Source organism: Cyprinus carpio, chromosome B19, assembly GCF_018340385.1.
Source record: "Cyprinus carpio isolate SPL01 chromosome B19, ASM1834038v1, whole genome shotgun sequence".
Lineage (NCBI taxonomy): Eukaryota > Metazoa > Chordata > Actinopteri > Cypriniformes > Cyprinidae > Cyprinus > Cyprinus carpio.
This window is the reverse complement of record NC_056615.1, coordinates 1,917,181-1,974,234: the sequence shown is the minus strand read 5'-3', so window position 1 is coordinate 1,974,234 and position 57,054 is coordinate 1,917,181. Positions and strand designations below refer to the sequence as shown.

General features: G+C 40.4%; 3 protein-coding genes across 3 annotated transcripts in view; 1 reads left to right on the top strand and 2 right to left on the bottom strand.

Moving 5' to 3' along the window:
* The window catches only part of nr1d2b (nuclear receptor subfamily 1, group D, member 2b), a 13,250-nt gene extending 8,660 nt beyond the window's left edge, over nt 1-4,590 (top strand). The window contains exons 5-8 of the mRNA XM_042745014.1: nt 1-48; nt 122-307; nt 1,042-1,252; nt 2,581-4,590. The exon at nt 1-48 is cut by the window's left edge and continues 590 nt beyond it. Of these exons, the coding sequence (XP_042600948.1) occupies nt 1-48; nt 122-307; nt 1,042-1,252; nt 2,581-2,777 (642 nt within the window). The 3' untranslated portion in view covers nt 2,778-4,590. The remainder of the gene's footprint in view (nt 49-121; nt 308-1,041; nt 1,253-2,580) is intronic.
* Nucleotides 4,591-9,993: 5,403 nt separating this feature from the next.
* LOC109094121 (E3 ubiquitin-protein ligase TRIM16-like) lies at nt 9,994-15,911 on the bottom strand. Its single transcript, XM_042745023.1, has 6 exons — nt 14,106-15,911; nt 13,547-13,642; nt 13,202-13,435; nt 12,960-13,107; nt 12,774-12,821; nt 9,994-12,019 (listed from the first exon to the last, which is right to left on the bottom strand). Exons 1-6 carry the CDS (start codon nt 14,682-14,684, stop codon nt 11,496-11,498), a joined length of 1,629 nt encoding a protein of 542 aa, XP_042600957.1. The 5' UTR covers nt 14,685-15,911; the 3' UTR covers nt 9,994-11,495.
* Nucleotides 15,912-41,817: 25,906 nt separating this feature from the next.
* On the bottom strand, nt 41,818-47,660 carry LOC109056894 (tripartite motif-containing protein 16-like protein). The gene is made up of 6 exons (XM_042745040.1): nt 46,558-47,660; nt 45,988-46,086; nt 45,644-45,877; nt 45,403-45,550; nt 45,217-45,264; nt 41,818-43,445 (listed from the first exon to the last, which is right to left on the bottom strand). Exons 1-6 carry the CDS (start codon nt 47,131-47,133, stop codon nt 42,922-42,924), a joined length of 1,629 nt encoding a protein of 542 aa, XP_042600974.1. The 5' UTR covers nt 47,134-47,660; the 3' UTR covers nt 41,818-42,921.
* Nucleotides 47,661-57,054: the final 9,394 nt, after the last annotated feature.

The window sequence follows — 57,054 nt, the reverse complement described above, 5'->3', positions numbered from 1 at the left end:
GGCAGCTGTAGTGTCCCAGCATTTGCAAGGGTTAACAGGATGCACCTGGTGAGTTACACAGAGAACCCATACCGAAATTTCAGTGGTAGTCCATACAAGTACTCATGATTCTCATTCACAGGTTTGCCCCATGAACACATCGCCCTATGTGGATCCTCAGAAGTCGGGTCACAGCATTTGGGAGGAGTTCTCCATGAGCTTCACCCCAGCCGTCAGAGAGGTGGTGGAATTTGCAAAGCGCATCCCAGGATTCAAAGAGCTGTCCCAGCATGACCAGGTCAGCCTGCTGAAGGCCGGCACCTTTGAGGTATGAACAAAATACAACATAGTCTCCACACAAGGGTCAGAGTGTAACGAGGGCTTGTGGCAAAAATGCCTCCAACATGAACAAAAATGCCCCAAAAATCAAGACGAAGGGGCAAAAAATGCCTCTGCACTATTAAACAATGTATTGCAATTAAAATGAAATGTGAAAATAAAAAGTGTTAATTCGCCTAATTATAATTAGATCCACTCCCGTTGCATCAGATTGCTTTTACGTATTGTTTTGTGCAGCGTTGGGCCTTATAACCAATCACACGTGTTTCTGTTGAACTTATATATAATATTGTATTCTATATCTATATTCAAAATCATTATTACAATATAAAGAGCAATAACCTACAACAGTGATTTTTGTCATATTGCAGCCCTATGAACTTCAGTTTTTGTTTAATTTAGATTTTTTTAAATTGTAGCCTATCTATTGTTATTGACAACAGTTTAAAGTATTGATTGAAGTGATTGGGTAAATTTAAGTGTTCGACATTATAGACAACATAGTGATTGTAATAATAGGGTGATGCTAAAAACTGCCCTCATGAATGTAAAAAAAAAATTCCCCTTAAAATCAATTCCAGCGGGCAAATATTGCCCCTTAATGGAAAAGTTCATTTCTGGCCCTACACTGAATGAAACTGACTAAAATCATTCAGAGGTCTCAGAGGCCTGTGAATCGAATGAGTAGAATTCAGTTTGATTGGTTTCTTGTTTGGTCTGTAGGTGCTGGTGGTGCGCTTTACATCCCTGTTCGATGTGAAGGAGCGCACGGTCACATTTCTGAGTGGCAGGAAGTACAGCGTGGAGGCGCTGCGCTCGATGGGTGCTGGAGATCTCCTCAACTCAATGTTTGACTTCACAGAGAAGCTGCAAGCGCTGAACCTCAGCGAGGAGGAGATGAGCCTCTTCATGGCCGTAGTGCTGGTGTCTGCAGGTATTAACTGTCGTACCATTATGAGACCGCAGTTGTGTGTCTGAGATAGGGTTGGGCAATTTTTCTGATTTTTATTGATTAATTTGAATTTAATGTTTTGCCACAATTTGAATTTTGAATAGAAATTTTTACCAAACATTAGAATTAGACACTTTCACACTCTGGTCCTCTTCGATTGGGAGTCACACTTGGCTCCTTCGCGGTCAAAAGTGACCAAAGCTACTACTGAAATGTAACTACTACTTTTTTATTTCAGGAAAATCAATATAATACATTTTTGTTCAAAAATATTTTAGGATTATTATTTAGAATTTTCAGTGGATTTTAGGATATTATGCAATATTTAAACTATTTTAATTAGCTTTTTTTTCCCCACAAGAATTAATATATTTTTATTTAGTTATTTAAATATTATTTTTCAATAAATGGATTCCCATTGTTTTTTAGACATAATGTCTTTATTTTATTAGCTTTTGCTTTTAGATATATATTTAGACATTCTAAAGACCACTTTTTGTCAATGTTTAGATATTTTTGGCTAGATAAATATCAGGTGCTGATTGCATTATGATTGCAATCAAACATTGTGTGTGTGTGTGTGTGTGTGTGTGTGTGTGTGTGTGTGTGTCTTTTTTGCACTCTTTATATTTTAGAGTGTCACCCCTTGATTGCTGTGCACTTTTTTTCTGCACAGTGGCTGATTTGTTGTTTGTACCACCAAAAGATTCTCTGAGTTGTATTTTTTAGTATTTCCCATTCATTTCCTATGTCGGTCATTTTTGACCAGGAAGGAGCCAAGTGTGACTCTCTTTTTTTTTGACATCATGTCCATGATTTTTGTGTGTGTTCACATAGCTAATGCAACAAAAGTCACCAAGTGTCATCTCATTCCGATGAAGCTATGATTTTTTAAATTTCAAAATATAAAATATTTCGGTCTAAAATGACCGAAGAGGCGCAGAGGGTTAACTATGCCAATCATAACAGTAAAGAGAAAAGAACGATCCAACCACATGTCGGCGCACGTGATTAACGGATCACATATATGTATAAGACAAGTTTGTACCAGATGTAGTGGTAGTTCACGCATCTTTTCTGCAAAGATATTTAACAAGTGATTTGTTTAACATTTACATGACAACTTCATGTGTGGTGCACTTGGAATAGAATTTCTAGAGGAACTAGAGGGTTAATAAAGAAAAAGTTACTTGAATCATGTTGTAGTTACATTTCAATTTGACAAGTTAAAAATTTTTTGCCATATCGCCCAGCCCTAATCTGATCTGATGCCTTGACTTACTGTGTTAAATGAATTGTGTTTCCCATAGATCGCTTCGGTCTCGAGAACGTCAACTCGGTTGAGGCCCTTCAGGAAACTCTGATTCGAGCTCTGCGCAGCTTGATCACTAAGAACCACCCCAACGAGATCGCCATCTTCACTAAACTGCTCCTCAAACTGCCGGACCTGCGCTCGCTCAACAACATGCACTCTGAGCAGCTCTTGGCCTTCAAGGTCCACCCCTGAGCACCCACCAACCCCGCAACTGTGGACCACACCCCCCATCCATCTCCAGAGCCTCCTTCCTGCGGCCCGTTTAGCCAGTGGGGAACTGTTATTACTCAGTGCCCCTTTTCTGACACTTCTACCCATGACTTTCAAAGCACTGCTGGTTAAATATGGAGGTAGAGCGGGGGTACAAGAAGTCATTATACTGTAAAACACCGGTATTGTACTGTAAAACGCCTCTGCTCGTGCTAACGCACACGACTCGCTGTCACAAACTGGAGGGGTTTCGTTGTAGATGCTTACGAGAGTTTGTACGATTACGCGGTTTGTGTGTGCGCAGAGGCACCTTGAATTAGTTTTTAGATTTATAAATCTGCCTGTGCAATAAGTGACGCGTTCACTGGTTTTGTGATTGTTCCTTGTTGGTCTTTTAATACTTTCAGAGAAGAGGAAGTAAGGTATCTTGTGGCCCGTATGAATGCTGTGTGTTGCTAAGAGGAGATTATGAAGGGATATTCCCACAAACAAACAAGAAAATAAGTACACAGAGCACAGTTTGACATCCTTTCTAATTCGGAGAGAAGAAAAAGCAAAAAGCACCAACTAAGAAATGGAAGAATGTGGAACAAGCTGCTAATCTGAGCTTTTTTTGGCAGAAAGACACAGGAATGTTTAATGGATAGATCTATTTTTGTAGTCTGTTTTCTGTCTTAAAATCCGTAGTTAAATGCAGAGGAAGCCACTCTTAGGCCTGGAACATTATGTAAGTATGTGAACGCAAATGCTTCTTGATACAGTGGATGGCTGCGTTCCAAAATGCGTTAAACAGCACATTCTAATGCAGCGCGTGGCACACTGATGCTGTATGCAGTGGACACTGACAAACTGTCTTTTTACAGTCAGTTTTCTCTTCCAGGTGAATGATGGAGCAACAGTTTGAAGAGAATCTTGCTGAGCAATTTGAAGTTATTTCAGCTGTTGTCACATTTATAGCTAGCTACCTGAATACTGACGCATTTGGTTTATTAGCACAGACACTTGAAGTCGACTGTTGCCCGCTTGAGTGTTTGTTACCGCCAAGATTCAATCAAACAATGAGGCTTGGCCAAGCATTTGCATTCTTGCATAGAGTATGTGTCTGATTTTAGATCTGCGTAGTGGTGCATCTGTGATTATGTCCTGATTCGTAGGGCTTTTAGTAATGACAAAGTGTTTGATGATGCTTAATGACAAAAGAGGAGTAGGACATAAGGCGTTTAATCACTATAAGAATTGTGCATGCTCCTCCCCGGTTCTGATGGGACTCAAAGCCATCCACAGTGATGTCATAATGTCTGCATATATAGCTGTTCATTTCTCTTTTCTGAATGATGTTTTTTGTTTTTGGGTAAGTCTGTTCAGTGAATGTTCTTGTAGAATTATTGTGTCTGTGTGATCATCTGCAGTAAGCAAATAGTGTGCATACTCCAGCACTGCTGGACCAGACAGGAAGAGGAAACAGGAAATGGCCCAAAACTCCACCAAGTAACACCGGCAATGCCTCTCATCACCCTGCTAGCTCTGGGCATCTGAACTCTTCTCGGCTCGGTTTTGATATCAAAGCTGCTGTAGATGAATAGACAAGAAAAGAAGTATCTTAGTTTGGTGTTGGTGTTCCTCTCTCATTGTTCAGCCTGTGGCTCACTCAGTGACGTTGTGTTGCCATAATCCAGTCTGTCAGTTTTCTTCTGTGAAAGCATTGTAAGCTAGATTTCTATATATCTATATATAAATATATAATATAATTAAAAACATATAAAATAAGAAAATAAACAGATAATTGCTGAACTCATTCTTTCCATGCATTTATTCATTTTTGCACCCGTTTGCCACAAGTACAGATGTACAGACAAAACCACTGAAGTCAAAAGGACAGACATGCTGTCATTTTAAAGTTTTGAATCTTTAAGATATTTTAATATTTTGATGACGTCTCTTATGCTCACCAGGGCTGCATTTCTTAGATTGTAAAAACAGAAAAAATACATTTTAAAATAACTCAGTGTTATTAATTGCACTTTTTTTTATGGGTGGCTTTTGATGTGTTCTGAGATCTATCTCAAGTTTCAGTAAGTTTGGATGTTACTGTTTGCATTATCACTGACATTATATGTCAAGTCGTGAAAATAAACAACAACAGAGTGTTTAATTCACTACTAGCTTTGCAACTCTTAACATATCCAAATATTTTGATAGCTTTCTTGCTGGTACTATGTACAAAGTTTGAAGACTGGAAAAAGTTCTGGGACAGAGGTTTCCAATCCTGCTCTTGGAAAACCACTTTCCCGCAGAGTTTAGTTTCAACACATGCCTGGAAATTTCCAGTGATTCTGAAGAACTTGATTAGCTGGTTCAGGTGTGTTTAAAGCTAGACCTGAACTCTGCTGGAAGGTGGGCCTCCAGGAAAAGTAGGGTTTTCAGAAAATTAAAAATGGTTGAAATTAAATCGGAGATATATTTTGTATTTTGGGATTTACAGTAGGATTTTGTTTCTAGTTCCAGAGTTTGTGCTGATGATACCCAAATCTGTTTGCAGATCGAACTAAATGATCCTTCGGCAATAAAATCTCTATTAATGTAAAATAAATAAATAAATATCCTTAGATGAAGACAAAACCAAGGTGATTGTTTTTGGCCCACAGACAATTTGCAGGGCACCAATATAGAAATAAACTGTGATGGCACAGTGCCTCAGAGCTTCAATCTCGGAAACGGCGCACCTTGTGGTTTGTTCACATGCCGCTGCAGTGAGTATGTATCAAAAGTGGTGCACGGATGGCCAAACGACAAACTACCATCTACAGCTCACTGATATCTGGTGCACATTGTTCACAGCGACCACAGGGCCACAGTGCAACAAATTACCAGCAGCTGCAACAGTGGTGACCAGGGCAATGTGTCAAAATCAGAAAGCGGGTTTGCGCTACATCACCACCACCCCGCAATGTATTTAAGTATTCCCTGCAGGACCTCGTTTAGCCCACAATATATCCGACAGGTCTCCTGGGGTATCTGATACCATAGTATCAACATTATGGTTCCAAATACCTGTCGAAGTAATGCCTCGCCACGAGACTGCTACTTTGTGGGCTAAAGGAGGTTCAGTAATTCAACTCAAATTGTGAAACTCGTGTATTAAATAAATTTAGTGCCATTTAAGCTGAACGCTGTCGCTCATAAGTCAAAAGATTCTGATGAAAGGCATTCATCTTATATACTGTAGGCAGTTGGTTCCAACTGTTTTGACGAGCGGAAATACAAAGCTACACAAACGTTAAAAAATTAGGCTTCAGTATTAGGAGTAAATAGGAGTTTCCCCAATGCATGTCAATGGGATACTCCTTCCTGTTATCTCAGGAAACTGAAGTAATGTTAGTAACCGGAGTGTTTCTTAGTGTTTGTGCATACTTCAAGAACATTTATAAAGTTATTAAAATCAATGCAATGTATACAGGGATGTGCAGAACGTTTCTCAGGGACAGGGGCTCAAATGTAAAGTATATATATACACACACACACACACACACACACACACACACACACACACACACACAGACAGAGAGAGTTGCAATCAAAATTATTCAACCCCCTTGACCTGCAAGACATTTCACTGCCAAGAACAACATTTCGTGAGAACAACTGATGAATAATGAAAAAAATCAAACTGGCTCTAAACATTAATGTTTAAAATCATTCAACCCAAAAGTCAAACTTGGTGCAGAATCTTTTATACTTTAGTTGCCTTTTTGCACCAGACATACTGCTGATCCATAGGTCCAAAATGTTTGGTCACATCACTCCATAAAACATTCTTCAAGAACTCGACAGGTCTATCCAAATGAATTTTAGCATGTTCAAGTCAGCCTTTTATGTCCTGCCAGATTTCAACAGGAAAGCTGTAAAAGCAAACATCTCTCCTATTGCGAGGGCTCTCCATCAGCTGTCTGTCCCATTTAGAATTGCTTTTAAAATTCTCTTATTAGTGTGCAAATCCCTATAACTCTAATGCTAAGAGTCTACTAAGTCTAAGATTGAGTGATCAGGGCCCGTATTCACAAAATATTTTATCTTACCACTAAGAGTTCTCCTAAATAGCAGTAAAGGTTTTTAGCTAAGAGTTTTCTCTTAAAACCTGTTCAGAAAGCTGCTGAGACAAATTTTATTAAGGAATAGAGAGAAGTCTAAAAAGTTCAGAGTAAGCTCAGACCTTGTTGCTATGGATGATGTCTATGGAGCGAATTTTGTGCCAATATTCATCAAACAAATCCAGCGTATTGTAAATAAACAAAATCTGCTTTGCAAGTAAAAACTCGACTTTCAAACAAACGCAAAGTGATTTGCAAATGCAAAACTCTATTTGAGAGAAAATGTAGAGTTATGGACAAATATATGTTGTGTGTTACAACTGTGAGACTCATTTGTGAGGAAACTTGGCTTGATTTTCTCACAAATGCATGCAGGCAGATATTCCCACATGCATTAGATTTTCTCACAAATGCAATTGAGCAACTATCTTTTCCAAAAACAGCAGATGGCGCTGTCCATCAATTTATGCTAGTCCCCTGAGACCTGAAACACCTGTTTACCTTTTCAGGGAATACAGCAGACCAACATGAGTTGGGAACAGGTGAGTTTCTGTCTTACTATATAATTAACCATTTAGATGTTTTCACAAAGCGACCCTACTAGTGTCAGTGAAATTCACAATAAGGGCTGTAAAGTTGGTAACATGATTGATTAGTTCAAAAATCAGTCGTGACATGGCTAAACATTTAACTAGGCGCTCTTTCCCTATAAAAACTGATCCATTCTCCATACCGCTTATCCTCTGTAGGATCACGGGATATAGAATATATACATGTTGATAAAATTGTTCAATGTATAACAAAAATATTGTGTACCAAAAATGAAAGCTTAGACAATTTAATTTAGTATCAGATATAGCAATATCACCCAAGAGGTCATTAATTATTAATAAAATTTTTAAAGCAAATCACATTATTTAGTACAATATCTAAAACTTTTTAAATGTTTTAACACTGTGCAATCATTTGTGTCTAAAATAATTATGTATTTTTAAGATAAGCAACATGATGAATATTTATCTTCTGGTGTCACTCTTGTCCTGTGAATTTGGGAGAAAGACCAAGTTAACGCTGATATAATACTAAATTCAGCATTTTAATAAATAGTGGTTTACCAGTATTTCAGAAAGATAATGTAATGATTAGAAACTAATCTTTGGGGTCGAAGACCGTGCCGGTGCGTTTTGTCCTGTTTTGTTGATGACCACAAAAATAATTTAAATAACAGATACGAGAATGGCATCGTTTGAAACTGCAAATGGTCTGCGTTTATTTGTGTATAGTCAACAAAACAATTTACTTTTGTAAAATAAAGAAAACAAACAGGGCACGCTCTCTGCCGTCTCAGTCTCTGGGAACTTTCTTGAATAAAACAACCTGAAACTCAGTGAATATGTGCCTCACATACATGGTACATCTATGTGTAGAAAGCCTAAAATGTCTAATTTTAAAACCAATTCAAATTGAAAACAAATATTCTCTGATTATATCATCCGTATAAAAGTAAGGAGCGGTAAAGATTCTCCTGTTTCACCTCATTATCGCTAGCGCTCTGTTCACATGTTAATGATCTGAGGTCAGCCAGGTAAGCATGTAGATGCCCCCGAAAAATTGCCATCAAAACGTCAAGCTTCATCATAGAATTTAGCCTACTTTCTTTTTCTGCCCATTGGATGTTGGCGCGCTACACGGGTGAAGACACACTCTGGACAGCGAGGATATCTTCTCATATTGGTCTGAAAAGGTAAACAGATGTTTCGGATCTCAGGAGACTAGCGTAAATTGACCAACAGCACCATCTGTTGTTTTTGGAAAATAAACTTGCTCAATTGCATTTGTCAGAAAATCCAACTTGACGCATGTGAGAAAATCTGCCTGCATGCATTTGTGAGAAAATCAAACCAAGATTCCTCATAAAAATGCAAATGAGTCTCACAGTTGTAACACACTATAAATATATTTGTCCATACCTCTGCATTTTCTCTCAAATAGAATTTTGTATTTGCAAATCACTTTGCGTTTGTTTGAAAGTCAAGTTTTTCTTCGCAAAGCAAATTGTGTTTATTTGCAAAATGCTGGATTTGTTTGATGAATATTGTCACAAAATTCGCTCCATAGATGTCAGCATGCTTACTAACTATGCTTACAGTGATTGGCTGATAATCTCTGTCAGAGATTTATTAATATAAATATTTTAGAGTAAAGATAAATGTTTAAAAATAAAAATGTTGCCACATTCAAATAAAGCTTTTAAAATGCAGGCTAAGTTTCACTAATTAAACAAGTATATGTTCAGCTAATTATCAGTGTCTTACATGTGTGCTTCTCATAATTAGTGGATTTGCATCAACGGCCTTTTAATTAACAGAGTAGAATAATCATGGCTGACAGTAAGACATGCAAACGTAAAAGAAAACCAAACTGGACACAAGAACAGCTGTTACTTCTTGCCCAGCTGGTTAATGAACACAAGGATATAATCAAAGGTGATACTTTCATAATCATCAGATGTTTCTAAAATGTTTATATTCTGAGGCAGATTGCTGGCAACAGATATTTTAGGATAGTTTGTGTCTTGGTCTTAGTGACTTAGAAGTCCTCTTCACTACTCCTAACATTTCACAGATTTAGGAGCTAGTTTTATCACTAAAATGCTTTTTGAAACACGTTTAGATTTTTTTTTAAGATTTAGATTAGATACTTTTAGCCTTAAGATGTTTTGTGAATACAGGCCCAGATGTTTTCTGGCACCTTTACTTGGGTCTAATCGTGCACTAATGAGAGATCTACTCTTAACATGAAATACATTTTTTCTCTGGAATAGTCTGGTCAAAGCTGAAGTCACAGAAAGCATTAGAGCGCTGGCAGCCAGACACAGAGGTGAGTTATTCTCAAACACATTCAATAGTCTGACACTACGCTGAGTGAAGTCACATTCAGCTGTACAGCTCTGCTCTGACTGAAGCATCTGCTTTAACCAACGTTCATCAGCTCTTAAAACTCTGCTTCGGAGGCTTGATTTGTTCCTTTTGGAGAGAGATTAGTGAAGTTTTCAAGAGGGAAAAATCTTCAGACTGGATGTTTATGAGTTCAGAAAGAAAGAAACAGTGTAAATACTGAAGCAGAAATCTGAACGAGTTTAGTCCTCTCGTCTTTCCCACAGTTTGTGAGGAATTTGATCAGTTTGTTCATTTGTATTACTCTTTCATTATTCCCCATTTTTGCATTTGATGTCTTAAATATGAAACAGAGACATTTATTAATCAATAAATTTTAGTACATTATGTGAAAAATCATGCTGTTTTTAACCAGTCTGGAGACTTTTTAAACCTGCTGTACAATAAAATCAAATAGTGAGATGGTTTCACTTCAGTAGGCATCTGTCACTGTACTAAAATATATTCAGAACCCTTCATTTTCCCAACATTTTATGTTGCAGTCTAATGCTAAAATCCTTTATTTTTCATTCACATCAATCTACACTCCATACATCATAATGACAGAAAAATCAGATGTGATAACTGCAAATGTATTGAAAGAAAGAAGGAAAAGACAACAATACTGTCACATCTGCATAATAATTGAGTTTTATAGCTTTGACTGAATTTAGTTCAGATGCACCCAATTTCTTTGGATCCTCATTGAGATAAAAAGTAATCTTAAAATGCAGATTTCCGCTGTATTTCAATGTTGAGTCCAGCTTATTAAAGGTCCTCTCATGTGTAATAAGAGCACAGCTGTATCAGATTATGAAAATACAAAGCCATTCTGAATCTTTAATCTTTTGGCCAAGATTTCTTGATGTATCTTCATTAGCTGAACTGAGTTTGGGTGACAAGATTTTGTTTTGAAGACTCAGCTGGGACTCCTGAATAACTAAAATAGTGACTTTGGTTATAGAATGACATTTTAACCATTTGTCCAAAGACAAAGAATTTTACCAATTTTACAATCAATATAAGATTAATCTGGTGAGGAAGTATTTGCTCAGTTAAAGTATTGTATAATTTATGTTACTGTGAGTGACAGAAGTTCAGCTGTAGTTTAGTTTTAAAAGGGTCACGACATGGATTTTTTTGCACATTGAGGTTTATTAAGTTTATCATTTATCATTCTGAACCCTTATTCTGACCCTCTGTCTAAAGCGAGCTGTTTTAAGGGGCGGGTCCTTTAAGGCTTGTCAGTAACCGCCCACTGTTATGATTGGCATCATTGCACAGGAAACAGTATCAGCGCCCCTAGCTCTCACATGTGAGTGTTTTGCTCTGGAGGCGGGGTTTATGCAAATCTTTGTGCCCGGGTGACATCATCTTGGCGTTTTTGGAGCTTGATTAAATAAATGCTTTGTTTAATGAGAAGGACGTTTATGAAACTTGCAGGGTGTTTTAATGATACAAAGACCTCTTATATGCCAAAAGATCAACACAAATTTGATTTCTCATGTCAAGACCCCTTTAAAGATTAGAAAATAAAAGACCTACAACATTTCACTGTTTCTCTTTTGTGAGTTACTTTGGATAAAAGTGCACGTTGAATGAATACACATAAAATATAAATATTCAGATTCACCATATAACAGTACAATGTGTAGATCTCTCTATAATCTAGATCGTTATAATAGTTTTGCTGATGATTGACGACCCCAAACGTAAAACCCAGGATAGAGCGTCTGAGTGAATGTGGTCTGGACTGTGTGGATGAGGTTCATTGTGTCAGAGACGCTGTAGAAGGACAGAGTTCCTGCTCTGTGATCCACATACACTCCTATTCTCCTGCAGCTGGAGGGAACAGGGAGTTTAATCTCTTTGTTATTGTGCCGGAATGAGAAACTAGAGGGAGAGCAGTACAGTCTCCAGGACTGATCATTACATCCAAACAGACACTCACAACCAGATCCCTTCCTGCTGATGCTCTTATATGACACTGATATATACACACCACTCCCACTCCACTCAAGCTCCCAGTAACAGCGTCCACTCACACTCTCTCTACACAACACCTGATGATAATGATCAAATCTGTCTGGATGATCAGGATACGGCTGAGGTGTGTGAGTATAAGTCACTACTCTGTTCTCTTCAGACAGAGAGAGACGTTTATGTGCAGTGTTTGGATCCAGAGTGAACTGATGCGAATCTGATGAAAAACAAACAAAAACAGTAATCAGGAGATTGTGAAAGTTAAACTTCTATCTTATTTATATCTTATCTATCCTCATTTATTTATTTTTAAAGATTGTTTTGATCTATCAGGGTTGTGGCATGATGTTCATGAATTCACTTCAAAAACTGTTATTCTCACATTGAAAGTTTACATCTGGAGTGTTTCGTGTCCAGATTTCCCTTCTCTCAACTTACTTTCATGTTTATCCCAACTTTCTTTAAAATTTAAGCCAAATCCCTTTTTATCTTTTTGTGTAACTGAACTGTAAAAACTCTTTGCCCAGATTGAAAAAAAGTGCTTTTATCAAAAATGGATTCATTCAGTTTGGTAATGTGTTCTTTTTTGTTTTACATAAACACAAATGCAAACACATTCACATGTAGGCCTACAATTCACACTCAAGCACAGAAAGCTGTAGATATTTGGACAGAACAGACAAACATATCAAGTTGTATTTTTAGAAATGTACAGGATTGGTTGTAATGCTGCTGTGGTGACGGATGAACTGTTGGACATCACATTTCTTATTTATTTGTAATCTGACTGCAAATTTAAAGAAGTAATTAAAAATTCAATGTAAACTGGAGTATTTTTAATGTATTTGCCTACACTGCACATGATTCATAATGAATGTGAATATAATATTTTCTATCAGTTCTGTCACTTCAAACTAAAGTTTCTTGTTAAAGTATCATAGTGTGTGTCATTGTGTTTGTTAGTGACTTACATTGTAGGAAGTCCTCTCTGGTTCTGGGAACAATGTTACTGTGAGTGACTGTGAAAATAACAGATATAAACACTCAGAGAGAAAATCATACCTGTATCTATTCCTTAGACATTTCTCACATTTTCTTTATGATATTAGATGATGTTTGTCTCGTTACAGAGAGCAGATGATTCTCTAATATTTTACCAGATATCTTTTTCATCTCCTCTTTGCAGAAATCCTCAAGTTTGTGTCTCAGCTGACAGACAGATTCTCTCACACCATCAAAAGAAAAGAGTAAACTGACAGAGATGTTTTCTGTAGATTCAGGAGGAGCTGAGAGAGACTGAAGACTCTGCAGGAATAAAAATACACACGACTCAAAGACCTCCATTATCTCACACTGTCCCCAATTACCTGCACTACTTTTTCTTCTAGATCTCTGTCACCTGCAGGAAATGGATGTGATCTTCTGTGTGTGAAAGCTGCTCCAGCTCAGTGTTTCTCTTCTTCAGATCTTCAATCTCCTGCTCCAGTCGCTCCATTTGTCCTTCAGCTCGACTCTCTGCAGTCTTCTCCTGATCTCTGATCCGCTGTGTCACCTCAGAGCGGCTTCTCTCAATGGAGCGGATGAGCTCAGTAAAGATCCTCTCACTGTCCTCCACTGCTGTCTGTGCAGAGCGCTGTTAGACACACATCACAATCAGCTCTTACTGCTTCCTCACAGCGGCTTCAGTGGGACTGAAAGAGGAGTCAAAACTGAGTCTCAAACTTCTCTTCTTCTCCAAACTCACCTTATGAGACTCCACAGCCTCTCTCAGCTGCTCAAGATCTTTCTGTCTCTGCTGGATTCTCTGCTGGATTTCACTCTGTGTCTCCTTCAAGTGTTTCTGGAGGAGACATTAAAAACAACAAACCTCACATATTACACAAAACTATCACAAAATCATGTAAAATTTTGCCTGTTTGATTAAAAAAAAAAACCTTCTTTACAGTGTTTCTCAGAGTTTTAATATCTTTAATTGAATTTAGTTTCCATGAAGGAGGGCATATAAGTTTATTGTAATCATTATTCTGTAATCAAGAATTAATGTGAAGAAATAGATGTTCAAACTGAGTGCAGTTTGCAGCAAAAACAATAACTCTGATGCATGTACAGTTATAGTAGAAATCTTGAGCGATGTGACAAAGGCAAGTAAAGTCCAGCTCATGCTCTAATGCACAGAGGTGTCATGTAGTAACTCCCAATGAGAGAGTAGATCACATGATGCACTCATGATACAGCTGGATACTGCAGTGAGGAGAAACACTTGAAGTGTCAGCATTAATACATCAATGTGTTTCAGTTCATACCTCTTTCTCTGTCCTCTCTGCTGCAGTTGATACAGTCTCATGGTTTTTATGTTCATCTGTCATACAAAGTACACAAACACATTGCTGGTCAGTACGACAGAAAAGCTCCAGAAGCTTCTCATGTTTCTGGCAGATCATCTGCTGCAGTCGTCCAGTGGCATCAATCACTTTGTGTCTCTTTCCTGAGTGAAACTCTTCATGACGCTCAAAGTGAGTTTGACAGTAAGACTCCAGACACACCAGACAGGACTTGACAGCTTTGTGTTTTCTTCCAGTACAGATGTCACACTCCACGTCTCCAGGTCCAGCAGGAACAGCAGCTTTTAGTTTGGTCTTCTTCAGTTTCTCCACCACTTCAGCCAGCATGGTGTTTCCTTTTCCTAAAGCAGGTCTTGGACTGAAGGTCTGTCTGCACTGAGGGCAGCTGTAGACTCTCTTCTGATCCTCTTGATCCCAGCAGTCTGTAATGCAGCTCATACAGTAACTGTGTCCACAGGGAATGGCCACAGGATCCTTCAGGAGATCCAGACACACTGGACAGCTGAACTGCTCCACTGAAAAAACACTGGCTTCAGCCATTTCACTGTCTACAGCAATACAGACACACAAACAACAGCTCAACAGCAGATCAGTTTCAGTTTCCTTTCACTGAGTTTCCTGGTTCTGTGTTTGAGAGACGTGTGCAAAACAAGTGTGTCTGGAAGTCTGTAAACTCACATCCTAAAATGTCCACTAGGTGTCAGTCTCATACAAAGTTAACTCAGAGTTAGTGAGAACACAATGTTGGATAAACACCTTTACAAATAATACTGCATCCAAATTACTCAGGAATAGTAGAAAGTTAAAGGCAGGAGAGTTTTTAGGGTTGGAGCTAAACTCTGCGTGACAGCGGTCCTCCAAGACCAGAGCTGCTCTGACATTCTGAAAAGTCTCATGTTAAATAATTAGTAACACTTTAGAACACTGTTCCATTGTTAATGAATAACTACACTGAACAAATGAGTAACACACTATTAACTAACAGGAACCTCATGATAAATGAATTAGTGAGCCGTTCACAAGGTGTCTCTGACTGTTGTGATATTAGTAAGGAACAGACAGGAGATGGTCCATTGTCTGAAACTAAAACCTCTGGGACCCCATGACGAGCAAACAACGCTTTCAGTTTCTCTGTCACAGGAGTTGTTGCTGTTGAAGTGAGAGAAGCAACTTCTATGTAGTGTGAGTATTAATCAATCAGCAGCACAATATTACTCTTGTTCCAGTGGAAAAGATCTGCTGTCTCTCTCTGTCACGGTCAGGAGGGTAAAGGAGTAATCAGCAGGGGTCTGGGTGACTGAAGCTGTTTTTGACACAAGTTTCACATTGACTCACTTTGTCTTTGATTTTCTTTGTTATACCAGACCATCATACTGACGTGTGTGCTCTTGCCAAGAGTTTAGTGATGCCTCGATGTGCCTGATGTATCTTCTCTAGGACTTCTTCTTGTGTACTGCCAGGTATCACAAGTCTCTTTCCTTTCATCAGCAAGCTCTCAGCGATGAGCAGGTCATGTGTTGCCAAAATGATGCTAAGTGTGGTGAAATACTCTTTTTTCATTCCCACCCTGTGCGCACAAGAGAACTTCCCTGTCTGCACACTTCATCCTCTTCCCGAGCCCTCTTTATTTGAGCAAGCTTCTCTTTTCAGGTCTGCTTCAGACAGGTGTTCTTTGAGTGGAGCACTAGAGAGTGTGTCTGCTGGGATCAAAACAATTTCCAGCCAGAGGCGTGTCTACGTGGTGGCCAGGGGTGGCACCGGCCCCCTTTGAAATTTGGCTGGCCACCCCAGGTGCCCCCCCCCCCACCAGATGTCTTGCGGTAGACTTGTTTTTAGTAAATTTCTAACTGCATCTGGCAGTGGCGGATCCTGGCATGTGTAGCTGCCTAGGGTCGCTTTCTTCTTCTCTTTATACTTAATTTTAGGCGGTTTCTATAGCGTGATATTTGACATATCGAGAGCGCAAAAACTGGATGTGTGCTTTTAAATATACATTGTTCTTTTATGAATTGGCTCTGCTTTTGCTCAGAGATTACGTGTATGCTCAAACGTTCTTGCATCACTGAAGACTAGAAGCGCCTTTTTTCTAATTCAGATGAGGAGTAGGCTTATCTCATTAAATTGAAGCAAGCTGATTATAGTCAGCCTTCTCTAATTATTTAATTTATTAATAGCCTACTTATTTTAGTTAAGTGCTTAACTTATAAATATGCATTTATTCAATTGTTTTATTAAGTGCATTTGTATTTTGTTGTTTTTGTATATAGTTTTGCAATAAAAGCGCGTTAACCAGGTTCCAGAAATAATCACTGAGGGTGCTTCTAAAATTAGTGAGAGTGCTCTAGTCTTAATGCCCATTTTCACATATTTTCTCCCGTCTATTGCTTTGGTCATCATTGTGTCAATCACTGCTACTTCGAGAGTGAATCCCACATAAATATGCAAATGTCATTCCTGAAACTTTGCAATGTGTGTGTGGCTGAAAAACAAAGTTCTACATTTTAAATGGATCATAGACTAGGCATCCAAAAAATACTCATCACCACCAAAAAAAAAGCCACAACTCTTTTTTTAGAGAGTATACACAATATATATTAAAACAAACATCGCCCCGCAAACCATAACCCCCCCCCACCCCCGGCCACGCTCTTTTGAAGCTAGTGCCCCAGACTGGCCACCCCATTTAAAATGCTCTAGACACGCCCCTGTTTCCAGCGACATGCATGATTTTGTAGGAGAACCGCAGAAGTCATAGACAGAATCTCAGTGTGCATGGAGGCACATCATCCAGCAGTCTTGAGCCTAGCAGACTAACTAGTGGCTTGTGATCAGTCTTGACCACAAAATCTAGTCCAAGAAGGTAGGTTGGGAATCTTTCACCGGCCCAAGTGATTGCTAGTGCCTTCTTTTCAATGTCTCAAGTTTTCAGCTTTAAGCAGGACAAGAAATCACTGTAACGGTTTCCACTGATTAAGAAATAATTTTGTTTGCTTGGGTAGTATGCTACTATTAAGGCTATTATATTAATAAAGGGAGGCCCAAAAATTTGTTTAGCCTATGTCACGAAAAGAGTTAAATCCGGCCCTGAGAGCAACTCAACGTTTTTTTTCTCTAGGTTTGACATGGTTTTTCTCCTCAACTTCACTCAGTTCTTCATTCTCATAATTTTCTTCAATCAACTCTGAAATGTGAAAAAAAAAAAAAAAAAAAAAAAAAAAAAAAAACGGGACATAAAAGTGAACCCTGATGTAACAGTGTAAAATAGGCAATCACTAGACAAAATTTGGTCATTTTGATGCATTTTTATAAATTATATATCCCTGAAACTTTCCAAGAATGAGTTACACTGATCTTAACATTTTTATTTTTAAAACATTACAGGCACAAAGCCCATGTTTCTATAGGGAGAACTATTACAGTATGTGTAAAACTCAATGATCTAACATAAATTTTGTTAAAAAAAAAAAAAAAAAATTAACACAGCTTGTAGAAAGTGTCTCTTATAATTTGCTACTCCATCTTGACGATTCAGCCACTCTAAAAATAGTTTTTTATTACAACAAATCTAAATCTAAAACTGCTTGAGGCTTTGTAACAGTCAGGATTATTAATTAAGAATGAATAATAAACACCAACCTGTTAGTTCTTCAGTATCTTCAGTGTACTTCTTTCATTCTGCAGGGTTCTGGATCTCTCATCTTCTATCTGCACTAAAAAAAAAAAAAGAAAAAAAAAAGAAAAAAAAGACCTTTGTTGTGTTATAAAATATATTAAAATAACCATCATAAGTTCTACAAGTAATATTAAAAATTGTAAAAGTAAAACGTATACCTTTTAATTGATGTAATTATTGAACTGTGTGGGAGGAGTAACTCATTAATATTTACTTTTAATGTTTACATGTTTTATAGTCATTGCACATAAATCTAGAAATATTGAGTAAATTTTAATCTTAAAGTATAGTGCGATTGAATTCGCACATGCGTGCATGAATCAGAGGGGGCGGTTGGACTTGTCATGGAGGTGATGCATAGCTGGATTTTCTCGTGTTTAAGACAAGTTTGACTTTCTGTTTCAGATTTCTGATTTGTAATACATTGTTCTGTGTGCACTTTGATAGTTTGTTGTTTACTTGACTCATCATACTTTAACGTTCATCTTCATTACATAACCTCATTAAAGTTAACTTGTGTACAGTCACAGTGATATTTCAGTGAAAATGTTTTCAATAGTATAGAGATTTACAAAGCACTGTTTTTCACATAAAAACTTGAGCATGATTGGAAAATACTGGAAATTATTTAAAATTATAACTGCTAGCTAGCTAAAATTACTAAATTAAAAAAATCACATAGTATAGCATAACACTAGTTTCTGTTATTTCAAACACTCGACTGACGTAATAGAGGGAGTTTAGAGTATTAACATTGTATTAATCTCAAAATTTGTTGTATTTTGTCCCCATGCTAAGCTAATACACCACCTAACCCTAAAGCAGCTGTTGCCACCAATGATTATATTTTACAGGACTAATTTCGAAAAGTGTGAATAGAAAGTGGTTAGTAAAAGCGTTTTATGCTTCTTTATGATGGCATTCAACTTAATTGAACATTTGAGTGTAAAGCTTCTCATGTGAGTCCAGTCTGGTCAGTTATTCAATTCAAGTTGTTATAAAGTCATTCAGGCATTTAACGGCTAAAATTTGTTAACACTGCATGTGAGCGGAGTCAACAGCAAGGAAAAGCCATTACAAGAGATGGTGTCTACAATGGATACAGTGTACAGATGCGTGTTCAGTTATTGTCATACTCCACAGACTTGAGTCTTCCAACAACAGAACAAGTGGAAGAGTGAAAGAACGTTAGCGTTGACATATCCAGTTTAAACAGCTGGTTTGTGTCTCTGTACACACTTCAGAAGAATCCCAGCATTTGAAATAAGTTAATGGTTTATTTTAATGGCATCCTTGATTGTGTCAAAGGATTGTGTGTTGTTCCGTCAATAAAGCAAAGTGTAATGGAAAGTTCACAAAGATAAAGCAGCAGCTGAATTGGATCTGATGGCAACATCACACACCATAAGAAAATTATATAATGCTTGGTCTTTAAATGATGGTTTTACAGTGAATGGGAAATGTTTTAAAAACACCTACTCATGTGCAATAATGAGTGATAGTTTCCTATGCAATGACGCTAGCCGATTATAACAGTGGCCATTTACTGACAAGCCTTAAAGAGCCTTGACAAGCCTTTAAATGGGATAGTAAAATTACATTTTAAAAACTATTTTTTTTTAAGTTCTTTTAAATTGTAATAATATTTCTCAATATTACTATTTTACTTTGTAATTGATTAAATATATAATTTTTAAGAGACTTAAGAGACTCAGGTGCACTTCTAAAAGTGTGAGTTTTATTTGGGAAATTAAAAGTTGCATTTTCTCAAACACTGTAAAATCTTCACAGGTCTCCTAGAGGTCATAACATCAAGCTCAGATGGCCCTCAGAGACAGTTTTCCTACAAGGCAGAGGTGGGACTAATTCAATTTCCTATCACCGTCATTAAACCTAATGCTCTTAATGCTAAGAGTCTGAAATTCTAAGTCTAAGATTCAGGGCCTATATTCACAAAACATTTTATCTTACCATTAAGAGTTCTTCTAAATAGCAGTAAAAGTTTTTAGCTAAGAGTTTTCTCTTAAAACCTGTTCACAAAGCTGCTGAGAAACTTTTACTAAGGAATAGAGAGAAGTCTTAAGCTAAGAGAAAGGGCAGGGTTGACCTCATTGGATGATGTCAGCATGCTTACTAACTATGTACACAGTGATTGGCTGACAGTCTCTGTCAGAGATTTATTCATAGAAATATTGAAGAGCGCAATGTTGCCATATACCTTTTTAAAAGCTCATTATCGTCAAAAGTTTCTAAAATGTTTACATTCCGAGGCAGATTGCCATCAAAAGCCATTTTAGGATAGTTTGTGGATTGGTCTTAGTGACTTAGAAGTCCTCTTTACTACTCCTAACATTTCACAGATTTAGGAGCTAGTTTTAGTGTTAAAACAAAAATTTAGGAGTCCTAAATTTAGGACTGACACGCCCATTATTTTTAAGATTTTCTCCTAAATCGGTGAGTTATGAGCTACTTATCGCCTTAAGATGTCAAGACTGCAAAGCCCTGCAGAGAGTTGTGCACTTAGCAGAGAGCATCTCAGGGTCTGCTCTCCCCTCGCTGCAGGACATCTACCTCAAACGCTGCAAAAGCAGAGATGTTAAAATCATCAAGGACTCAAACCACCCTAGTAACGATCTTTTCACTTTGCTGCCATCTGGTAAGCGCTTCCGTTGCCTGATGGCAAAAACTGAGAAGACTTAGGAGGAGTTTCTTCCCCCAGGCCATCAGGCTCCTGAACTCAAAACCAGCCTCTTAACATCAACATGACTCCACTTAATAATCACTTAATCAGTAAGTTATTCATCATTCTCCCTTATATTGACATATTGACAGTGTCACAACCTGTTTGCACATTCGCCTCTTGTACACTCCTGTGTATCTTAATATTTAAGACTACAGTATAATGCACAAATGCACATTCGCCTCTTGTACATTCCTGTGTATCTTAATATTTAAGACTACAGTATACTTTCATGCACATTTCATTTTCTATTCTATATTTAATTCGACAGTATACTTTTTTATTATATTTTATTCTTATATTTTTATTGTTTACTTTTATTTCATTTTTTCATACCTACAGTCGTGGCCAAAAGTTTTGAGAATTACATAAATATTAGTTTTCAAAAAGTTTGCTGCTAAACTGCTTTTAGATCTTTGTTTCAGTTGTTTCTGTGATGTACTGAAATATAACTACAAGCACTTCATACGTTTCAAAGGCTTTTATCGACAATTACATGACATTTATGCAAAGAGTCAGTATTTGCAGTGTTGGCCCTTCTTTTTCAGGACCTCTGCAATTCGACTGGGCATGCGCTCAATCAACTTCTGGGCCAAATCCTGACTGATAGCAACCCATTCTTTCATAATAACTTCTTGGAGTTTGTCAGAATTAGTGGGTTTTTGTTTCTCCACCCGCCTCTTGAGGATTGACCACAAGTTCTCAATGGGATTAAGATCTGGGGAGTTTCCAGGCCATGGACCCAAAATTTCAACATTTTGGTCCCCGAGCCACTTAGTTATCACTTTTGCCTTATGGCACGGTGCTCCATCGTGCTGGAAAATGCATTGTTCTTCACCAAACTGTTGTTGGGTTGTTGGAAGAAGTTGCTGTTGGAGGGTGTTTTTTGGTACCATTCTTTATTCATGGCGGTGTTTTTTGGGCAGAATTGTGAGTGAGCCCACTCCCTTGGATGAGAAGCAACCCCACACATGAATGGTGTCAGGATGCTTTACTGTTGGCATGACACAGGACTGATGGTAGCGCTCACCTTTTCTTCTCCGGACAAGCCTTTTTCCAGATGCCCCAAACAATCGGAAAGGGGCTTCATCGGAGAATATGACTTTGCCCCAGTCCTCAGCAGTCCATTCACTATACTTTCTGCAGAAGATCAATCTGTCCCTGATGTGTCTTTTTTGGAGAGAAGTGGCTTCTTTGCTGCCCTTCTTCACACCAGGCCATCTTCCAAAAGTCTTCGCCTCACTGTGCGTGCAGATGCGCTCACACCTGCCTGCTGCCATTCCTGAGCAAGCTCTGCACTGTTGGCACTCCGATCCCGCAGCTGAATCCTCTTTAGGAGACGATCCTGGCACTTGCTGGACTTTCTTGGATGCCCTGAAGCCTTCTTTACAAGAATTGAACCTCTTTCCTTGAAGTTCTTGATGAACCTATAAATTGTTGATTTAGGTGCAATCTTAGTAGCCACAATATCCTTGCCTGTGAAGCCATTTTTATGCAACGCAATGATGGCTGCACGCGTTTCTTTGCAGGTCACCATGGTTAACAATGGAAGAACAATGATTTCAAGCATCACCCTCCTTTTAACATGTCAAGTCTGCCATTCTAACCCAATCAGCCTGACACAATGATCTCCAGCCTTGTGCTCGTCAACATTCTCACCTGAGTTAACAAGATGATTACTGAAATGATCTCAGCAGGTCCTTTAATGACAGCAATGAAATGCAGTGGAAAGGTTCATACGGGCCCAGAGATGTATTACAGTCCCACACTCAGACTGAAACAGAGGGGATCAAGCTTTCGTAATGGAATAACCTGCCATTAATAATCAGATTAGCAACTTTCGATTTTTAAATCTCTTTTAAAAACTTTTCTACTTGGCTTTTTAACTGGTGTGTGTCAAAGAAACTCTGTTACCACAGTCACGGCAGTCATCAGCTCCAGTGCACCCCAGATGCCAATCACCAGAATTCTAATCACTTGCACCTGTCACTTTTCATTAAGCTTCCTATATCCCTGCACTCCTCTCACTCCCTCATTGTCCGGTCTACAGTCTACATGGCTGTTAGTCATGGCTCCTTACCTGCAGCTTACCGGTGATACCTACCTCTGAGATGCTCCAACGCTCCAATGCGTCACTGCTCCTCCATTCCTCTGGAAACCTGCAATAGACAACCATTGATCATTATCAGCTAAGAGACTCTAATATTATACCATCTCAAATCTACTCGCCTAACTTCCATCCTCTCTCTTCTGCTTTTCAATAAAGCTGCTGTTGAGTTTACTTAGAGTCTGCTTGCTGACAGAAGACCGGACCCAACACCTTCTCTATTATGGAGACCTGGCACCCCACTCCAGTGGATGTATTGGAGGAATTGGTCAACACACTCAGAGCAGCCCTCACGCCCACTCCCATTCCACCCTTCTGTAAGTCCCATGTCCATTCCTGACACAGGCAAGGCGTTGCTGTGGGCACGTGCCATCTGGAATGCTCAGTGTACCATAATTAACTCTTTAGACGCCTTCACTAATCCTTTTAAGGAGGTCTTCTGTACCACAACAGGAGAGTTATCCATCCCCAATCAACTTCTGTGGCTGCGCCAAGGCACATCATCCACCAGCGATTACACCCTGCAGTTTTGCACATTGGCAGCTACTAGCAGGTGGAACGAAGCTGACCTGCTGAGTACATGCTTGAGTACCATTTAATTTAGACCCTGATATTTCTACCATGTCACTGTTACCAGTGCAAATTCTGATCACAGATCAGACGTCGACTTGGGTTCCTCAGGAAACTTTATCTCCTAAGCTCGCCAAAGTAATCTTAATCTGCCCCGTAGACGCCAAACCCGGGAGCTCTGAGTCGAGACCATACAGGGAAGACTGCTAGGGTGTGGGCGGGGGTATAGAGCTCCTCCGATCACACTTCAAGTTGGATGCTTGCATATGGAAACCACTGCATTTCTGGTACTGGAGATGTTCCACAGTGGAGATCATCCTGGGACAACACTCAACACTCACCAGAAGTCAGATGGGATCCCTGTGAGATCATTGTCACCAAAACTGCCTTTCCGCAGTTCCCAAACTGCTGCCGAATTCGGTCAAGATTCCACACTCATCGAAAGTCCTGAACCTCTGGAGAAGCTGACCATTCCATCTGACTACCAGGCGTTCCAGGATGTTTTCAACAGCAGGCAGGCACCTGTTTACCACCTCATTGGCCATGGGACTGCGCTATTGACCTGCTGCCTGGAGCTACACTCCCCAAGGATAGAGTGTATTCATTGTCCATCCCAGAGTGCCGGATCCCGGATGGAGGATCACATTCAGGAGGCTCTCCAGCAGGGTTTAATTCAACCATTCATGTCACCAGCTGTTTCCAGTTTCTTTTTTTGTGGGAAAGAAGGACGGAGGCTTGAGGCCCTGCATCGACTACCGTGCCCTGAACTCCCAGACTGTCAAGATGCCTTATCCACTTCCCCTGGTCCCTGCCACCCTCAAGGAACTACGTGGAGCTCACATATTCTCCAAGCTGGATCCTGCAGAGTGCTAACAACCCTGTTCAGATCCAGGAAGCTGATGAGTGGAAAACGGCTTTCATCACTCCATCTGGCCACTATGATTACCGGGTCATGTCGTATGGGCTAGCAACCTCTCCATCAGACAAGGTTTTATGAACAAGGTATTCAAGGAGTTTCTCCATTGCTTTGTTATTGTCTACATAGATGATATTCTAATATACTCCCGGAACCTGGCCGAACATCGTCACCACGTGACGCAGGTCCGTAGACCTCTACCTAAAGCTAGAAAAGTGTGAGTTCCACCTTTCCACTGTGCAGTTTCTCGGGCTATGTCATCAGCCCTGAAGGGATCCAGATGGACCAGAGGAAGGTTCAAGCCATCACAGATTGGCCGCTACCCCAGTAAGTGAAGGAACAACAACGATTCTTGGGATTCTCAAACTTCTACCGATGCTTCATCCACAACTTCAGCATCCTTACAGCTCTCCTCACCTCCATGCTCTGTGGTAATCCCAAGCCTCTTTCCTGGAACCCAGAAGCCCTGCATTCCTTCTCTCAACTCAAGTAAGCCTTCAGCACGGCCCCCATCCTTCATCCTGACCCTTAAGTCCCGTTTGTAGTTGAAGTGGACGCTTCAACCACCAAAATAGGGGCCATGCTCTCTCAATATCATGGAGAGCCTCCTCACCTTCACCCTTGTGCTTTCTATTCCCAGAAACTCACCCCAGCGGAGCAAAATTATGACATTGGCATCTGGGAATTGCTGACAATCAAATTGGCTCTAGAGGAGTGACGCCATCACTTAGTGCTCTGGGGGCCATAATGTGAAGGCGGATGCCATAAGTCTATTCCCCAGATTCACCTGCAGAACCTGAGCCCATCCTCCCTCCAGCCATGATAATCAGCCCTATTCAGTGGGACATCACTGAACATATCTGTGCCGCCACATGCACTGAGGCAGCTCTGCTGGGAGGCCCAGAAGTGAAGATTTATGTTCCCACCTCACAACATCTATCCCTTCTGGGTTCAGTTAATGATTCACCGGGCTCTGGACACCCAGGCAGCCAGCAAACTCTCTCTCCTCCAAGCTTGGTACTGGTGGCCCAGTATGACCTGGGATGTCATCTAGTATGTCCGTAGCTGCTCAGTCTGTGCCATGTCCAAACCTCCTCATAATCCCGCCAGCAAGCTGGTTCCCCTACCCGTTCCACAAAGGCCGTGGTCTCCTATAGGGGTAGATTTTGTTACTGATGTTCCTAATTCAGACAGCTACACCTGTTAACTTATAACCGTAGATCGCTTCTCTGAGGCATGTAAGCTAATTACTGACAGTCTTAGAAACTGTGGAATGTCTCTGTGACGAGTGGGGTGGGGCCGAGAGCCGTGGGAATGGAGTGAGCCCAGTGGAGTAATTGGAAATGAGCGACACCTGGACCACTCACCGGTCTCTCATCCTTCACTGTCGTGACTCCTCTTTTTATCCTTCCGGAGCTCCTCTGTGGGACTCGAGACCTGTGAGTGGTCCAGGTGTCGCTCATTTCCAATTACTCCACTGGCCTCGCTCTGTTCCCAAGGCTCTCTGCCCCGCCCCACTCATCACAGTCTCTTTCACCATGTCCTTTGAAATTTTGGCCTACCTGAGGAGATGTTTCGGATATGGGTCCCCAGTTTATCTCCCACGTCTGGAAGACATTCTTCAAACTCCTGGGAGTCACAGTCAGCTTGCCATCTGGTCACCATTCTCAGACAAACGGCCAGACTGAGCACAAGATACAAGAGCTCAGATGGTACCTCCGGTCATAGTGACAGAATGATCAGCACAGCTGGAAACGGTTCCTCCCTTGAAGTAGGGACCTCCCACGATCTCACTAAAGCAGAACACCACTGGGATGACCCCATTCCAATGCATACTCCAGACCCCGCTCTTCTCCTGGACAGGAGCCGTCGGAGGTTCCAGCTGTGGATTACTGGTTTCGAGGGATTGAGAGAGTATGGGAGCTCACATCCACCTCCAGTGGGCAGTGCGGAGACATAAGACTTTCGTAGATGCCTGCTGTTCCATTCCACCAGCCTATCAGCCCAGGGATAAGGTCTGGTTTTCCACCAGGGATCTGCGTCACTGCCTGCCCTGCAGAAAGCTGAGTCCCCACTACATCGGTCCCTTCACGATACAGAGGCAGATCAATGAGGTTACCTATCTACTCAAGTTCCCTGCAAGGTATAGTGTTCATCCCACATTCTACGTCTCACTCCTTATACCCTTTTCTCCTTCTGCACCAGGAAACACCAAACCAGACTTACCTCCTCCTCCTCCTGAATCCTTGAAGAACCCTCCATCTACCAAGTCAAGGAAATTCTAAGTTCACGGTGACGGGGTGGCAGGCTGGAGTACCTTGTCTACTGGAAAGGATATGGGTAGGAGGAGAGGTCCTGGGTGGCACGGGATGACATTCTAGACCCTTCACTGCTGGAGGATTTCCACTGAAACCACCCTGAGTGCCCCGTACCCAGAGGCTGTGGCCATCCCCATCGCAGCAGTAGGGTGTCAGGAGCTGCCCCTGAAGGAGGGGGTAATGTCAGAGAAACTCTTCCTGTGTTTCATTCGGAAGGGCTCATCCCTATGCCCTAATCCCCTTCAAAGGGTTTACCCTCTGGAGTAAGACCTTCAAAGGGTCTTCATTCCGTAGGGCCCTTTGAAGTGGCCAGTTTTGAGCACTTCGGTTTGGAATGACCTTTCAATATGGTGGCCATGATTGTTTTCGCTCCAACGTGCCCTTCGGAGTCACCGCAGTCATCAGCTACAATGCACACCAGATCCCAATCACCAGAATTCTAATCACTCACACCTGTCACTTCTCATTTAGTCTCGCGTAGCCAGATCTTTAGCCGTCAGTCACTGGAATCCATGGCAGCTTTCTTTGGCAAAGGCCCATCCATGAGGCCATTTGACCAACATGTCAAACAACCAATCACAGTTTGTTTCGTTCAGCAGCACGTTTCGGGGCGTGGAAATGTTGCCACAATAACAGACTGGTGTGTAAAACTCTCGGACGTATTTTAAGGATTATGTGCCGCAAACTTTAAATATGTATTACTTTTGAGAATCCAGCGTTTAGTTGATCCTGATAAGCGCTCTATAACACAGTTACAAACATGATGGCTCTCTTCTTTCGTGAGGGGGATTCAAACCACGTCATCTTTGTTTCCAGGTGGAACGTTAAAGAACGCGACACACACGTCTCCCAGAAATCCTGTATAATTCAACCAATCCGATGACGATTTCGAAACCTGTTTCCACTTTTGTGTGCCATATGCATCAGATGTTCAGCCTACGCTCTGTGGGCGTGACGTCTGAGGCTAAGACTACTTCTCATTAAGCTCCCTTTACCCCTGCACTTCTCTAATTCCTTCATCGTCAGGTCTACAGTCTACATGGCTGTTGGTCCTGGTTCCTTACCTGCAGCTTACCGGTGATACCTACCTCTGAGATGCTCCAATACTCCACTGCTCCTCCTTTCCTCTGGAAAACCTGCAATAGAGACTCTTATATTATCCCATTTGAAGCCTACTCACCTAACTTCCATCCTCTCTCCTCTGCTTTTTAATAAAGCTGCAGTTGAATTCACTTACCTCTGAGTCCCTAGTCTGCTTGCTGATGGTGTGTCATTTTTTTTTTTTTTTTTTTGATTCAGTTCAGTCTTTTAAAGGTCTAACTTTGGTTTTTACTGTGGCCTTCTGTATAGCACCTTGGTCAGTCTTGCGGCAGTTTATCAGTACAAATACAGTCAGGTTCCATCACCTTTTTCTGATTTCATTATTGGACCCCAATAATAAAATGAGGTAAAAAAAAAAAAATCTACAGATTTGGTATTAAGCTTGCCCAAATCAATCCGAGCAGCTGAGTCTTTAGCTATCTTCAAGAATCGGCTAAAAACACATCTCTTACATCTTTATTTGACCCTCTAACTCTAGCAATCTCTATTCTAATTTTATTCTTAAAAAAAAAAACTAACACTAGCTTTTCTAATCTTTTTGTATTCTATTTGCTTTCTTTTTATTTATTATAAAATTAACAAATTAGGGGGGCTATAGTTAGCCAATATTGGTGTATTCTGTAGTTTTAAGTTAAGTGTATTATTTGGTAGGCTATATAGCAGCCCAAAGGCAGTGAAATGTTAAGAGTAAAGATGGCAGCATGCAGGCTATATACTGACCTGTACAAGTGGAAAGCTTAACTGAATATGCCTGTGTCACTCACACAGCCAAAATGGTATCTAACAAGAACTGATTAATTTACAAATAGCAAACTGTATATTTAGTGTTACATTCATTTATACAACACTTTAGGATTATGGAAATATAGCACTAAAAATGGTTATGTTATATATATATATATATATATATATATATATATATATATATATATATATATATATATATATAGTGGTGGGCATAGATTAATTTTTTTTTTAATCTAGATTAATCTCAATGTAATCTTGGAATTAATCTAGATTAATCTAGATTAAAATGGCTCATTTGAATTCTGCCGAAGGCATTCAAATTATGTTCAGTAAGATGTATTTATTAGTACTGATAGAGCTGTGCTGCACTCAAACATAGTAGTTTGACGACGACTCTTCCCCTGCGCTACATTGCTTGGCCCGGCATCTTCCACATTAGCTCAGGGATGCTTTGCGTTTAGGTGGTACTTGAGACTGGAAGAACTCCTACAGTAAACTAATTCCGCATTGCACAAGTTGCAAACAACCTTACGCTTGTTTCACACATACTCCGTCTGCAGTGCGTATGCGTTGCATTATTATTATTATTTTTTTACGCACCCATGTTAACAGATTCCAGCGTTCACGCGGTTGTGGTCCGTCAGTGCGTTCCAGGAGAGGTGCGTCTGCAGCAGTGTAGTAATCGTTTACGTACAGAGTCTATTTTTGCAGTGCTGCATGCGCTGAATTAAAATGACAGCACATTGTTTGCGGAAAAATTAACATGGATTGACACGGAAATGCATTAATTTCACAATAAATGTATACTAATTAAAGCTACTGTGTTTCACACGCAGCACATGGGTTTTTGGCTAGGTTTAAAACAAGAAAAAGAGCACCTTTAGATAAACGAGGCAACATGATATAGGCCTATGCACTTTTATGGAAGCAGAAAAACAAAGTTCATGAACCGTGCGATTGCTTGTAATAAATATTTAAATGCAAAAGGCACGAGAGTCGACAGTTTCTGTCAGTGGTGCTTTAATTTTAAATATTTGCGATATTCCAACAAGAAAAGTAGGCTAATTGTTGTGTTTAAATGTTTTGCCGCTTGCTTGAGCAGCTTGTTATACAAACCTAGAAGTCAAATGCATGAATAATATGTTGTTTATATTTATTAAGTTTAAACTAATGTCTATGATTATAAAAGATTGTTACTGTTCTGTGATAAGAGTCACACTTTTTTTTTTTTTTTAAACATGGTTTGAAATATAGAATAATGGACAAATTTTGTGTTTGTGGACTAAACAGCCGCGGATCAGTAGCGGACTGCAAACGCGTCCTGTGTGAAAGCACAATGAGTCCGTGCTGCTTCTGCACCACATATGTAACGCACACGGACTGCATACTCACTGCAGACGGAGTATGTGTGAAACAGGCGTGAGTCTTGTCGAGGTTTTTTTTTTGGGAAGCTGGGTAATTTCACAGTAGGCATACACACAGGTTTGAAGACTCGTTCTCGACCCCTACAATGCAATTCGTCTAGGAACCTAGGTGTGCTATTTGATAGCAACCTTTCCTTAGAAAGCCACGTTTCTATCATTTGTAAAACTGCATTTTTCCATCTCAAAAATATATCTAAATTACGGCCTATGCTCTCAATGTCAAATGCAGAAATGTTAATCCATGCGTTTATGACCTCAAGGTTAGACTATTGTAATGCTCTATTGGGTGGTTGTTCTGCACGCTTAGTAAACAAACTCCAGCTAGTCCATAATGCAGCAGCTAGAGTTCTTACTAGAACCAGGAAGTATGACCATATTAGCCCGGTCCTGTCAACACTGCACTGGCTCCCTATCAAACATCGTATAGATTTTAAAATCTTGCTTATTACTTATAAAGCCCTGAATGGTTTAGCACCTCAGAATTTGAACGAGCTCTTGTTACATTATAGTCCTCCACGTCCGTTCCGTTCTCAAAACTCTGGCAATTTGATAATACCTAGAATATCAAAGTCAACTGCGGGCGGCAGATACTTCTCCTATTTAGCGTCCAAACTTTGGAATAACCTACCTAACATTGTTCGGGAGGCAGACACACTCTTGCAGTTTAAATCTAGATTAAAGACCCATCTCTTTAACCTCGTTTACACATAACATACTAATACGCTTCTAATATCCAAATCCGTTAAAGGATTTTTAGGCTGCATTAATTAGGTAAACCGGAACCACAAACACTTCCCATAACACCCGATGTACTTGCTACATGGTTAGAAGAATGGCATCTACGCTCATATTAGTCTGTTTCTCTCTTATTCCGAGGTCACCGTAGCCACCAGATCCAGTCTGTATCCAAGTCAGAGGGTCACTGCAGTCACCCGGATCCAGTATGTATCCAGCCCAGATGGTGGATCAGCACCTAGAAAGGACCTCTACAGCCCTGAAAGACAGCGGAGACCAGGACTAGAGCCCCAGATACAGATCCCCTGTATAGACCTTGTCTCAGACGACCACCGGGACAAGACCACAGGAAACAGATGATTCTTCTGCACAATCTGACTTTGCTGCAGCCTGGAATTGAACTGCTGGTTTCGTCTGGTCAGAGAAGAACTGGCCCCCCAACTGAGACTGGTTTCTCCCAAGGTTTTTTTCTCCATTCTCTCACTGATGGAGTTTTGGTTCCTTGCCGCTGTCGCCTCTGGCTTGCTTAGTTGGGGACACTTCATTTACAGCGATATCGTTGACTTGATTGCAAATTATTGCACAGATACTATTTAAACTGAACTGAGCTGCATGATGACATCACTGAATTCAATGATGAACTGCCTTTAACTGTCATTTTGCATTACTGACACACTGTTTTCCTAATTAATGTTGTTCAGTTGCTTTGACGCAATCTTTTTTGTTTAAAGCGCTATATAAATAAAGATGACTTGACTTGACTAGGTATACATCCGCGCTAAACTATCATGGTGACAGTCATCATAGCTTGCGTAGTATAGACCCAGCTCCCAACCCAACTTTGAGAATAGATTAACGGCGATATTTTTTTTTTCGCCCGATAAGAGTCTCACGTTAACGCGGCACGTTAACGCCGATAACGGCCCACCACTAATATATATATATATATATATATATATATATATATATATATATATATATATATATATATATATATATATATATATATATATATATATATATATATATATATATATATATACTTTTTTTTTTTTTTTTTTTAAGTCGGATGTCATAAAATTATTTCAATTAACCATAAGAAAAAGATCTGGTATTAAAGTCTTTGTACAAATGAAATGTTGTATGATGTTTTAAGTTGAATTTAAACAAAATAAACATTTGAGTTAAGCATATTCCTGTTAATAACACATAAGCTAGCAAAAGCCATATCACACAGCTGAGCTTATAAATTCAAAAGAATCAGTGGACTGAAACAAATAAAAATTAATTTAATTACTCTTGTGAAACAGACTAATTAGATTTCTGATAGTACCAGCCTCTTTGAAATTGTAACTGGTAAACAGAAGTTTTTAACATGAGAAGTTATTATCCTCTCAAACATGAGCTTTTTCCCTCTATGTCTTTGTGATAAATCATCTACACTGAAATCAGTGGATTTGAAGTGTAAACTAGGTGCCCATACAGTATTTCCAAATACTGCCTCTGCCTCATTATATCTAAAATAATCTCCATCTACAACTCTGAACTCCTATAAATGACTAGAGCAGGTGAGAGCCGGAGGGTCTGTTCACACTAACACACTCTTACACACTCTGCTGATCAGCCGAGCTGCTCTGATAAAGATCCAGGTCAGGAGTGACTCTCAGACTCCTAGGAAAGTCACTAGTAAAAGTATTTCCTTTTTCCTTTTTTTATTTTGTGCTCTGAACATGCAGATATTTACAGATTTGTATTTGGCAGGTACATTTATCCCAAGTGGCTTACACTGGAATTCAGGGTATACATTTTATAAATGCATGCATTGCCTGAGAATTGAATACATGACCCTAGTGTTGGATTTGGCTCAACCATCATGTGTTTATAGCTGCTGTATTTAAGCTAAAGAAACATTATACTTTAAATGGGAATTAAAAGCAAATTTGGAAGCAAATCTGCCTTGATTTGTTTTAAGATTTGATGATGAATTATTGATCGTCACTGAGTTGAAATAAGCAAAAAATTACATGTTTTGGCAGATGGATTTTAATGTGCAGCACTTTGGTGTGCTCTGTAGCAATTAAAAAAAGCTACAGAGCACATATATAAATATATATATATTTCCTCATTTGTAGCCATTTTAAGTACTGAGATTTTCTGAGATTTAGGTATCTTTTTAATGAATTAAAATTAAGATTTTAATGAAGCTTAGAGGTGCCATGAATGCATTTACCCTCCAATTACAATTGCTTATATAATGCTATGAGATTAAAGGGGTAATTCACCCAAAAATAAACATTAGGCTGTGATTTACTCACCCCCGAGGGATCCTAGGTGTATGACTTTCTTCTTCCAGACAAATCCAGTCAGAGTTATATTAAAAATTGTCTTTGATCTTTCAAGCTCTATCATTTCAGTCAGTGGGTGTTGCATTCCTTCTGTCCAAAAGACCTGAAATAAAAAGCGCCGCTTCCATAAAAAAAGTGTCTCACACGGCTCCGGGGGGTGAACAAAGGCCTTCTGTATGGAATTGATGCATTTTTGTAAGAAAAATATCCATATTCAAAACGTAATAATCACTTGAATCTAGCTTGCACTCACTGTTGTAAATGGAAGCAGTTCCGGGGAGTAACGTATGAGGTCAGCTTTGCGCATGCACCGCTCAGAAGTGGCGCACACGGAAACGCAGCAGAGAGATCAGAACAAAACAATGGTCACTAATTAGAAGTACAAAATGTGGATTTGTAAAGAAGAATGTCGGAGGATTTCGATATAAGCCAAGAGGAGACTGGTTTTCCTTTGCTAAAGGAAACTTTGTTTCTTTTGATCATGGTTTTCACGAGACTTACCAGCGCATGCGCAACACTGACCTCCATAAGTCATGCTCCCGGAGCTGCTTCCATGTACAACTGTTGGCGCAAGCTATATTAAAGTGATTATTACATTTTGAATATGGATATTTTTTTTACAAAAACACATTGATTCGCTACAGAAGGCCTTTGTTCACCCCCCGGAGCCGTGTGAGACACTTTTTATTATGGAAGAGTGCTTTTTATTTCAGGTATTTTGGACTGAAGGAATGCAACACCCGCTGACTGAAATGATAGAGCTTGAAAGATCAAAGACAATTTTTTTTATAACTCCGACTGGATTTGTCTGGAAGAAGAAAGTCATATATACGCAGCCTAATGTTCATTTTTGGGTGAACTGAACCCTTTAATGTTTTTTAATCAGGATAAGAAAAAATTAAAAAACATAAAATAATAAATGCAAGTCAATGGGGTCCAAATTTGTTTTAGACAAAAAAAATTAAAAAATGAATGAAATGAATACAAAATAAGCCAGTAGGTAGGACACAAGAGTGAGGCACTGATGCTGAATTTGAAAGGCATACTACTTTTACAGATTTTCTGTCATATGTCTTTAAATGGCAGAAATAATAAGAGTAGTGTTCTAACATGCTATTTAGAATTTAGCCTGAGTCATTCTCTCAAATGATTTCAAACAGATTAATTCCGGAACGCACCAAGTGACTGTCTTTAATAATTAATTGAATTATTGACTCAACGGTTTCATTCCATCATGCGTTGTTCAGAGCGTACTATCAGAAAAAAAAAGAGGCCAATATTGACAATATAAACTGTAACTCACAATATTAACATCTTGTTTATTTATTAAACTGCTCTAACCTGTGCTGGAAAACTGAACGAGGTCAAAAGAGTTCAAAGCATCTCCAGAACATATGAACTAGTGTACTTCTGCACACCTTTTACACACTGAACTAGTTCTAGCATACATTTGGGCTAAACTGACTTTTGACAAATGATCTCTGTGCCAGCGCATTTGGTGTTTTTTTTTAAAATAAGGAGGCAGTTTTTTATATATATATATATATATATATAGATATATATATATATATATATATATATATATATATATATATATATATATATATATAGGCCTATATATGTCCCTGTTTCACTTAATGTTGTCACATTTTCCTGGTTAAATAAATATTACATAAAAAAAGACCAAATATAATTCTATTTTTGTATTTTATTAATATTTACATTCTGCTGATTTTTTTTATGTAATATTTTTAATAATAATTATACATTTCATAGTGTTTTTATGCATTTTTGTATTTATTCCTAAATAATAGGCAGTAACAATTTGAACAATATTTTGGAAAGAATTTACAATAATGTTTCATTAGTTAACAACTTTAGTTAACATGAACTAAGAATAAACAATAGCATATTTCTACAGCATTTATTAATCTTAGTTAATATTAATTTCAACATTCAACATTTACTAATGCATTATTAAAATCAAAAGTTGTGTTTGTTAACATTAGTTTGTGCACTGTGATCTAACAAGAACTAACAATGAACAACAGTATTTGTATTAACTGATGTAAACAAAGATTAATGAATACTGTAATAAATGTTCATTGTTTGTTCATATTAGTTAACACATTAAATGACACCTTATTGTAAAGTGTTACTAATATTTTTTATTTGTGAACTGATGTTCAGCTGTTCTTTTTAGTAATCAACTTATTTCAGCGCATCGTCATCAAAACAGTCACAGACACGAAGATATATCTTTCATTTAATCACGCTGAATGCTCACTAAAAACTGACACAGTCATCACGTTTTCAGACCATTTCAAGTTTTATTCTGACGTGACACAAAGCAGTGATATCTAAGCGTGTGAGTTGATTACTTACTTTATAAATAGTCAATAACGCCATCATTTTTCTTCATTCAGGCATAGAGGTGGGATTTATCGCATGAACCAATCACATTCAATCATAACCTAACATATCCAATCATATCGCGATGGAGACATTGCCTCCTCTCACATGACTTTCCCCCCATTTATTCAAAGAGTCTCTGTTGAAAGTCAGTGGACTGAAGGGAGGCAAGCCTCCGCTCTAACTTTACCTGCAGGTGTCGCTGTTGGACAGTGTTACTTTATAAAAAAAAGGGACTTTTATACTTTTAACCTAATTTAGTAATATTTGCGATTTATGTTTGTAATATCGATTATTTTGTCATCCAGTTTTTTGAGGAGACACTGCCTCCATTGTCTCCTCGGAGTGAACGTGCCTGCTCTGGATAAGTGAGGGCAGTCGACAGGTGTATGAGACGTCAGGTGTGCTAGATAAGAGGATTGTTTATAAGCACATGCTTCTGTAACAACTCAGGATCAACTGTCAGGTAAGAGATGGTAATGCCACCAATACAACATATTTAGTAGGTAAAGATATGGTTTCATTTTAAATGTGTGTGCGTGTGTGTGGGTGGGAATGATATTGTCCAGTAGATGGCAGCATGCAATTACACATATTACTAATCAAATCAAACAGCAAATCAAGCATGAGTTCTGTTAAACAAAGTTTTGTTTTTCATTAAAAAATTAAAGGACACATTTTTCACAATGAATTGTACTTGCATATTAAAAAGTAAGCTTAACTTAAATAGACTAATGAAGCTTTTAACTGTGCTATTTTGGGACCGCATGAATATGATCTCAAATGTGTTTTCAATATAGCCTACCATCTCTCTATTAAAAAAAAAAAAAAAATTAACCAATTTTTCATACACTAGTACACTCAGGTGTACTACAGGTGGTAAATAAATAAATGTAAAATACAGAGATAGTATGTTAAAAACATTTTAGTTCATGTTCATGGCATCTAAAAGGTACACTTCGATGAAATTTATTCAAACACAAAAAGCACAAAGAAAAGCACTGCTCACAACGCTGCAGAAAGATTCGTGAGCACCCTGACGCTCTGACATAGATCGAACGCTTATCTTGTATTTAAAGCGGCCGCAAAGCAAACAAACTTGTTAAACTTGTGCATACTAACCACAATGAGGGTAACGTTATAAGTTAACCTCATTAAATATTGTTGTGGACGAAGTATTAAGATCCTTAACCTAATAACCCTTACGAAAAAGAAGTTTATTCAAGTGTGCTATTAGTATACTTATTTTAAACTAAAAAATAGGAAAGTATACTTTTAGTTTACTTTTTATGTACTTCTCAGAAATGGGCTTTATGTACTTCTAAGATATATACTTATAAAGACAATTAAGTATACTTGACTTATACTTACAAAAACTCAAAATATACTTGAACTTTACTTAAGTATACTTAATAAAATAAAATTGAAGTATACTACTTTTTGGTAAGGGAATGTATGACGCACTATAAAAATACTCTGATGCAAGTAAAAGTCCTGCATTGAAAATGTTACTTAAGTATTTATAATCGAGTATAAACATTACTTAATGTAAGTATAAATCAAGGAAATTTGTTTAAAAGTAAACTGGGACTACTGTACTATTATTAATGATATCATCAGATTATTATTCCTATATCGTTACTGCACATCAGCAACTCACCAGGAACAATCTCAGACACCTTGGTCCACGTATCATTTTTATTTAATTATTTATGTCCCTGTACACAAACAGGGACACATCATAGATTATAGCAAACCCGCCACAGCAATAATCAACCTGTCCTATATTGTGCTTGGGAACTAATGGTTGGAGATGTGTTCTCTCAAATCCTCTCAAGCGGTGGACTTCTACGTTCTGATTGGTTGCCGCCGAACCGCATCATAGCTCATTACCATAAAGTTGCCTTGATTTCAACTCTCCTCGCCGCTGCTCGACGCCGGCTCACATTGAAAATGAATGACTTCCAGCCACTTTGACGCTCTCGACGGTGGCGGTGTGAACACACACACCAGTCCCGGCGCCCTGGACGAGCCTGCGGTCTCCCTTCACCTGTTCACCAGCTCCACGTCCCACCAACCAACAGTCCTTTCTTTGCACATTTTTATTTTTTTTTATCAATAGGCTACTGTTATCAAAAGTTATTGTTTTGTATATTTACATTTACATTTACATTTAGTCATTTAGGAGACACTTTTATTCAAAGCGACTTACAAATGAGGACAATGGAATCAATCAAAATCAACAAAAGAGCAATGATATACAAGTGCTATAACAAGTCTCAGTTAGCTTAAACGCAGTACACGTAGCAAGGGCTTTTAAATAATATAATAAATAAAAAGAAAACAGATATAATAGAAAAAGAATGGAGCAAGCTAGTGTTAGAGGTCTTTTTTTTATAATTGTATAATAAATGAAATGAAAATAGATAGAATACAAAAAGATTAGAAAGGTAGTTAGATTTTTTATTATTATTATTATTATTATTATTATTATTATTATTTTTAAAATAGAATTAGAATAGTGAGTGCAAAAGTTAGAGGGTCAAATAAAGATGGAAGAAATGTGTTTTAAGCCGATTCTTAAAGATGGCTAAGGACTCAGCTGCTGGGATTGAGTTGGGCAGCTCATTCCACCAGGAGGGAACATTTAATTTAAGTCTGTAAAAGTGACTTTGTGCTTCTTTGGGATGAACAATCAAGAGACATTCACTTGCAGAACGCAAGCTTCTAGAGGGCACATAAGTCTGAAGTAATGAATTTAGGTAAAGGGGTGCAGAGCCAGTGGTGGATTTGTAGGCAAACATCAATGCCTTGAATTTTATGCAAGCAGCTATTGGTAGCCAGTGCAAATTGATAAACAGAAGTGTGACGTGTATTCTTTTCGGCTCATTAAAAATTAATCTTGCTGCCGCATTCTGGATTAAATTGTAAAGGTTTGATAGAACTGGCTGGAAGACCTGCCAAAAGAGCGTTGCAATAGTCCAGCCTGGACAGAACAAGAGCTTGAACAAGGAGCTGTGCAGCATGTTCTGAAAGAAAAGGCCTGATCTTCTTAATGTTGAATAAAGCAAATCTGCAGGACCGGACAGTTTTAGCAATGTGGTCTGAGAAAGTTAGCTGATCATCAATCATAACTCCAAGGTTTCTGGCTGTTTTTGAAGGAGTTATGATTGATGTGCCTAACTGGATGGTGAAATTATGATGAAACGATGGGTTTGCTGGAACCACAAGCAGTTCTGTCTTGGCAAGGTTGAGTATAATCAAACTCCTGAATCAAAATAAAAATGTATTTGGTTTGATTTTAAAAAATATACATATTTTAAACGTATTTGATTGGTTTGTCGATAGAGAGCGCGGAAATGTTTGGTTGTTTGCTAAGCATAGCGCCACCGCTTAACGTTCATTCAGTAATGAAGACACGGTTGAGTGTTGCTGTGAGACTGACACGTTATGGTTCTGCTGGGATCTTTGAACTATTTTCGCTGCTGAAACAACAAAAACAGTCAATATTGCATCTAAAATGTAAGTGACTTAATATTAATTACTTGTTTAGTGAACTGTCATATGAAATCGGTCACATTTTCAGTCGTGATGTGATGTTGCTTAATTGTATCATGTTATTAAAAACTCCACATAACTGAGTTTAACTCACTTTAACACTGTTAACTCACTTTGTGTTTGCTGCACTCATTTGTTTCGATTTCTCCTCGAGAGGCAGCGATACCAATATCCAGCGAGTCCCAAACTGTCCCTAGCAATAATTTTGATCAAACATTTAAATATTTGGATGTGTTTTTGTAATTTCGGACGCATCTGAAATGACATACTATTGATATTACCTAAGAAGTTTTATGTCCAAATTTGTGCGCTTTCAATGACGCGCATTTAATACATGGCGAATGTAGTGTTTCACCGGAGGAGAAGCGCAGCGCCGCGATTAGAACAACTCACGGGTATTTGACCCAATTCAAGACAGCAGTCCAAAACAGTTAATATAGAAGTTCACTTCAGGATTTAACAAAGTTGCATCGATAAGTTTGAAGTTTTATTAACTCGTTTGACAAAACAGAGCAAACAGAAAGAGAAAGCGCAATCTATGGCTATTATTAGCTCCCTATATAAAGCATACGGACAGAAAAAGATTGTGAGTTTGAGATACACAATCTTCCAGTCTAGGATAAAGTGATTATGAACATTAACAATAATTTGGGACATATATAATGTGATTTAATGGTAATACATATACATTTACACATATATATATATATATATATACACACACACACACACTCACCTAAAGGATTATAAGGAACACCTGTTCAATTTCTCATTAATGCAATTATCTAATCAACCAATCACATGGCAGTTGCTTCAATGCATTTAGGGGTGTGGTCCTGGTCAAGACAATCTCCTTGAGAACTGCCTCTGACTATGGTTCCTTAGCGTATATGTCAGCATCGGAATCTAACCTTAAAAAGCTTGATGTGGAGCAGGCACAGGCACTTCGGATTTGTACCAGGGCATTTAAAACATCAAGACCTCATTTATCAAATACTTCACTTGCTTCTCACACTTCATAATAAGGGAGTGGTTGTCTCCTTCCTTTGGGTTCCTGCCCATGTGGGGGTGGAAGGAAATGAAGTTGTGGATATGCTAGCAAAAAATTTTATAAAGCATGAAACAGTAAATGTACAAGTACCAATAAGTAGAGCAGAGGTCAAAACCATCATAGAGCAACATTCACTTAATATATGGCAAGAATATTGGAACACAGCGGATACAGGACGTCATCTATACAGCATACAAAATCAAGTAGTCACAAGCATGAGGAAGGGCAGAAGCCCTAGGGAAGAGATGTTAGTCTCACGTCTTAGAATGGGTCACACTGATTTAAATACAACATTGCACAGAATAGGAAAACATCTCACTGGATTATGCACTGAGTGTAATGTGCAAGAGACAGTGAAGCATATACTGTTAGACTGCAAAAAAATATGAAGGAGATAGAACAGAATTAAAGGCACAAATGGATGAACAAAACATGACACTTAAGCATTTATTAGGGAAATCATCTGGGAGTATACACAATTTATTAATTTTGTTTTTGAAAAACACTGGATTTAGTGAAAGAATTTAATAGGAAGGAATTTTTTTTTGTAAAGAAAAGAAAATTCCTGTGGGCGAAAATGCCTTGTTGATGCTAGAGGTCAGAGGAGAATGGGCCGACTGATTCAAGCTGACAGAAGAGCAACTTTGACTGAAATAACCACTCGTTACAACCGAGGTATGCAGCAAAGCATTTTTGAAGCCACAACACGCACAACATTGAGGCGGATGGGCTACAACAGCAGAAGACCCCACCGGGTACCACTCATCTCCACTACAAATAGGAAAAAGAGGCTACAATTTGCACAAGCTCACCAAAATTGGACAGTTGAAGACTGGAAAAATGTTGCCTGGTCTGATGACTCTCGATTTCTGTTGAGACATTCAGATGGTAGAGTCAGAATTTGGCGTAAACAGAATGAGAACATGGATCCATCATGCCTTGTTACCACTGTGCAGGCTGGTGGTGGTGGTGTAATGGTGTGGGGGATGTTTTCTTGGCACACTTTAGGCCCCTTAGTGCCAATTGGGCATCGTTTAAATGCCACGGCCTACCTGAGCTTTGTTTCTGACCATGTCCATCCCTTTATGACCACCATGTACCCATCCTCTGATGGCTACTTCCAGCAGGAAAATGCACCATGTCACAAAGCTCGAATCATTTCAAATTGGTTTCTTGAACATGACAATGAGTTCACTGTACTAAAATGCCCCCCACAGTCACCAGATCTCAACCCAATAGAACATCTTTGGGATGTGGTGGAACAGGAGCTTCGTGCCCTGGATGTGCATCCCACAAATCTCCATCAACTGCAAGATGCTATCCTATCAATATGGGCCAACAATTCTAAAGAATGCTTTCGGCACCTTGTTGAATCAATGCCACGTAGAATTAAGGCAGTTCTGAAGGCGAAAGGGGGTCAAACACAGTATTAGTATGGTGTTCCTAATAATCCTTTAGGTGAGTGTATGTGTGTGTAAGTGGCACTCTGTTGTGCAGCAGGATTTGGAACAGCATCCTGAGCCGCAGCGGACAAACTTTAACTTTAAATTAATGTTGTTTAACAAATCAAATGTTAGCTGAAATATCCACAAAATAGAAAAACAACAATAAAATAAAAGTGCAATAAAAGTGTGCGGTTCAATCAGATGCGCATGAAAGTTGTTTTCATTATTACAGCAGAGTATTCTTTCAGAATTATCCTGGGACCAATTTGATTAATATTCAAATAAAGTGATGTGTTATGCACAAATAACTACTATGCAATTGGTGGTACTTGGGTTTATGTCCCCACTAATGTCAAAAGCAAACATACGCCGATGGCGTAATTACATTACGCACTTTCGGTCGCCATAGAGACTAAGGGGCCGTTCACACATCGCGTATTTTGCGTGCCCAAGTTCGTTATTTCAAATGTAGACGTGCGGCAGGCGCGCTCATTTTTTAAACGACATGCTCATTATTTTTTTCAGGCGCGTCCGCGCCGCACAGAGATAAAAACATTTCAACTTTCCAGAATGCTGCAAGCGCACCGCGGGTCATGTGACAAGAACCAACCAATCAGCTTCATCCTTTCCCATAACAACGTTGAAAGCTCAGCCAAGATGAAGAAACAGCTGATCATAGCTGTATATGGATAGCCATTTTTAAATAAATTAAGTAGCAGAGCTACTCCAAGCGATTTTTTTTAGTGCTGCAAATCCATTTATCCTTGAAATTCCCGCGTCTTCATGGTGAGCGCAGGTCATGGTTGCTTAGCAACGGCAGACGCCTCAGGAGCGCAAGTGCCCGAAGGCTTTTGGAAAAAAGGAGAAAGTGGCGCGTCTAGCGTTTTCCACACGTTTTTAGGCGCGATATGTGAACGGCCCCTAAAGGATGCAGAATCATTATCGCGTTTTGGTGATTGTTATTGGCGTTTTAATCAGGCTAGGCTAAAATTCTCTTTCACTTGGCCTTTTAAAAAATCCACTTGTCCCTGATAAGCAGACAAGCGTTGATGTCGAGCCACGTGTGTTTAGAATGCTTCAGGCTAGGTCCAGTCTTTACGACTCCTCCGTTGTATTGCGTCAATGGAGAGGTACGTCAGTTCTTCCTCGAATTTTGTCCATTTAATTCATAATTAATGATATTATGCAGTGAGGTTGATATCATTTGTGCCCCCCTGAAAAAATGAAATGCCCGTCCGTGAATTTGTGTCTGGCGCCGGGTCTGGCTCTCACATGTGAGTGTTTTACTCTGGAGGCGGGGTTTATGCAAATCTTTGTGCCCGTGTGACATCATCTTGCTGTTTTTGGAGCTTGATTAAATAAATGCTTTGTTTAATGAGAAGGATGTTTATGAAACTTGCAATGTGTTTTAATGATACGAAGATCTCTTATATGCCTAAAGATCAACACAAATTTGATTTCTCATGTCATGACCCCTTTAAAGATTAGAAAATAAAAGACCTACAACATTTCACTGTTTCTCTTTTGTGAGCTACTTTGGATAAAAGTGCATGGTGAATGAATACACATAAAATATACATATTCAGATTCACCATATAACAGTACAATGTGTAGATCTCTCTATAATCTAGATCGTTATAATAGTTTTGCTGATGATTGACGACCCCAAACACTAAACCCAGGATAGAGCGTCTGAGTGAATGTGGTCTGGACTGTGTGGATGAGGTTCATTGTGTCAGAGACGCTGTAGAAGGACAGAGTTCCTGCTCTGTGATCCACATACACTCCTATTCTCCTGCAGCTGGAGGGAACAGTGAGTTTAGTCTCTTTGTTATTGTGCCAGAATGAGAAACTAGAGGGAGAGCAGCGCAGTCTCCAGGACTGATCATTACATCCAAACGCACACTCATAACCAGATCCCTTTCTGCTGATGCTCTTATATGACACTGATATATACACACCACTCCCACTCCACTCAAGCTCCCAGTAACAGCGTCCACTCACACTCTCTCTACACAACACCTGAAGATAATAATCAAATCTGTCTGGATGATCAGGATACGGCTGAGGTGTGTCAGTGTAAGTCACTGCTCTGTTCTCTTCAGACAGAGAGAGGTGTTTATGTGCAGTGTTTGGATCCAGAGTGAACTGATGCGAATCTGATGAAAAACAAACAAAAACAGTAATCAGGAGTTGTGAAAGTTAAACTTCTATCTTATTTATTTAAGCTGTCTATCTTATTTATCTCTTATCTATCCTCATTTATTTATTTTTAAAGATTGTTTTTATCTGTCAGAGTTGTGGCATGATGTTCATGAATTCACTTCAAAAACTGTTATTCTCACATTGAAAGTTTACATCTGGAGTGTTTCGTGTCCAGATTTCCCTTCTCTCAACTTACTTTCATGTTTATCCCAACTTTCTTTAAAATTTAAGCCCAATCCCTTTTTATCTTTTTGTGTACCCATAGGAAAAAATTTATTACTTAGTGGTTGCTTTTTCTAAGCTCAGGAGACTTAGATGAGGTTCTCATGTATCTCTCATTTTAGTATCAACAGCATTTCAGATGTTTCTCCTAAAATTACTTCGACATGGAAGTAGACACAAATGAGACATGAGAAATATTTGAGAACATAAGAGTCAAAACAGAGAATGTGTTGGAAGAAACATAGAATATCTCTTTATTGTCTTGCTGCAATCTCTATCAAGACTTCATTATAGGAATATTTTATTGCTCAGTGGTTGCTCTTTCTAACCTCAGGAGACTTAGTTGTGATTCTCATGTATTACTCATTTTTGTCTCAAAAGTGTCTCAGATCAGTTTTATTTTAGGAGGAATGTTAAACTTTTACTAATATTGTAAATACTAAAAATATAATTTAAATAGCATTAAAGATTTCAGAATATCAAGGGTTACTAGTTTAAATGTTTAAATTTATCTTCAGTGTCCAGCATTGTATACACCACATTTTCCAAACACACTAGAAAGGACTTACAAGTGCAAGATGTTTACAGAGGCGGACAGCAGTGAAGTATTTTTACTCTGCTGTAAAAGTACTTTTTTAGTGTCAGTAATTTATCAGTGTTTTTCTTCAGAATTTATCAGTGTTTTTCTTCTCCTCTAAATTTCAGAAGTGATCTCAATAACTTTACAAAGTGTGCACCAAGTCAAATGTCTCAATATGAGGCATTTATAATCATACATTAATAATCAAGACTGAGTCATAAACCATTATGTGCCTTTCAGCAAAGAAAGCTCCAGGGTTACATTTTCTGTAGCTCAGTTTTGATTTAGGCATCCGGTACATTACTATTTCCAACAACAAATGATGTACCTATAAGTACAAAAACATTGTCCTATAAAAAGTAACATTATCTTTATTTCTGCCTATTTTCTCACTCAATATAGCATTTATGTCTGAATTTATGACCCCCCCCCCTTTTTTTTTATTTAGTGCCGTTCAAGTACTTGTCTTGATGCACACTTTATAAAGTTGTTGAGATCTCTTCTAGAGCTTTAAAGGAGACCACTGTGAGAGTGTTAGAGTTTTTGTCTCAGGAGACAAGTTTGAGAAGCAGGAGACTCAAGCAAAAATCTCCATTCGATCTTAAAGTAACAGAAAAGCTGTAGATATTTGGACAGAACAGACAAACATATCAAGTTGTATTTTTAGAAATGTACAGGATTGGTTGTAACGCTGCTGTGGTGACGGATGAACTGTTGGGCATCACATTTCTTGTTTATATGTTGGCTTGTTAAATTAGTGTTAATTATTAAATTAGTATTAAAAATTATGAATAAAGTAATCTGATTACAACCTTAGAGAAAAAAAAAAACAGTAATTCAAAGTAAACAGCAGTATGAATGTATCTATCACTTCTGCCAAACAGAACTAAAAGTGTGTGTCTTTGTGTTTGTTAGTGACTTACATTGTAGGAAGTCCTCTCTGGTTCTGGGAACAATGTTACTGTGAGTGACTGTGAAAATAACAGATATAAACACTCAGAGAGAAAATCATACCTGTATCTATTCCTTAGACATTTCTCACATTTTCTTTATGATACTAGATGATGTTTGTCTCGTTACAGAGAGCAGATGATTCTCTAATATTTTACCAGATATCTTTTTCATCTCCTCTTTGCAGAAATCCTCCAGTTTGAGTCTCAGCTGACAGACAGATTCTCTCACACCATCAAAAGAAAAGAGGAAACTGACAGAGATGTTTTCTGTAGATTCAGGAGGAGCTGAGAGACACTGAAGACTCTGCAGGAATAAAAATACACATGACTCAAAGACCTCATTGTCTCACACTGTCCCCAATTACCTGCACTACTTTTTCTTCTAGATCTCTGTCACCTGCAGGAAATGGATGTGATCTTCTGTGTGTGAAAGCTGCTCCAGCTCAGTGTTTCTCTTCTTCAGATCTTCAATCTCCTGCTCCAGTCGCTCCATTTGTCCTTCAGCTCGACTCACTGCAGTCTTCTCCTGATCTCTGATCCGCTGTGTCACCTCAGAGCGGCTTCTCTCAATGGAGCGGATGAGCTCAGTAAACATCCTCTCACTGTCCTCCACTGCTGTCTGTGCAGAGCGCTGTTAGACACACATCACAATCAGCTCTTACTGCTTCCTCACAGCGGCTTCAGTGGGACTGAAAGAGGAGTCAAACTGAGTCTCAAACTTCTCTTCTTCTCCAAACTCACCTTATGAGACTCCACAGCCGCCTCTCTCAGCTGCTCAAGATCTTTCTGTCTCTGCTGGATTCTCTGCTGGATTTCACTCTGTGTCTCCTTCAAGTGTTTCTGGAGGAGAAATTAAAAACAGCAAACCTCACATATTACACAAAACTACCACAAGATCATGTAAAATTTTGCCTGTTTGATTAAAAAAAAAGCCTTCTTTACAGTGTTTCTCAGAGGTTTAATATCTTTAATTGAATTTAGTTTCCATGCAGTCCTCACATATGAAGGAGGGCATATAAGTTTATTGTCATCATTATTCTGCAATCAAGAATTAATGTGAAGAAATGGACGTTCAAACTGAGTGCAGTTTGCAGCAAAAACACTGATGCATGTACAGTTATAGTAGAAATCTTGAGCGATGTGACAAAGGTGAGTAAAGTTCAGCTCATGCTCTAATGCACAGAGGTGTCATGTAGTAACTCCCAATGAGAGAGTAGATCACATGATGCACTCATGATACAGCTGGATACTGCAGTGAGGAGAAACACTTGAAGTGTCAGCATTAATACATCAATGTGTTTCAGTTCATACCTCTTTCTCTGTCCTCTCTGCTGCAGTTGATACAGTCTCATGGTTTTTATGTTCATCTGTCATACAAAGTACACAAACACATCGCTGGTCAGTACGACAGAAAAGCTCCAGAAGCTTCTCGTGTTTCTGGCAGATCATCTGCTGCAGTCGTCCAGTGGCATCAATCACTTTGTGTCTCTTTCCTGAACGAAACTCTTCATGACGCTCAAAGTGAGTTTGACAGTAAGACTCCAGACACACCAGACAGGACTTGACAGCTTTGTGTTTTCTTCCAGTACAGATGTCACACTCCACGTCTCCAGCTCCAGCAGGAACAGCAGCTTTTAGTTTGGTCTTCTTCAGTTTCTCCACCAATTCAGCCAACATGGTGTTTTTCCGTAAAGCAGGTCTTGGACTGAAGGTCTCTCTGCACTGAGGGCAGCTGTAGACTCTCGTCTGATCTTCCTGATCCCAGCAGTCTGTAATGCAGCTCATACAGTAACTGTGTCCACAGGGAATGGTCACAGGATCCTTCAGGAGATCCAGACACACTGGACAGCTGAACTGCTCCACTGAAAAAACACTGGCTTCAGCCATTTCACTGTCTACAGCAATACAGACACAAAAACAACAGCTCAACAGCAGATCAGTTTCAGTTTCTCTGAACTGAGTTTCCTGGTTCTGTGTTTGAGAGACGTGTGCAAAACAAGTGTGTCTGGAAGTCTGTAAACTCACATCCTAAAATGTCCACTAGGTGTCAGTCTCAAACAGAAACTCAGAGTTAGTGAAAAATCCAAGTGGGATAAACACCTTTACAAATAATACTGCATCCAAATTACTCAGGAATATTAGAAATCTAAAGGCAGGAGAGTTTTTAGGGTTGGAGCTAAACTCTGCGTGACAGTGGTCCTCCAAGACCAGAGCTGCTCTGACATTCTGAAAAGTCTCAAGTTAAATAATTAGTAACACTTTAGAACACTGTTCCATCGTTAATGAATAACTACACCGAACAAATGAGTAACACACTATTAACTAACAGGAAACTCATGATAAATGAATTATTGAGCCGTTCACAAGGTGTCTCTGACTGTTGTGATATTAGTAAGGAACAGACAGGAGATGGTCCATTGTCCAAAACTAAAACCTCTGGGACCCCATGACGGGCAAACATCGCTGTAAGTTTGTCTAACACAGGAGTTATTGCTGTAGAAGTGAGAGAAGCAACTTCTATGTAGTGTGAGTATTATTCAATCAGCAGCACAATATTACCCTTGTTCCAGTGGAAAAGATCTGCTGTCTCTCTCTGTCATGTCAGGAGGGTAAAGGAGTAGTCAGCAGGGGTCTGGGTGACTGAAGCTGTTTTTGACACAAGTTTCACAATTGACTCACTTTGTATCTTCTCTAGGACTTCTTCTTGTGTACTGCCAGGTATCACAAGTCTCTTTCTCATCAGCAAGCTCTCTGCGATGAGCAGGTCATGTGTTGCCAAAACGATGCTAAGTGTGGTGAAATACTCTTTTTTTCATTCCCACCCTGTGCACACAAGAGAACTTCCCTGTGTGCACACTTCATCCTCTTCCTGAGCCCTCTTTATTTGAGCAAGCTTCTCTTTTCAGGTCTGCTTCAGACAGGTGTTCTTTGAGTGGAGCTCTAGAGAGTGTGTCTGCTGGGATAAAAACAATTTCCAGTGACATGCATGATTTTGTAGGAGAGCCGCAGAAGTCATCGACAGAATCTCAGTGTGCATGGAGGCACATCATCCAGCAGTCTTGAGCCTAGCAGACTAACTAGTGGCTTGTGATCAGTCTTGACCACAAAATCTAGTCCAAGAAGGTAGGTTGGGAATCTTTCACCGGCCCAAGTGATTGCTAGTGCCTTCTTTTCAATGTCTCAAGTTTTCAGCTTTAAGCAGGACAAGAAATCACTGTAACGGTTTCCACTGATTAAGAAATAATTTTGTTTGCTTGGGTAGTATGCTAATATTAAGGCTATTATATTAATAAAGGGAGGCCCAAAAATTTGTTTTGCCTATGTCACGAAAAGAGTTAAATCCAGCCCTGAGAGCAACTCAACGTTTTTTTTCTCTAGGTTTGACATGGTTTTTCTCCTCAACTTCACTCAGTTCTTCATTCTCATAATTTTCTTCAATCAACTCTGAAATGTGAAAAAAAAAAGAAAAAGCGGGACATAAAAGTGAACCCTGATGTAACAGTGTAAAATAGGCAATCGCTAGACAAAATTTGGTCAGTTTGATGCATTTTTATAAATGATATATCCCTGAAACTTTCCAAGAATGAGGTACACTGATCTTAACATTTTTATTTTTAAAACATTACAGGCACAAAGCCCATGTTTCTATAGGGAGAACTATTACAGTATGTGTAAAACTCAATGATCTAACATAAATTTTGTTTAAAAAAATGTTTTCAATAGTATAGAGATTTACAAAGCACTGTTTTTCACATAAAAACTTGAGCATGATTGGAAAATACTGGAAATTATTTAAAATTATAACTGCTAGCTAGCTAAAATTACTAAATTTAAAAAATCACATAGTATAGCATAGCACTAGTTTCTGTTATTTCAAACACTTGACTGACGTAATAGAGGGAGTTTAGAGTATTAACATTGTATTAATCTCAAAATTTGTTGTATTTTGTCCCAAGGCTAAGCTAATATACTACCTAACCCTAAAGCACCTGTTGCCACCAATGATTATATTTTACAGGACTAATTTCGAAAAGTGTGAATAGAAAGTGGTTAGTAAAAGTGTTTTATGCTTCTTTATGATGGCATTCAACTTAATTGAACATTTGAGTGTAAAGCTTCTCATGTGAGTCCAGTCTGGTCAGTTATCCAAGTTGTTATAAAGTCATTCAGGCATTTAACGGCTAAAATTTGTTAACACTGCATGTGAGCGGAGTCAACAGCAAGGAAAAGCCATTATAAGAGATGGTGTCTACACTGGATACAGTGTACAGATGCGTGTTCAGTTATTGTCATACTCCACATACTTGAGTCTTCCAACAACAGAACAAGTGGAAGAGTGAAAGAACGTTAGCGTTGACATATCCAGTTTAAACAGCTGGTTTGTGTCTCCGTACACACTTCAGAAGAATCCCAGCATTTGAAATAAGTTTATGGTTTATTTTAATGGCATCCTTGATTGTGTCAAAGGATTGTGTGTTGTTCCGTCAATAAAGCAAAGTGTAATGGAAAGTTCACAAAGATAAAGCAGCAGCTGAATTGGACCTGATGGCAACATCACACACCATAAGAAAATTATATAATGCTTGGTCTGTAAATGATGGTTTTACAGTAAATGGGAAATGTTTTAAAAACACCTACTCATGTGCAATAATGAGTGATAGTTTCCTATGCAATGACGCTAGCCGATCATAACAGTGGCCATTTACTGACAAGCCTTAAAGAGCCTTGACAAGCCTTTAAATGGGATAGTAAAATTACATTTTAAAAACTTTATTTTAAGTTCTTTTAAATTGTAATAATATTTCTCAATATTACTATTTTACTTTGTAATTGCTTAAATATATAATTTTTAAGAGACTTAAGAGACTCAGGTGCACTTCTAAAAGTGTGAGTTTTATTTGGGAAATTAAAAGTTGCATTTTCTCAAACACTGTAAAATCTTCACAGGTCTCCTAGAGGTCATAACATCAAGCTCAGATGGCCCTCAGAGACAGCTTTCCTACAAGGCAGGGGTGGGACTAATTCAATTTCCTATCACTGTCATTAAACCTAATACTCTTAATGCTAAGAGTCTGAGATTCTAAGTCTAAGTCTAAGATTCAGGGCCCGTATTCACAAAACATTTTATCTTACCATTAAGAGTTCTTCTAAATACCAGTAAAAGTTTTTAGCTAAGAGTTTTCTCTTAAAACCTGTTCACAAAGCTGCTGAGAAACTTTTACTAAGGAATAGAGAGAAGTCTTAAGCTAAGAGAAAGGGCAGGGTTTACCTCGTTGGATGATGTCAGCATGCTTACTAACTATGTACACAGTGATTGGCTGACAGTCTCTGTCAGAGATTTATTCATAGAAATATTGAAGAGCGCAATGTTGCCATATTCAATTAAAGGTTTAAAAATAAAACTACTAATCAAATATAGATTTTAAAATGCAGGCTACGTGTCACAAATTAAACATGTATATGTTCAGCTAATTGTCAGCCTCTTACATGTATGCTTATCATAATTAGTGAATATGCATATACTGTAAACAGCCTTTTAATTAACAGAGTAGAATAATCATGGCTGATAGTAAGGCATGCAAACGTAAAAGAAAACCAAACTGGATGCAAGAACAGCTGTTACTTCTTGCCCAGCTGGTTAATGAAAACAAAGATAATCAAAGTAAAATTTGGAGTTGGGATAACCTCCAAAACCAAAGGTGATACCTTTTTAAAAGCTTATTATAGTCAAAAGTTTCTAAAATGTTTACATTCCGAGGCAAATTGCCATCAAAAGCCATTTTAGGATAGTTTGTGGATTGGTCTTAGTGACTTAGAAGTCCTCTTTACTACTCCTAACATTTCACAGATTTAGGAGCTAGTTTTAGTGTTAAAACGCTTAGTGAAACGCTCTTAGGGCAAAAATTTAGGAGTCCTAAATTTAAGACTGACACGCCCATTATTTTTAAGATTTTCTCCTAAATAGGTGAGTTATGAGCTACTTATAGCCTTAAGATGTCAAGACTGCAAAGCCCTGCAGAGAGTTGTGCGCTTAGAAGAGAGCATCTCAGGGTCTGCTCTCCCCTCTGTCACGACACGTACACAAAGAGGTAGATCCAAATGCAGTGTTTAATGGGTAATCCAGAAATCATAAACTTAACCAGGCAACGGTCAAAATCCAGGTAATCAGTCCCAAACAAGAAACACGAACAAGCAACAAAACACGAAACCAGAGTGACATTAAACAAGGACTCCGTGACACAGACAAAAACAAACCAGGTATATATAGACAGGTGATTACAATACTAACGGGGAATTGGCTGAGTGCAATGATAAATGACCAGAGACAGCTGAGTGCAATGAGCAGTAATGAAACAGACAAGACTATGGGAAATGCAGCTCTAAAGTGGGGTGACGATAAGGGGAAGTGAGACCTCTAGTGGACACCCAGGGATACACAAACCAGACACCGTGACACTACCCACCCTCTAAGGAGCAGCTTCCAGATGCTCCTCAGACCAAAACAAACACAAAACAAAGAGACCAGGAGGGAGGTGGACTGGTGGAGGCAGGCAGAACAGGGGGAGGGATGGCGGGCCAGGCCCGTGTAGGGGAACTGGGACCGGCAGCGATGGCTCCCCTGGCAGCCCAGGTGGCTCGGTCAGATCAGGGGGCCATGGTGGACCCGAAAGTTCAGGGGACCACGAGGGACCAGGCAGTTCAGGTGGCCACGGTGGACCCGAAAGTTCAGGGGACCACGAGGGGCCAGGCAGTTCAGGTGGCCACGGTGGATCAGTCCATTCTCGTTGTGCAAACGGCCAGGGAGGAATTCGCCATTTGAGTGGCCCGAACGGAACCTGCCATTCGGGGAGCCAGTGAGGAGCAGACTGTGGTGATGGCCAGGTCACGGCATTGGACACCGCCTCGGGAACGGCCTTGGACAAGGGCACCGCCTCCGGAACAGCATCGGCCACCGCCTCGGCCTCCGGAACAGCATCAGGCACCGTTTTGGCATCGGGCACCGCCTCGGCATCGGGCACCGCCTCGGCATCGGGCACCGCCTCGGCCTCCGGAACAGCATCAGGCACCGCTTCGGCATCGGGCACCGTCTCGGCATCGGGCACAGCCTCGGCATCGGGCACAGCCTCGGGCACCGCCTCGACCTGCGGAACAGCATCGGGCACAGCCTCGGCATCGGGCACCGCCTCGGCATCGGGAACCATCTCGGACACCGCCTCGACCTCCGGAACCATCTCGGGCACCGCCTCGGCCTCCGGAACAGCATCGGGCACCGCCTCGGTCTCTGGAACAACATCGGCCACCGCCTCGGACTCCGGAACAGCATCAGGCACCGCCTCGGCATCGGGCACCGCCTCGGCATCGGGCACCGCCTCGGCATCGGGCACAGCCTCGACCTGCGGAACAGCATCGGTCACCGCCTCGGCCTCCGGAACCATCTCGGACACCGCCTCGGCCTCCGAAACCATCTCGGACACCGCCTCGGACACCGCCTCGGCCTCCGGAACCATCTCGGACACCGCCTCAGACACCGCCTCGGCCTCCGGAACCATCTCGGGCACCGCCTCGGCCTCCGGAACCAACTTGGGCACCGCCTCGGCCTCCGGAACAGCATCGGGCACCGCCTCGGCATCGGCCACCGCCTCGGCATCCGGAACGGCATCGGGCACCGCCTCGGCATCGGGAACAGCATCGGGCACCGCCTCGACCTCCGGACCAGCATCGGGCACTGCCTCGGCATCGGGAACTACATCGGAATCCGCCTCGACCTCCGGAACAGCATCGATCACTGCCTCGGCATCGGGCACCGCCTCGGCCTCCGGAACAACATCGGGCACCACCTCGGCCTCCGGAACAACATCGGGCACCGCCTCGGCATCGGGAACGGCATCGGGCACCGCCTCGACCTCCGGAACAGCATCGATCACTGCCTCGGCATCGGGCACCGCCTCGACCTCCGGAACCGCATCGGGCACCACCTCGGCCTCCGGAACAACATCGGGCACCGCCTCGGCATCGGGAACGGCATCGGGCACCGCCTCGACCTCCGGAACGGCATCGGGCACCGCCTCGGTCTCCGGAACAACATCGGCCACCGCCTCGGACTCCGGAACAGCATCGGGCACCGTCTCGGCCTCCGGAACAGCATCGGGCACCGCCTCGGCATCGGCCACCGCCTCGGACTCCGGAACAGCATCGGGCACCGCCTCGGCCTCCGGAACGGCATCGGGCACCGCCTCGACCTCCGGACCAGCATCGGGCACTGCCTCGGCATCGGGAACTACATCGGGAACCGCCTCGACCTCCGGAACAGCATCGATCACTGCCTCGGCATCGGGCACCGCCTCGACCAACATCGGCGCATTGGGCACCACCTCGGCCTCCGGAACAACATCGGGCACCGCCTCGGCATCGGGAACGGCATCGGGCACCGCCTCGACCTCCGGAACGGCATCGGGCACCGCCTCGACCTCCGGAACGGCATCGGGCACCGCCTCGACCTCCGGAACGGCATCGGGCACCGCCTCGGTCTCCGGAACAACATCGGCCACCGCCTCGGACTCCGGAACAGCATCGGGCACCGCCTCGGCCTCCGGAACAGCATCGGGCACCGCCTCGGCATCGGCCACCGCCTCGGACTCCGGAACAGCATCGGGCACCGCCTCGGCCTCCGGAACAGCATCGGGCACCGCCTCGACCTCCGGACCAGCATCGGGCACTGCCTCGGCATCGGGAACTACATCGGAATCCGCCTCGACCTCCGGAACAGCATCGGGCACCGCCTCGGCATCGGCCACCGCCTCGGCCTCCGGAACAGCATCAGGCACCGCCTCGGCAACCTTGGGCACGTCCACCTGGACGACAGCGGCCTGCTCGGGAACGTCCTCCTGGACGGCAGCGGCCTGCTCGGGAACGTCCTCCTGGACGGCAGCGGCCTGCTCGGGAACGTCCTCCTGGACGGCAGCGGCCTGCTCGGGAACGTCCTCCAGGGTTTGAGGAACGGCTGACGCCTGTCTCCTCCTCCTGCGGCCTCTATGATGGCGTGCCGGTGGCTCCTTCACGGAAGACTCAGGCGTAGAGTCAACCATCTTGTGCTGTGGTGCTGGGCTGGCGGCCATCTTGTGCTGTGGCGCTGGGCACGCTGAGCTGGCGGCCATCCTGTGCAATGGCGCTGGGCTGGCGGCCATCTTGTGCTGTGGTGCTGAACTGGTGGCCATCTTGGGCATTGGCGCTGGCTCAGCGGCCATGATGTGAGTACTCCTGGGAATCTCTAGGATCTGGCACATCCTGGAAAAGTAACCTAATAATGTCTCCGCGGCCATCTTGGGCTGTGGCGCTGGGCTGGCGGCCATCTTGTGCTGTGGCGCTGGGCTGGCGGCCATCTTGTGCTGTGGCGCTGGGCTGGCGGCCATCTTGTGCTGTGGCGCTGGGCTGGCGGCCATCTTCTCTGGAGACACAGGTGTGGTCGAAGTATCCCATAGAGCACGATGGCGCAGGTAATGGGTAAACCCCCAAAAGTCTAGGATCTCCAGCCCCTTCATCTCCCACCGAGGCAAAGGTTCATCCAGGCAGTCATTAAACAAATGCTTTAGCGCCTCATCGTTATACCCCCGCCCTACCGCCATAGTCCAGAACGCTTGAGCCAGATCACCCACCTCACGCCCCCTTTGACGAAGGGTGGTTAAGTTCCGTAGTCTACCCCTCCGTTCCTCCATGGTGGTTGGGGAACAGCTTCAAACTCCCACACCGCTGGATCTATGTGTGACGGAGTCCTTCTGTCACGACACGCACACAAAGAGGTAGATCCAAATGCAGTGTTTAATGGGTAATCCAGAAATCATAAACTTAACCAGGCAACGGTCAAAATCCAGGTAATCAGTCCCAAACAAGAAACACGAACAAGCAACAAAACACGAAACCAGAGTGACATTAAACAAGGACTCCGTGACACAGACAGAAACAAACCAGGTATATATAGACAGGTGATTACAATACTAACGGGGAATTGGCTGAGTGCAATGATAAATGACCAGAGACAGCTGAGTGCAATGAGCAGTGATGAAACAGACAAGACTATGGGAAATGCAGCTCTAAAGTGGGGTGACGATAAGGGGAAGTGAGACCTCTAGTGGACACCCAGGGATACACAAACCAGACACCGTGACACCCTCGCTGCAGGACATCTACCTCAAACGCTGCAAAAGCAGAGCTGTTAAAATCATCAAGGACTCAAACCACCCTAGTAACAATCTTTTCACTTTGCTGCCATCTGGTAAGCGCTTCCGTTGCCTGATGGCAAAAACTGAGAAGACTTAGGAGGAGTTTCTTCCCCCAGGCCATCAGGCTCCTGAACTCAAAACCAGCCTCTTAACATCAACATGACTCTACTTAATAATCACTTAATCAGTAAGTTATTCATCATTCTCTACCTCATATTGACATATTGACAGTGTCACAACCTGTTTGCACATTCGCCTCTTGTACACTCCTGTGTGTCTTAATATTTAAGACTACAGTATAATGCACATATGCACATTAGCCTCTTGTACATTCCTGTGTATCTTAATATTTAAGACTACAGTATAATGGACATATGCACATTCGCCTCTTGTACATTCCTGTGTATCTTAATACTTAAGACTACAGTATACTTTCATGCAAATTTTTATTTTCTATTCTATATTTAATTCAACAGTATACTTTTTTATTATATTTTATTCTTATATTTTTATTGTTTACTTTTATTTCATTTTTTCATACCTATATTTATGTATATTTTCCTCTGTGCATTCTTTAATAATTGCATTGTCCATGGAGCAGACCTGACTAACATTTCACTGCTGGTTATATTCAATTCAATTCAATTCAAGTTTATTTGTATAGCGCTTTTTACGATACAAATCATTACAAAGCAACTTTACAGTAAATTAAGTTTCTACAATATTTAGTAGTAGCTTATCAGTGGTGACTGTCAGTTCATGTGCATATGGCAGAAATGTTCAGAAAAATCAATAAAAGACGTAAACAAACAGACGATTAACACTATTAACAGCAATTATGCAATCAAACTTATAGCAAAATGTGGTAGTTCTGTATGTTGACTCTGGGTTAGCATCATCTGAGGTCCTCTGAGGGGTTGGCATCATCTCTTCTCAGGTGTTCTGGATCCAGACTGGAGCTTGTGTAAATCCTAATAGAGACATAATTAGCGTAGCTGCTGTTCCAGCCAAGTAAAATTAATTAGTTTAACCCAAGCTAAAGAATAATAATGCACATTTGATCAGATATAACTGCAGTCCAAAATTTATGAGATGCATTATTTGAATGCTTGGCCAAAGAGGTGTGTTTTTAATCTAGATTTAAACAGAGGAAGTATGTCTGGACCCCGAACATTATCAGGAAGGCTATTCCAGAGTTTGGGAGCCAAATGCGAAAAAGCTCTACCTCCTTTAGTGGACTTTGCTATCCTAGGTACTATCAAAAGTCCAGCGTTTTGTGACCTTAGGGAGCGTGATGGGTTGTAGCGTGGTAGAAGACTAGTTAGGTACGCAGGAGCTAAACCATTAAGGGCTTTATAAGTAAGTAATAATATTTTGTAACTGATACGGAACTTAATAGGTAGCCAGTGCAGAGACTGTAAAATTGGGGTAATATGATTATATTTTCTTGACCTGGTAAGGACTCTAGCCGCTGCATTTTGGACCACCTGTAGCTTGTTTATTGAGGATGCAGGACAACCACCTAGAAGTGCATTACAATAGTCCAGTCTAGAGGTCATGAACGCATGAACTAGCTTTTCTGCATCAGGAA

What these genes read in the sequence shown, in the direction of transcription:
- LOC109094121 (XM_042745023.1), bottom strand. Translation starts at nt 14,684, where the DNA reads ATGGCTGAAGCCAGTGTTTTTTCAGTGGAGCAGTTCAGCTGTCCAGTG. An exon ending in AGGCTGTGGAGTCTCATAAG is followed by an intron (nt 13,436 to 13,546) that starts GTGAGTTTGGAG and finishes TGTGTCTAACAG; the next exon opens with CGCTCTGCACAGACAGCAGT. An exon ending in CAGAGAGGACTTCCTACAAT is followed by an intron (nt 12,020 to 12,773) that starts GTAAGTCACTAA and finishes GTTTTTCATCAG; the next exon opens with ATTCGCATCAGTTCACTCTG.
- LOC109056894 (XM_042745040.1), bottom strand. Translation starts at nt 47,133, where the DNA reads ATGGCTGAAGCCAGTGTTTTTTCAGTGGAGCAGTTCAGCTGTCCAGTG. An exon ending in ATCACATCCATTTCCTGCAG is followed by an intron (nt 45,551 to 45,643) that starts GTGACAGAGATC and finishes TTATTCCTGCAG; the next exon opens with AGTCTTCAGTGTCTCTCAGC. An exon ending in CAGAGAGGACTTCCTACAAT is followed by an intron (nt 43,446 to 45,216) that starts GTAAGTCACTAA and finishes GTTTTTCATCAG; the next exon opens with ATTCGCATCAGTTCACTCTG.